At 41.2% G+C, this 71620-nt stretch overlaps 4 protein-coding genes across 8 annotated transcripts in view; all 4 read left to right on the top strand.

The window, feature by feature from the left end:
* The first annotated feature begins 4164 nt into the window (after positions 1-4164).
* si:ch211-195b15.8 (dual specificity protein phosphatase 8) lies at positions 4165-9437 on the top strand. Of its 5 annotated transcripts, XM_040156311.1 has the most exons (6): positions 4165-4426; positions 4604-4752; positions 5309-5468; positions 6247-6370; positions 8238-9086; positions 9199-9437. In XM_040156311.1, the coding sequence occupies exons 2-5, from the start codon at positions 4630-4632 to the stop codon at positions 9073-9075; spliced, it is 1245 nt and encodes a 414-aa protein (XP_040012245.1). In that variant the 5' UTR covers positions 4165-4426; positions 4604-4629; the 3' UTR covers positions 9076-9086; positions 9199-9437. The 5 variants fall into 5 exon arrangements, with proteins under 5 accessions (XP_040012245.1, XP_040012238.1, XP_040012254.1 ...); XM_040156304.1 differs by having other exon boundaries at positions 8238-9437; XM_040156320.1 differs by having other exon boundaries at positions 4658-4752; positions 8238-9437.
* A 5124-nt stretch (positions 9438-14561) lies between these two features.
* Positions 14562-23760, top strand: rras (RAS related). Its single transcript, XM_040116855.1, has 5 exons — positions 14562-15045; positions 17027-17139; positions 19419-19527; positions 20244-20362; positions 21373-23760. The coding sequence occupies exons 1-5, from the start codon at positions 14959-14961 to the stop codon at positions 21458-21460; spliced, it is 516 nt and encodes a 171-aa protein (XP_039972789.1). The 5' UTR covers positions 14562-14958; the 3' UTR covers positions 21461-23760.
* Positions 23761-24855: 1095 nt separating this feature from the next.
* On the top strand, positions 24856-29899 carry prrg2 (proline rich Gla (G-carboxyglutamic acid) 2). Its single transcript, XM_040123945.1, has 6 exons — positions 24856-24940; positions 26351-26523; positions 26982-27015; positions 27260-27392; positions 28618-28761; positions 29798-29899. The coding sequence occupies exons 1-6, from the start codon at positions 24856-24858 to the stop codon at positions 29838-29840; spliced, it is 612 nt and encodes a 203-aa protein (XP_039979879.1). The 3' UTR covers positions 29841-29899.
* A 13108-nt stretch (positions 29900-43007) lies between these two features.
* Positions 43008-71620, top strand: part of prr12b (proline rich 12b) — a 34918-nt gene continuing 6305 nt past the window's right edge. Inside the window, 15 exon segments of the mRNA XM_040123614.1 lie at positions 43008-43119; positions 43388-47973; positions 49919-50131; positions 52040-52114; positions 55536-56352; positions 57235-57481; positions 57483-57849; positions 57944-58060; positions 59592-59725; positions 59976-60503; positions 60687-60991; positions 61174-61293; positions 64363-64460; positions 64708-64839; positions 69877-69972. Coding sequence (XP_039979548.1) covers positions 43023-43119; positions 43388-47973; positions 49919-50131; positions 52040-52114; positions 55536-56352; positions 57235-57481; positions 57483-57849; positions 57944-58060; positions 59592-59725; positions 59976-60503; positions 60687-60991; positions 61174-61293; positions 64363-64460; positions 64708-64839; positions 69877-69972 — 7932 coding nt within the window. The 5' untranslated portion in view covers positions 43008-43022.

Consider the following 71620-nt stretch of genomic DNA (forward strand, 5'->3'; position numbering starts at 1 on the left):
AGGTCTTCATGATTCCTTGTGATTCTGGTGGGACCCACTAGTGAACTGAGACCTGAAGCTCCAGCACTCTGATCTCTGCCCACTCATTTCCATCAAGCATTCCCAGTGAAGATGCACTTAGGTTGTTGGGATCTGCTTCAGCATGACCCCCCTAATGTTTCCTCTCCAGAGGCCCTGTAATGAACAACTCTTAATTTCAATGAACTAGTACCCTCATTTATGTTATTGATATGTATGTAAATATGTGCCAGTGGATTACTTTACCTCTTTGAGACATTCCCACCATGCTTGTTTATAGAAGGCCTGTGGTTATCTAACCCAAGCTGCCCGAGGAGAAGGATTGCACAGAGTGGACACTATGTAGATGACAGGTACAGGGATGAGATCTGCGGTATTAAAATAGACTTCAACCCTGTTTGAATCCATCTCATCTGATGCCTGGAAGATAGCTCCAGGTGCTTGCTATTGAAAAGCTAAGAGAAGCGTCTGTGAACTGCTTTTTATTGGAGGTGAGGTTTATCAGATGTACACTTGACAAGCCAACCATGCAGTCCTCATCACTTACATCTTTTGTCTTGTAAAACTTTTTGAAAATGCTTGGGAGAAAACCTAAATCTCACCTTTGTGTAGCTTATCCAGGAAAGCTTTTCAGCTGCATCATCTTTTCTAGGACAACCTGTGCAAAGGTGAGATTGAGGTTTTACTGTAAGCATTTTCAATCAGCATGCTGTAGTTTTACAAGAGCAAAGACTTGAGAGATGAGGACTAACAGGTTGTTTGGCAAATGTATGTATGTTAAGTTCCCCACCTCCAAATGGGATTGGTGCACAGCTGCTTCCCGAAGCTTCTAAGTAGGAAGCACCTGGGACTGTGGAGGAGACAGACCCAAACAGAAATAACTCCAATTTAGAGCCTTCATGACTCCAGAGGATGCTGCTACTGGCCCAGGTTGCTGCACCAGTGTCTACCTGGAGTCCTGTTGGTTTTCTCTGTGAAGTGCACAGCCTTAGTTATAATTAGAACAGACACACCATATTCTCCTAAAATATATAACAACTTTGTATTCAGACCATGAGCTCTGTACAGATGCTACAGGGGCTGAATCTAGCACCAATGACAGAGATCGTCTGATACACACAGATTCATATTCCTGCTTTTCCAGCCAAGCATTTAGAGAAGAGATCATTGCCAGCCAGTCTGATTTGTACATAACCACTGCAGTAAATGTTTAGACAACACTGAGATGTTCAACAAGCTCAGAATCTTAAGATTGATGCATCCAGCTGTGGAACTCCTCCCGGGCTTCCTGTCATGCACAAGCCCCGATGTTGTTGGAGAGGACAGGATATATGACACCCAAATGTCCATGAAAACTACCAGGACCATGGTAAATGTGTGTGTGAGAATGTGAGTGTGGCTGTCAGCAAGTTTAAAAAAAATAAATAATACATGGTCACATTACATTCTGCGGCTGCACAACGATCACAGGACATTGAACTTTGTAGTGGAAAATGTAGTCATTTTGTTATTGTGTGAGTGTGTGTGAGACTTTGTGTGTGTGTGTGTGTGTGTGTGTGTGTGTGTGTGTGTGTGTGTGTGTGTGTGTCTATCCATTGTCCACTAGCTAATGCAGCCTCATGTATCGGTGTTAATAACCTGTCCAATACCTGTGTTAGAATTAAGGTTTACTCTGTAATGAAGAAATGTGAAAGTAAAACTATGCCATATATCGAAGATGTTGCCTCCTGTCTTTTGTCACACTGATATATGACAGCAGCTTCTTCTGGTACAGCACATGTACAGGAGGTGGCCAACATCACTGGATGAAACATGAAATAGTTGTGTAACTTCTGAGAGTCTTACAGTTTGCCAGGAAAAGTCATACTTGTTCAGTAGTCTTAGGTATGCAAAGTGAGCAGGATCTCATGACTCCTTGATATTAAAGCTTTTTTTAAATATATTTTCTGCTAAATATAATACAGGGGTGTTTTAATCAGTAAAAAAAAAAAAGATGAATAGGGTGGGATCTTATCAGGCCCTTTGTTGATTGTGTTAAATAATGAGTGCAATCCTGTCTGTAAGCTGCAGTGCAACTAATGGCAGATTAGAGTTGATCTGATTTGAAAACTCCTTCTGTAAAACCATTTAATCAAGACTTAAAATACTGGTGTTACTGTCAGCTGTGCTGCTTATGCTGCAGTTCACTGTGGTGAGCTGGAAATGAAGCCTGGACACATGATGTACACTATTGGCCTCTAGCCCATACTACAAAGCAGGACTTGGGGATAGCAAGGTAGCTTCAAGTTTCACCCTGGCATTTCAAGGTTACGACGGTGGTTCACTTCTTACCGGGTTACATCGCCATGGTAACTTATGCTCCGATGCAGGTTATTTTAAGAATATCAGATCAAATCCTGTCAACAGCTCATCTACTGACCAATCACGTCACTGGAAAACCAGAGTTATCACTCCTACAGGATCCCGACACGGACAAAATAGTTCACAATAAAGTGACAAATACTAAAGATCAATAGATATTTGTATAGGTCAGTTGAATCATTGTGTTGTTGGAGACTTTCCCTGTGTCACTCTGGTTTTAAAACAGAGTTTCTAAGAGATAGAGGGAACGTTTACCACAATAAATAAATAAACATGATTAAAGCTTCTTTTTAACTGCACAAAGTTTCTTTGATTCCTGACAGGTTCCCTAACAGTATCGATGATTTTACACTCTTATTCTATCACTGCAGCTCAGGATAACACGAGGAGGCTTTGTAATGATAACTGGAAATATAAAATGAACCCTCTGTTGTCTTTTATTAGGCAAATTATCCACACACTTCTAAATATTTCCCATGGTTATAAATGAACATGCCAGTCATATTGAACTCATCAGTCATATTGAACTCATCAGACATGAACTACTTTTCTTCTCTTCCCTCTTCACGTCTCTGCTTAGGCTGCAGAAAGTCTGATATTATTTAAACTTTTCTTTTAATCTGCATCAAATATTCATAATATTTGGTTCATAATCAGAATTTAGAGCCAAAATACTTAATGTCATATTAAGTACTTTATTCATAGTTCCGAAGTTGTTTCTTGTAATTAACAACTCCACCTCTTTCACATGAACGAGCTCATAGCCGGACAGGAAAAGCTCAGTTAACTGAGCCAGTTGATAACCAGTTTCGTGATACCGGTTATCCAGGACGGCCAATGTAAGGCCAAATGAAACCTGATAATGAATGCTACCCTGGGTATGTTGAACTTGCTTCGTAGTATAGACCCCTGTTGTTCTTTGTCTTGGTTGTGAAGAGGGTGCTGTCCTGAGAGGATATTATGCACACCTTAAATAAAAAGGTGCTTCTTGTTGGTCTCTAGTAATGCCATAAATATATACATGTTGTGACATGCTACACGGTCTTTGCCAGGAGGACCGGGTGCAAAAGGGAGCGCGTTTGAGTAACAGATTCATTTAGGATCATGCACCATGTAAGCATAATATCAGGAGAATTTATGTAAGGATTAAATCTACACAGGACCTCTAGTCAACAGGCAGAACAGGGTCTACGTTAAGGCCCTTCTCGTTTAGTGGACCCTGTACTTCAGTGCTGCATCTTATTCAGACAAAACGTTAGATTTATCACATGACCATAGACCAATCCAAACTGCGAACGTGAGGCTTGCGGAAACCCTGACTCCACTTAATTAATGGTACACATTGACCGTGTCATCCCCAGTTACTTACTGACGGCTCATCCAGTCTCTGTTGTTTTCGAGGTCTGATCTCATGATAAATGTGCCCTTTTTGCCTTTGAGAGGAGGACTGATGAAGGGGTTGGTGCTCGGTAGGGACGAGTTGTGTGTAGCTTTGTATCTTGAGGGAAGGGAACAGAAAACACAACTAAATCTCTCCATGTTACTAACAGCATCGTTGGTTGGCACCGTGTGACGGGCAGTGCAGAGCGCATTGGCGAACTCGCCACAGTAGCTCTCTGCTGGCCCGGTGGAGAAAGTAGCAGAGCAGAGTCTCTTGTCATCCGCACATGAACGCAGACTGTTGATGGTGGTTGAGTTACATGCTGTTGGCTTCACCAGGGGATGGCGGCTCTCTGGCTTTTCTTCTTCAGTCACTACCGCCGAGGACGCGCTCACTCGGCGAAGATGCGACTGGGTGTGTGGACGTCCAGCAAGGTGCTGATTGGCTGAAGATGACATCATCCAGTCAAGCTCTATAGTTGGAAATAGGATGAGCTCATCGTTTCGCAACCAGTGTGAGAGAGCAGAGAGGGGACGGACGAAGCAGTGGTTCCAGTTGAAAGCAGCAGTTGGAAGAGGGAGTCTGCAGACCTGCGACCGACAGGCGCTCTGGGCTCCGGATACACCAAGACGTATTGTCCGGCGATCTTCCACAGGCGCACCTAGAGTGAGTAGTAGCCTACTGAATCAAGCAACTATCAGTAAATATGAAATCAGCACATTTTCACAACTGACTGTTTCCCAGCTGTAGTCTGTGTTGCTCCTGGTCCTACGTTCTGATAGGACAAGTCATAATGCTGGACATTTTGGAGAATAACTTAGTCCTTTGTCATTCTCATTAAAGTTGCGGCAAGAAACCTACCTCCAGGTATGACATGTAGTGCGTTATGTTCAGCAGATATGGTTTGGTCCCGAGAGAGAGAGACGGAGCGGCCCCCGCTTTCCGTCATCTTGCCGCGGCTCTACCTGGGAGCGGAGAGCGACGTGACGCAGGTAGGAGTAGGACCGGTGTTGGTGGAGGAACAAAGTCCATTCTGATGCTTTACACATGTTAAAGTATCCAGTCAATGATAATACGTACTTTAAGTATCAAGAGTAAAGTGCTTACAACGTGGCACAGTGTTAGATTATGATACAGTGTTTGGATTATTGTTACATTTGCATTCATGCCTTAGTAGCATTTTCCTGCTGGGAGCTAAATGTACACTTTACATAAACTGAGACAACTGAGGAATGTAGAGAAGTAACAAGTACAATATCTGTCTCTGAAATGTGGTGGAGCAGAAGCAAAAAGTAGTAGAATATAAACATACACAGGTAAAGTACAAGTATTTAATTATTTTCCACCACTGTGGAATAATGCCAGAGCTACTGAATATGAGGTGGTAGTGTTCTAACCTCACTTTATCAAGAGACTAAAGAAGGTAATTTGGTGAGACACCAACAGTTAAAATCACTCCAAGACAGAAAATATAGGTTAGTTTCCTTTTTTATAAGAACTGCAAATATTTCCATCTGCTGCCCGCCTTGTGTGTGTGTATGTATGTAGGACCGACTGGCCTCTCTGGGTATCTCCTATGTGCTGAGTGTGAGCCGCTGCAGCCCCCAGCCCTCCTTTCTGCCCCGTACGAGATATCTTCGCATCCCCATTGACGACTCCCTGTGGGACGACCTGCTGCCCTGGATCCCACAGGCTCTGCACTTCATCGGTCAGGACGCTCACTCACCACCCCATAGACTCTTTACCATACAACCACCAATTTAACAAGCCATTGTACAAGCTCATTACCTGCAGTGTATAACAGAAAAGGCAGTCCAGTTTCCCCACAGAACTTATTGATCGTATTGATGTAAACAGCTGATAACTGCTGCTTGTCTCTCACTGTGCAGTTTGACCATTACAATGCAGAGCTATGGTTGTGGCTATCCTCCAGGGTGAGAACATGTTAACCCAACCTGATTAGTATGCAAAAGATGTGATTCATTCTACACATGGTAGATACTTATTTCTGTTTTCTCTGGCAATAGCAGGATATTTAAAAATAGTGAAAAACCAGTAACTAGTTAACTACTAAGGATGTTGTGATTCTTTGGTTTTAAAACAAGAGATTGTTCATTCTGATAATGAGTTGTTTGATTTTGACTTTATTCTGCTACGAAAATGATTGTATTGACCGATCGTAATGATTTAATTGAAACAAGCATTGGGTTTCAATCATAGCCCTAACACCCGTAACCCTAACCCCTAATCCTTATCGTAACGCCTAACCTTAATGTCTGATATGCAAAGCTTGGTGTCTAGCTAGTGGTACCTTGTCTATGAGAGGTAGGCTGTCTGCCATCATTATAGATTCCTTGTGAAATAGAAGAAACATAGCAATACGCAGGCGCAAATGGTACACCAATGGACAGTCTCCATTCTTACCATATCAGCTCCATTTTTACCATGTTCTCAGGTAGCATTTTCTCGTGTGTGTGTGTGCTCAGATGCAGCCAGGTCCTCTGGTGCCTCAGTGTTGGTTCACTGTGCAGCAGGAATTTCGCGCTCCCCTGCTCTGGCTGTAGCTTACATCATGTACAGCTTAGGCATGGATCTGGACCACGCCTACAGGTATGGCTGTTGGCATACATTTCTACTTGACAGATCAAATAATAAAGGCAGCTGTTGCCTTTCACAGCCTTCAAATACATTCAAACATGAAATACAAACATGTATGACTGTAGATAATGAATGATGTGAGCCTCAGTGATGTTTGGCACATAAAACATCCAGAGAAAAAGGAATTTACATAGTTTTCACACAGCCAGCCTTATTCGTACCAATGATTCATTTGTACCACAGATTGCAGATACAAAAATCAATCTTATTGTAAATACATTGAAAATACATTTAGAAAGCAAGTGTGGGCATCCTTTATGGAACTAAAAGATTCTCCCGGAACCTTACCTGCAGAGAGTAAGTAATTTCTAAGTCTTCCCACAAGAAATGAAGGATAATGAACCAGAGAACCAACAAATATTGCAACAAATATTCAAAGATCTAGAAAGTAGTCATGCCAGCAGTCCCACACAGGAAACTGAAAGTAACCTGTGAAGATACAGATTCCAGCTCTCATTGATGTTAACACAGCTCGTTGCCTTTGCTTGACCATAGCACTTCTTTTTTAAGTTTTATCCTTCTGACCTTCTTGGCCATCTCTCCTTCTTGACAATGTGATTATGTTATGGAACTCAGCACATTAGCATGCGTCAAATTTACCTTCTCTCACTCCCACTGCCCCCTTTCCCCCATCTCCCCTTTTCTTCTTTCCCTTGTCCTGTGCACGAGCACGAATGCCCCCTGTTGCTTAGCTGGAATAGTATTGTGTGGCTCGGTCTGAGCCAGTTTGTTTGTTTCCCATTACAGAGCCAGGGCTCTGTAGGAACACCAGATTTTTTTTCAGCGCACAAACAGAACAGACAGCTAGCGGACAATGAGAAGATATTTGCTGGATTTAACAAATTTGACAAAGTTTAATGGATTAGAATTGCTGACTATACCTTTAATGACTCTGCAGGGAACACCTTCTACAACCCTAAAGACAAAACTATGTGATCATAAATGAGTTTTACAGCACATTATGCACTTTACCATCCCAGCACAGATGACATAAACTAATTTATAACTAAACTTGTATGCCCAAAGTTATCTAAACAACAAGCAGTTACATAGCAAGACCAGTTTCATCTCCAGAATTTTATAAAGTGCTGAATCAAATCCAAACGACTAAAGCTCCTGGGTCTGATGGAGTTTTGGTCAGTACTCTCCCCATTATTCCTAAGAATAGCTGCAGAAATAAAGGACAGTAGTAAGATACCTGAGAATATAAATGCAGCACACATCTGTTCATCTCAAACCATGCAAAGTCTGCACACTCTCTGAGATACAGCACAGATATTAAAATTGTTATTAAAGCGTTGGTCACAGGAACTGTAATCAATCCAAAGGCAGGCATTCGTCAAATAACTCTTGAAGAGAAAAGTTTTAGAAAAGTTTGCAATATTCATTGAACCATTTGCCCGTGTTATTCACCAAAACTTCAACATTAAAGGAGTTCAACTTGGTAACACACAGTATAAAATCCCCCTATATGCAGATGATGTGCTGCTGTTCCTCCAGAACCCTCACACGTCCGCCTCAAACCTTTAACAATTTATGGCTTCCTTTCAGTACCTCTTGACTTTTTTCATCCTGTTTACCGAAACTGGATAACTAGACACATGCATTCATCTGTTGAATACTAATGCTTGCCAACACCAATAATAATTATTGCTCCTCTTGTGCTGAAAGAAATAAAAAAATAAAAAAAGAGGAGCAGATCACTGTCCTGATGCTGCCTGACTGTGCTATAGATCGGTATAGAATAAAAACCAGAGTCAGAGTGTTAGCTGTGGAACACTAGTGGTCCTAATCCACGTCCTGTTTATCCCCTTATTAGGTTTGTGAAAGAGCGTCGGCCCTCCATTTCCCCAAACTTCAACTTCCTGGGTCAGCTGCAGCACTTCCAGGGCACGCTGAGACAAAGGGCCTCTGGTGGCGACCTCCTCCTCCAGCAGCTGGACAGTTTCCTGCCATCCATCACTGACAGTGTTAGCCATACTCACACCAGTCAGAAGATGAACTATCAGGCTGACAGTGTCCCCAGCGATGCAGCAGAGGTCAAGCAGGAACACAAAAAGACTGCCTACCACACAGAAAGAACACAGCAGAGACACTCACATTTAGATGGAAGTGGAAACCAGCAGCTGTCCCTGTCAGGGACACTTCGGACTCTTCATCTGACTCTCAGTCAAAACCAGCAACAAGTCCATGGGACGCCATGGGAGGTTCAAGTACCAAACCCCCATGAGCCCGTCAAACCAGCAGCAAAGCCCAATCAACTGCAATTCCCATTAGGCTCTACTTCTCTATTAGAGAAACGCAAAAGTCTCACCCTCTCCTTGACCCCTTTGGGAATCAGCCCTCCCTCCCTAGCAAGCAGCAGCCAGCAAGCAAAGGGCACCACCAAAACTGTCCACAATAGGGAGACAAGAGGAAGGCCTGAGGCAAAGACAAGGAGGAGCTCTGGCTCCTACAGGCAGGCAGGGGACACCCACAGAGAGCAGAGTCCCTCCCACAGCAAGCGCAGCAAAACTGCGGTGCAGGAGCAGGGTTTACTGTCACCGTTCAGCTTCACCCTCAACAAGCTGCTGGGCTGGGGGGAGAGGGTGCTGCTGGGAGGGATATTTGTCCACCCTGTAAGGATGGGACAGCCTGCACTGCCATACAGGTGCTGAGGGCGCTGGAGGTAGGGTCATTTGTATCTGTGCATGTTAGTCAAAAGGAATTAAACCACACATGTAATTTACAAAAATTCCGAAGGCCTGAAAGAACTGAACTCTTCTATTTATTTTTTGCAGAGCTGAATATAAGAACTATACCTGACAAAGAACCTCCACACAAATGCATCTTGTTTATTACTGTTGACACTGGTCAGCTAATATTGTCCTTTGTAAGATGCCGTCATTTTAAAAGCCCTGTGGCACAATGGCTTGAAATGTATTTACTGATGATTAAAGATGACATTTTGACTGTGTCTTATTGCCATTTGTCTAAGTCTGAGGCTTCTCGAAATTTGTATCTGGTGCTAGGGTCTCATCATTCGCATAACCCCAGAAAATTAGTAAGTAAAAAAATTAAAATATGATTGCTATCTCTCTTTAATCATAAAAAATATATTACCATTGTAATAAAAACATATGGTGCCTCAGTTTGACTCGGGAATCCCCCCATTAGCCTCGGCCTACAGCAGCATAATTAAGGGATGGTTCAGGGCTATCAAAAAGGAAAGTTTTAAGCCTTATCATAAATTGTAACGAGGGTGTCTGACTCCTGAACCCAAACTGAGAGCTGCTTCCACAGGAGAGGACGCTGATAGCTGAAGGCTCTTCCTCCCATTCTACTCCTGGAAACTCTAGGACCCACCAGTAAGCCTGATTTTCAGAACAAAGGGCTCTATGGGGATAATAACTATGAGCTCTTTAAGATACAATAGAGCTTGGTAATTAGGGGCTTTGTATGTGGAAAGAGAAGGATTTCAAATTCTGTTCTGGATTTTACAGGGAGCCAATGCAGAGAAGCTAAAACCGAAGCAAAATTATCTCTTTTTCTAGTTCCTGTCAGTACTTGTGCTGCAGCATTTTGGAGTTATTGGGACATCTTGATAATAAAGAATTACAGTAGTCCAGTTTAGAGGTAACAAATATATGGCCTAGTTTTTCTGCATCCTTTTGAGACATGATGTTTCTACTTTTCACAATATTGCACAGATGGAGGAAGGCTGTCTAGAGACTTGGCTGGACAGGTGGAACGCACCAGCGCAGTGAGCACTATCAACGCGAATGTCTGTGACTGACTGACTGAGTGTGTGACTGAGTGAGTGATAAAATTACACCATTGGTCAGCTGAATGCTGCGTGACTGAGAGCTGAACTTAAACCATTGGCTGGCCAGCCTAGTGTTGGAGTTTTCCCATTGGCTTTTGCTCTTTCAAAATGAATTGGCGCAAACGGTTTCTATCGCATCATTACGGGGGTGTTTACAGGCAGTGTTGCAGACTTAGCTTCTTTGTCGCTAGATTAACCGACTTTTCACATCCCTTTAGCGACTTTTCTTCACAAAATCACCTTGCAACAAATCTACCGACTTTCTCGACAAACCTCAGCTACTTTCCTTAGAAGAATCGCCAGTCACTGGCTTTCCTTCCACAGGCACACTGCACGGCAGCTGCATTGAGGTGAATGAGCTTCTAACTTTCTCTCTGAGTGACCATTTTACAAGTAAATACATACACATACATATTTAATACTTGTTCTGTTGTCTGACAACAGACACCGGAAAAAACATGTAGTAAATGACAACACCTTTATTGAGAATTCAGTTGTAATAAGTTACTATATATGTGAGCAAAGAGTAAACCCCAAAACATTACAGGTCAACCAGTCCTTTATGTTTGGAAGACATGCCTGAAGTTTGACTGCCTGCTTAGTTTCATCTGGCTTCATAGACTTTCAGCCTGTGGCACTTACTTCTCTGGTTATGAAAAATTTTGAGAAAATTATAAAAGGTGATTTTGGGCGCAACTCAGGCAAACTTTGACCCAAACCAATCACTTACAAGGCAGGTAGGGGTGTTGAGGAGGCCACAGGGACCTTACGTAACATGGTCCTGGGTCATCTGGATGGTACTAAGAATTTTGTACAGCTGCTTTTTATTGACTTCTCCTCAGCCTTTAACTGTATCCTATCTCCCATTTTAGCAGATTATTTTACCAGCAACCACAAAATTGACCCTGGCTTGATATGTTGGCTGGTTGACTTTTTAACTGATAGATCTCAGAAAGTGAGTCAATGGCATCTTATTTAATGTCCTTCTATTAGCTCCCCCCAGGGGTGTGTCCTCTCACCACTTTTATTTGTTTTATACACTAATGACTGTCAGTGTCATTATAAGGGCAGACACATCATTACGTTTGCCGATGACTCTGTCATCTTGTCTCTGCTCAGTAACGATGACATTGACCATGGTCCAGTGATGGATGATTTAAGTAATATTTTTAAGAATGTACAGTAAAATCGCTGGCACTAATCTGGAGGAGGTCTCCCTACTTTACATAGTCAGAGCCACAAAGAAGGCCTAGTCAGTCCTGGCTGACTGTAGTCACCCACTGTTAAATGTGTACACGTTACTGCCATCTGGTCGCAGATATATTCTGTCTAGATTCAGGAAAAATAGATTTAAAAACTCATTAGCCCCTGTTACCATTAACTTTCTAACACTATTATGTAATTCTTTGCCTTTTTTGTGGAATTTGTTTGAGTGTAAGTTGGTGTGTGTTGATAACTGTAATTACTGTATTTATTTACTGTAAGCTGTGCCTCTTCTGGATAATAAGGATTACTTTGACTTTAACCTAGATAAATACAGCTGGGGGTCATCTGCATAGCAATGGAAATGATTGTGGTGCTTCCTAAATATATTGTCTAAAGGCAGCATATATTGGGTGAAAAGTATCGGTACCAGCACAGAACCCTGTGGAACTCCGTGACTAACTTTTGTGTGCAAGGAAGAGTCATTGTTAACATGAACAAACTGGAATCGTTCCGATAAATATGACTTAAACCAGCCTAGTGCAATCCCTTTAATCCCAATGACATGTTCCAGTCTCTGCAATAAAGTCTTGTGATCGATTGTGTCAAATTTAGCACTAAGATCTAGTAGGACTAGTATAGAGACAAGATTTTTGGCTGAGATCATCAGAAGATCATTGGTAACTTTCACCAATGCCGTTTCGATGCTATGATGTGCTCTAAATCCTGATTCAAAATCCTCAAATATACCTTTCCTATGCAAATAATCACACAATTGGTTTGCAACAGCTTTTTCAAGGATTTTAGAAATAAAGGTGAGCTTGCGTATAAGTCTTTGGTAGGCTAAAACATCTGGATCAAGAGTTGGCTTTGTAAGTAGAGGTTTAATTACTGCAACTTTAAAAGCCTGTTCTAAGTAGCCTGTTAGAGATAAATTGATCAAATCTAATATGGAAGTGTAAATTAAAGGGAAAGGATCCTTAAACAGCCTAGTTGGAATGGGTCTAAAAGACAAGTTGATGGTTTAGATGAAGAAAACTTTTGAAGTTAGCTCAGAGTGATCTAGAGGAGAGAAGCAGTCTAAATATATATCAGACATTAAAAGTTGATTCTAAGGTTACTGCACTGGACAATACATCTGTGCCAGTTGTGGAAAGGAGGTTATGAATCATATCTCTGATAGTTACAATTTAATTTGTAAAGAAGTTCATGAAGTTGTTACTACTGAGAGCTATAGGAATACATGGATCAATAGGGCAATGACTCTCAACCTGGCTACAGTGCTGAAAGGAAACCTGAGGTTGTTCTTATTTTCCTCCATTAATATTTGATGAATAATAGGAGGTTCTGGTATTACAGAGGACCTTTCTTTAATGTTACTATACTGTCTTTCCAGGCTAGTTGCAATTCTTCTAGATTGGTGGAACACCACTTCCATTCCAGCTTTCTCTTATCTGCTTTAAAGCACGCCATTTGTGAATTGTACCTGATCTGATTCACTACTTTCTTTTTCAGTGGGGCAACAGTGTCAGGTGTCGTACGCAATGAGGCTGCAGCCCTATTAACAAGATTATCAACTTGAGTATTTCCTTTCTAAATGTGCCAAAGTAATTAAGGGGTTCAAGTGAAGTAATGCAAATATATACACATTTCCTTTTTGTTGCCTTCTGTGACTCTGTAGATGGGTAAGATCTATTGGTAATGAAAACCCTCATGTACAACCCATTGGTCATTAAACCTTCAATAATGTTTATAAGGCTCTACTGTATAATGGGCCTAATGGCAACAGGAAGCAAGATGTTCCATCTCATGAGTAAAAATTGTATAATTTAGAATTTCAGACAATAATCAAGGCCAGATTACCGAGAAGGCTAAGTGAGCAACGACAGAGCCCCAGGGCCCACAACAGCCCCAGACTCACTGTGAGTGTTATTTAGTAATTTCAGAGAAAATGTATTTGTAGGATATAGAGTTCAAATAAAGAACAGTATCACCTGACATGGTAAGGACCTCTTGGTGTAGTACCCCTCATAGCTCATCCTGCGGGGTCCTGAATTATTTTAGCAGATATTGTGCGTACACTGTGCATGTTGCTAAATGTATTTATATTTACTGTAATCAGATGACTAAATAGCAAACCTGGGCCAACACGATATTGCAGCAGATGGATACTGTACACACAGTCCACAGACAGAGGGTGGGGAAAGAAGGTGCTAACAGAGGCCCACCAGCAGGTTAATGTGGTCCCAACATCAATTTGTACTAAACTAATTCCTTGACGAACTGTTGCACTATAAATGAGACAGAAATGTGAAAACTTTGATAGCGCTTTCTATGAGGCCAACAGTGTATTATACTCATGTTCTCATCTTTATTATGAGTCATAAGAAAACATAAGATTAATCACAATATTTAAAAGGTCAAGTATTGGTATTTATTAAAATGGCTCCATTTCACATTAAAACGGTTTTATGACTTCATCAGTCATAAGGTACAAGAGACCTCTGCTGCCTTCGTCAATATCCACTGTGGGCTGCAGATTACCTGCAGGTTACCTGTGACTGGTGGGTACAGGAACTCTGCCTAAACTGAGGTATATGTTGCCTCAGGGTACAGTTTTCCAAAGCACGCTCCTCACCATTTGGGTTCAGATCCACTGGCGTGCTGATGCAGAGGAACTGAGGACCATTTAGATCAAGCTTAGTTTTATGAAGCTGTTTTCTTTTTCAGCCAGTGTTGTTGGTTCCACTTAAGTTCTTGGTCCAGCGAAAACACTGGGGCTAATGAGAGACTTTAAACCATGGAGACAAGAACTGTTTAATAAATGAAGTTATGGATAAAAAAAATATTATTGATGACACTGTAATGGTGCCGACTTCATGCTGCTTTTAGGTCCTGCGCGCGCCAGTAGGTTGACTGACGTCACAGATACTCCGAATGACCAAATAAGGAAAGTGACACATGAACGTGGAGTGAGTTGTGCTCACTTTTTCGTTTTAATGAGAAGACAGCTCAGGTGTGTGCACTACTTGTAACATGATGTATTTTCCAAGTGTTGACCGCTGTGTGTGAGTGATTGTTTGTTTGTGTGTGTGTGTGTGTGTGTGTGTGTGTGTGTGTGTGTGTGTGTGTGTCGGCCAGTCTGTGAGCTGCTGTAGTCTCTTGAGGAAAGAGAAAAGAGGAAGCAGTTCCGCCCTCAGCAGCAGCTTGGAGGCCGAGGAGAAAGGAGAGCAGAGACCGCTTCAGACCCCAAACTTAACCCGAAACACGGTACCTTCGCGCTGGAAGCTGCCTTGGCGGGCGGATGGTACTCTCCGGCGTGACTTTGGTACTCAGGTGTGGCGCTGAATGCAGTGCGTTTGAAAGCTGCTTGTAGATAATGAGCTCCGTGTGAAGAAATTTCGCTTTCCTTGACTACTTTACTGTGGACTTTGTCTTGGTTCGGATTGGCGTTAGCTGCTGGTGAACAGCAGGACTGTGACTCAGGCCCTGGAAGGTTTTTGATCCGGACAAATCCCAGTTCAAAGCCAGTATGAGTGGAGAAGAGGAACGATTCAAACTGGTGGTGGTGGGAGGAGGAGGGGTGGGGAAGAGTGCCCTGACCATTCAGTTCATCCAGGTATGGATCCTACACAACATCTGAACCGACTTTACCACAGACACAGGCTGTAGCGCGTGGCTCTGCGGTGTGTTTGTCACTACATATATACTGGATACTGTTATAAAGGGTTTATAAGTGGTAAGGAATTACTTCTGTATTGGTTAATCACTCACTAATGCTTTATAGATCAGATGTGGGCTATTACCAGGTGACTTGCCAGGTTATAAAAAAATCTCCTGGGCTGTAATACTCAATACAAGAAAGTGACACAGCTCTCTTGTGACTCAAAGTTATTAAGGCTTATTGTAAGTTAAAGCAATAAGGAAGAACAATCAGGTCTTTAATTTTAGATGTCAATGAATTACTAATCTTTTCTCCAGGTTCTCTCTAGCTCTTTTCTAGAAGGTAAGTAGTCAAACAGTCCATTATAGGGTTGCTCTGATGAACTGATGAAAGAGTTGAAAAGAAAAGTGTGGGGAGGATTTTCACAACCTTGGCAACACAGATAGTTGTTCTTATTAATAGCTTATAAGTGATCCATAAAGCATTTCTAAGTGATTTATAAGGCCATTAGTCACAACTTCTGAACCCTTTATATGTGTATAGGCCTAACATAAATCTTTTTTCCAAACTGCACGTTGGTTTGTTAGATGTTTAATTGTCTTTTCCCCACCATGTCCATCCTGTACATGATGAAGATGAACTCTAAACTTGCTTGCAGTGGGTAGTCCATCACAGTGACCTTACTGCCTGCTTTTATAACACTAAGGTTATGTTGCAGGGCTCAGTAAAACTCAGTAACACAGATATATGTATGGTGTAGAAAATGTTAGTATTGTGAAGTACTATTAGTAGTTCATTTATATTTGTATTACCTGTATAAACAGGTAAGACATGCGGAAACACTGGTATGGTCCTTGACTCTAGACATCATTAGTTTGGATGAGGGAGGGGCTCTGTCATTGTATTACTGTGGTGTATGGAGGTTTGACCTGATGACCAAGAGATGTCCTCAATTCTTGGGCAACAAGTAATGGCTGTGCTGCATTTAGTTCTAAATTTGGCCATTTAACAGACATGCTTCCTTTGTGTGTTGTTTTAACAGTGTTGGATCATATCATCAGCAATGCACTTGGTCAGGTTTGCCTACCTAACCACACCTGGTCAGTTAAAGGAACATTTCACTCTTTAACTCATTGATAACAAATCTCATATACTTTATGTTGCTACTGGCCACATTTTTGAATGTGGTTTTTATACCCTCTAGACACTCATTGCTTCAGAAAGCCACTGTTAGTTAATGTTTGCAACAGATGCAAATTAACATAAATCAACATAAGTTAACATTAACATGAATTGCTCAGATAGCGATTTTGCTGACAAAGCCAGAATCCCACTGAGCTGACTCTTGTCAAGCTAGACCTCTGTTGTGGAAACTCAAGTTTAGGCTAAAATCCTGTCACAGGCAGTGATGGTAGAGGTATTCAGATCCATTACCTAAGTAAAAGTAACTGTAGGACGTAGTGTGTAAAATTTTGCAAAGTCACTAGTAACTATAGCTGTCAGATAAAGGTAGTGCAGTAAAAAGTACAGTATTTGGCTGTGAAGTGTAGTGGAGTAGAATTATAAAATGGAAATTCTCAGGAAAAGTACACAGCTCACCTTTGTACTTAAGTCCAGTATGTGAGTAAAAGTACTAATTTATAGTCTACCACTTGTTACAGGAGCTTAATTGGAAACTAATCTATCTTACTGGAGTATTCAAATTTGTAGCACTGCTGAATGGATGCGCAGCATGTTTTTTTTTCTTTGCAAGCATTAGAAACTAATGTCAACTCTACAATAGACTTTGCACATAGAGACAGATATTTGCTGGGAGACCTGTAAGACCAAACACTGTATTTCAGGGACATGGTCTACAGTTGACAGTAGCCAGCAGCTGCAGTACAAACTGTGCCCACGGCAGTAGCTTGTCTTTAATACAGAGTGTGTCCCACAGTCCTACTTTGTGTCCGACTACGACCCCACAATTGAGGACTCCTACACCAAGATCTGTACTGTGGATGGAAAAGAGACCCGGCTTGACAGTAAGGCTCCATCACACTGGACATGAATTCACACTTCATACCGTTTGAGAGAGTGATTACAGGGTGTGTGGAAGGCTTTGTTTGAAAGGAGAGGGTGTGTTGCACTGAGACGTGATATGACACAGGCAGTGTGTTTGCTCTCTGGATGTTTCATTCCCTTGTTAGGACTTGTACTTGGCCAGCCTTGCTGCATTGAGCTAGGCTGTAGTATATTGGGTCACACTGCTGTTTCACCACACAGTAATATGTGAATCATCAGATGTATACAGATTAACTCTGCTTTTTGTACAACTTAGTCTGGCTGCTCTTTATACGTGTCAATGTTTGTTTATAGCACTGTAGGTTTGACTGGGGTTTAGAATCTTGTCTTATCTCATCTTCTCTTTGCTTGCCCTTCACAAACATTACTGCAGACCAATGATATAGTTTGGAGACAGTTATACTTCTTTGGTGAACAGAAAATGTGGGAAGTCACTATTTCTAAAACCACTTAGATTTGATAAGATTGTGATATCAGGAGCGCTTGGTATAAGTTGCACTGTACTTGTTGAGCTACTCGTACACAGATGTTGCAGTGAGTGCTGTGGGTGGTTTAAAGGGTGGGACAATCTTATCATGACGCACAACTGCTTTGTCTAGTCACCGGCTCCGTCAGAGTCCTCAACAGTAACGGTTTGTGCCTCTCATGTAGCTTTACCTTTGAGTCGCACAGCTAAGAATTTCTTCCTCTGAACTTTAAACCCAAGTGGTTAAACAAATCTTACCACTGCTTTAAAGGTATTTCCAAAACCCTCAAAGACTCTTCTAACTATCTACATAAAAAAAGATGTATAATTTGTTTTGAAGCCCAAACGCGGATGGTATCTGGAAATGACATACTGTATCCCATTGAATGATTTGTATTACATGAAGGTTTTATTATCATTATTTTTTGTCTGCTTTGATGTTTCTTCCCATTAATTATTTTCATAATAATTTCACATATAATCACAAATATTTTCATAATTTTAATATTTCACAATTTACGCATTTATATTTTTGTGTTGTACAAATGAGCAAGGATATGTGTCATTTCTGATAATCATCTTCTGTTAGTAAATAGAGTTGCAACTCATAAAGCAGGTCAGAGATGTTTTCATGGTGCAGTGGACAGAATATGTTTTTATCCACGCTGCTAGAAGATTCTCTGACGATTCTTGAAATACCTACAGCACAGCAGGAAGTGTTGTTAAACTACCTTTGGTTTCTTTTCTGGTCCTCAGAGATTTATCTTTCAGAGAAACAGATGCTGAGCTCTGAGACTCCAGTCTATTGATAACACATGGGAGGCACAGACAGGGGCAGCTTACCACACTGTGAAATCACTGGCGTATAGTCAGTTAAAATGTATTCATATTTTTCTTCAGCACCATGGCAGGCTAGCCCAGTTGGGATTGATGTTGTGTTGATTTTTAATCACATCCACTGGGTCGTTGGACCACCTTTTAGAACCTTGTCCACATTTCAGCACAACTTCTACCAACCACCAACTAACACTAAATACAAACTCTAAACACAACTATTCCAAAATATTTTATGTTCTACCTGAAGTCAGTTATCTCTAGCACATACTGTACCTGAACATGACTCTTAATAACCACTTGGTCAGGCAAATGCTTTTTCTGTTGCTTTAGTGCATCATTCCTGCACCTACCGCTTTGTTTGTTAAAGAGGGAACCCATTGACTGAAGTATATTTGTGTGTGTGTGTGTGTGTGTGTGTGTGTGTGTGTGTGTGTGTGTGTGTGTGTGTGTGTGTGTGTGTGTGTGTGTGTGTGTCTGTGTGTGTGTGTGTGTGAGTGTGTGTGTGTGTCAGTACCTCAGTATGCTGAATGGTGAGTCAGTACCTCAGTGTGCTGAATGGTGTGTCAGTACCTCAGTGTGCTCAATGGTGTGTCAGTACCTCAGTGTGCTCAATGGTGTGTCAGTACCTCAGTGTGCTGAGGTAGTGAGTCAGTGTGTCAGTGTAACCATGTGATGCTGTACACACAGCTCACAGTAGCAGCCTGTCTTACTACTAAAGAGGAAGTGCAGTGAGCTGTTGTTGGTGGTGGGACTGACGTGACAACTTACTATCCAGCTCTTATTTAGATAGGTCGAGGAAGTGGACTCAATTGCAATTGATCAATTGCATTCCTTTGCAACATTTGATTTAATTGGTCAATATTGTGCCCCTTTCCTGTACATAGCACATTATTTCCTGTGATTGAGAATCCATATGAATCTTTGCTTGTTGATTGATTCTTACCCTCCGTCCTCCCAACAGCTACCATGAGGTCCAGAAATTCCACACCCAGATCCTGAGAGTCAAGGACCGAGATGACTTCCCCATGGTGCTGGTTGGAAACAAGGCTGACCTGGAACAGCAAAGAGTGGCAAGTGACACACTCATGCATCTATATGGTGTCAGTTAGCTTCCCTGCACTGCCTGGCTCCTGCAATATAGTGGATTGAAGAAAGATACACTCCAGAGGAAAAGTCAGGGAATCTGATCAATTTTCATCCAAGGCTGGGAGATATCAGTGGTTTATTGAAACTGTGGGTTTATGGGTTCAAACTGAATTTACTCAGATTGTTATCACACAGACTAATATGATTAGCTGGATGGGGTTACCTAATGTGACAGAGGTGCAGCAAATCACCGGATGGCAAAGCTGAACCACAGCTGTGACCTGAAAATGCTGGAAAACTGCAGCGTAGCAGCAAATCACATTCAGAGAATCAAAATGTAAATAAATACCAAATAGAGCTTATTGTTTAAATTTATGTCCTACACCAATCCATCTAATTGTAAATGAGAGTGCAAAAAACATGGAAGCAGACAGTAACCTGTTATTTGTGTTTTGTTGAGCTAATTCCCTTTTTTTTTTTTTAGTGGGACGCCAACCCAGTCCCAGACAAATACAGCATCTCCTGCATTTGTAATTAAAGATTAGATCTGTTATCTGGGCTCATCTCCTCACAGCACAGTGATGTACAGGTGGATCACTCATTGTTGAAGTGAACAGAGGGCTGTATAGGTGAAGGTTTGAGTTGATAGTGGATGATCTTACCGGAGGCCAGACCTGGATATTGTTTGCTTTGTGTGCAGATCTCCAGGGAGGATGCTCAGGCGTTCGCCAGAGAGAACAGGATCAACTATATGGAGGCTTCAGCCAAGAATCGCTACAATGTGGATGAAGCCTTCTTGGAGTTGGTGCAAATTATCAGGTATAATCCTTATTTATTTTACTTATCTTAAATTGCCTCTGGGTTTAGCTAAATCCAGGAACAAGCCAAAACAGTGTCTTTATAGTTTTAGTTGGCTCTGCTGCACACATTGACATTCTTTATTCTCCTTTAATCTTGTTTAAAGTTTATTGTAATTTTAAACTGTAATTTTTCCTGCACTGATTTGGCTATGTTTTTTTTCCACACTCTGCAAAATCTTCTGGTCCACCTTTTGGTTTCTAACATATGACTCCAGCTTCCTATAAATAGGGCAAAGGGCTGTATTGATTGGGGTGTGTTGTTTAAGTTGGTGTGAGACATGAAATATGATCCAAGAAGTGTTTAAGGCTTCTTCTACACAAAAACACTCACAACAGTTTTTAATACAGCACAAGTTGAATCTGGTTCAACTTTTTGACCAGACGACCTGGGGCTGTTTTGTCATAGCCCCCTGTGTTGGCCCTCCCACTGCACTGATGTAATGACTCAATTCAAATGAATCAAGAGGATACTAACACTAATTACTAATCACTAATTACAAGTCCTATCCATCGTTTTTCTTTTGTAAAGTACTGCTTGTCCTGTACTGTACTGATGCAGTAGTAAAACGGTGGTTGCTGTTACAGCAGCATTGCTTGCGAGCCCTGAAAGTACCTGGGACTTGGGTTTAGCGTCACCACCTGAATATAGTACCAAGAACTTGTCCCTAAAACCGGGAACAAATCCAAACCAGAACATTCGACAATGGATACACATTTTTTTTCTTATGTCCTTCCTGTGGAAAGTACTCAATGTAGTTTCATGTCAGTACCAAGAATCTTCCTAAACCGTTTTCTCTTCAGGGCTTTCAACTTTTTTAAAAACTGCATGAATCAATATTTGCAATATCAACAGTGAATTAGGTGACATTATGTAATGTGTAAAGGGGACACTGCACCCCCAGCAACCAGAGATAAAACCTGAGAATGATTCATTCCTCTCTTTCTGTTTCTCCTCTTCTTCATCCACAGAAGGTTTCAAGAGATGGAGAGTCCTCCTCCTCCAGCTCATCACACAGGGAAACAGAAGAGTGGTGGCTGTCCCTGTGTCCTCCTCTAAGCACTGTTCCTATGGACACAAAGCCTCCTCCTTCTGCAGCCTGTCCAAAAACAAGTTTGTGTTTCTGTGTGTGTGTGTGTGTGTGTGTGTGTGTGTGTGTGTGTGTGTGTGTGTGTGTGTGTGTCCGGGGGGGGGTACATCATTATCTTTTCAAATGGTTTAATTTGTACTTTTGCCAAAAGAGACTTTTAAATGAGTGTAATCTTTTCTTTTAATGAGAGGATCTAAAGGCTGCTACTGACACCCCTGTGTCAGTAGAAACAGTGAGTTTGGTGGAGACAGTACTGTGACTGGTACTGTACCTGTGACATGGAGTAATAATGATGTTACTGTACATGGTCAGTGCCCACAAACAGAAATATCATTACACCTCACGTGTTGTAGAAATGAACAAACTGCTGTTAGAGAGGATGCTGTGTCCTGCCGGTACAGATGTCAACAGTGACATCATCACACCAAAATCACACCAACAATTTATTTTCAATACTGTGACTTGTGTACAAAAGACCGACAGTGTACAAATATATGTACGTACTTTTCAGCTTGTTAATGAACTGTGGCACGCCCAAAGACCTGGCAGAACATCTGCTTGCTGCAATGTCCCCTGCAATCCTGCAGGGGGCAGTAGAGCCCCACAGCAGAGCAAGGGACAGAAACAGAAGGAACAAAGCTGTAGCGGTGGTTCCTGCTGCTGTGTCTGTCGTTTGTTGCCTCCTCTTCATCTTTCTACATGCGCTGCCTTAATGAGTCGGAATATTGAGAAAATCTATAAATACCAGATTGGCCAATCACTTCAAGGGTCTGATCAGCTTGTACATTATCCAGATGCAGATTGTTCCAGTTTACTAAGGCACAGCCTACACCAGCTGGATGAGGAAGAGTCTAAATATTGAATTAGAAACTGGATTAATGTAAGGACACGTGAGCTTCTGCCCTGCAGTGCAGCAGTCATGATAGCAGTATTTTCTTTTTTTGTGTTTTCACATTTCAATTTCTGAGCAGTGGGCAACATGTTGGATTGACACAAATACTCACTGGGTGTTTGTTGTTTTGGTGATCGGTGGACTGCATTCTGGTACTAATGTCTTTCTTTCCCTGTGCCTTTAGTTTTTATTTCATTACCATATAAAAGTGACATGTGTATAATGATATTTGTTTACAACAGTGACCCCAAAAAAACACTGCTTGTACAATCAGCAGATGAGAGGTAATTCTTGGCCTTGAGTTTAACAAAATAATCCTAACTCAAGGTTCACTTACTAGCTTTCTTTAGAGCTTTTAACTGCATCTCACGGTCTTCGTTCAACAAATGGAACTGGCTAAAAAGTCATCACATGACCTAAGTGTGGAACCTGTCGTCCCATATGGAGAGAGATGACTCAGATCAAAGATGGTCTCTGATGTCAGATGTGAATGTCCTTGAATCCTGCTCCATGACTTTGACCTATTCCAGTGGATGCTGTGAGAGTTTTTGTTCTGCTGTTCACAGAAAGCTTATGTTGTCTGTCTCTCTTGTCATGGGTCCTCGCTGTGTCCACTTATGTAGCGTTCCCCATGGCTGTCACGTTTGATGTCATGATGATGTCATACACCACCTTTGTCTTCCTAATGGGGTGGGGAGAACCAGCAGAGATCTTCAGGTGATGAATGGTGTGTGGTCAGTGTTGAGTCCTGCTGGGAGCCACTCACTAATGAAAACAGTGATGTGAGGTTGAAAGCTCTGATTGTAAGCTTGTGTATTGGAGGGGATCCTTCATAATAACAGGAATAAAGGACGGTTTTTTGTGTTTGGTTGCTATGTTGGACTACTGTATGACTCTACAGATGTGTGCTACCTCTGTGAGATTAACAGAGGCCCCAGCCCCACACTCCACACTCACTGCAGTAGTGACAGGGATAAGAATGGCGCAGCTGACAGACATGGCTAAGTGTTTTTAGTGTTTTGCCATTTGGTGGGTGAGATTTTAGCCTATGCCCCCCCATGCCCTGAAGTGTGTTCTTTTCTTGTCAGTGAGAAAATCAAAAACAATTTACATCTTCAAGCAGCTTCTTCTCTGCTTTTTATTTGCAAGAAAAGATCAACTCAAGATGATGCACACCAAGAAAAAAAAGATTTTATCAAGTTAACTTCAAATCTTTTAGTACTTTCCAATTGGTAATGCTTCAGGCAGTTTGGTTCCACTTCTTTTTCCTTTTAAGAAGAATTCATGTTATATCTACCTTTCAACCTGCAGTTCACATCATCAATTTTATAATGATATAAAAGTCAAATCATGTTTATACATCATTAAAACATTTATCTGAACATTACACTGCTTTGTGTCTTTTATGACTTTTTAAACTTTTGGGGCGCCAGGGGTGATCTTAAATTCTCTTCATGTTGATATTGTTTTGTCAGATATTGATCTATGAACAAGATTACACATTTTATGTCAAGGTCACTAATGCAAAGGAGCTAAGGTTGTTAGTATGGTCAAATGAGCACTGTGTGCCAGTTCAGCCTCTATACACTAACATGTATGTACTGCACTGTTTAGTACTAAAATGCTGTGGGCTAGCAGATATCGTTCGTTGTGGAATGTATGATAACACCTTAGTTGATACTGTGTTTCGGGGATTGAAATTGTACAATAAATTTAATTAATTAGCAATTTATCAAATGACTAAAATCAATTGTGAGACAGCGAGCCTAAGGACTTTGGGGCCCCTGGTTTTTTTTTGGTTTTTATCAAGTTTTTAATCAGCAGTCAAAATTGTTCTTAGCGATGTCATTAGTTCATGTCTTTCAACACACAAGTGACACAGGCAACACAAGGAAGATGGTATGATGTGCACTTTGTCTATTCAGCATATTCATTTTCCAGGTTTTATTACAGGTACATTCAGTTTTCTGTCATCCTCTGAACAGCGTAAAATTCTGCCATTATGCATCACCATAAACTGCAGCCTCCAAAATGAGTCAATAGTTTGAACAAGCACTGTTGTGTTACACTCCTTTTGTTTTAGCAATGTGGAACTAATACAGACACATACTGATGGATAAAACAAGCACATAAGCAAAGCCAGTGTGCAATGAGTAATGACAGGCAGATAGACAGGTTTTGGTCGAGGTTCTGCCCTCCAGCTGGTATGCTGTCCAACAGGTTTGTGATGTGACGTTTCTCCGGGAAAACAGCATAAGACTTTGTTTCCTGACGGTTTCAACAAACCTCAGCATAAAGAAGTGACACAGTGCCTCCATTTTTCTGAAAATCAAGCAGAATTAGAGGCGGAGCAGACTGCAGCTGGGTAGGGAAGCAACGGCGTTGGACAGGTGAATGTCAGAGGCTTAACATTCAGGGCCACAAGTGTAGGGATCACTTCCACAGAGGCTCTTCCTTGTTGTGTTTACTTCAATGGCAACCTTGTCAGTGGTGTGGATCCCCGTGCTGTCCCTGCTGCAGCTAGCCCACTGTGCTGTCACCTTCAGGCACTCTCCAGGTAAACCACACCTCTGCTCTTAGAGCTGGTCAGGTCATACAAAGGCACTCTACACTCTCTGAACAAAACACTGTCTTTATGTTCCATGTGTGCTTCCTAATTAAAACTTGGCACCTCGTGACATCAGTAGCCTGCTGTTTAATTTTGACATCTGATAATGGGACATTAGAATGAAAGGTAACCAGCAGATCCTCTGAAGAACGCAATGCAAGCTGTCTGTGTGACAGACTTATTTATAATGGGACAGACAGACATTGAGTTTCAGCTCATTAGTTCACATCTCAAACATGTAAGTAACATGACACAAAAAGACTTATGCATTACACACGCCTCAAGCTTTCTCATAGTGAAGGTCAAAGGATGTAGTTATAATATGAAGTTTCTCTCTCCTCTGTTTTCAGAAATATAGGTTTCATGTCTGTATATTTATTTATTTATTTTTAGGATGAAAAATATCAAAAAGTAGCTCTCACTATTTCAGTGTTACACTGTAGGTTGAGATTTTTTTAGTTCACCTTTCATAAATTCATTTTAACTCTTAAACTATTTTTGCATTCATTTTATTTCCATTTTAGTCCTTTAAGCCACAGACCATTTTAAAAAGTTTTTCTCTGTCTAATTTGAATTAGTGTGGTAATTTCAGAGAAGAACACCTTTATTTCCCTTCTTCTCTTTTCTTCTGGAAACAACTTGAAACCTTAGTAGTCCCACAAACTTTGAGATGTTCATCCTCTGGAGAGTACATTATCATGCATGTTCATCTCTCAATACTCACAATACCATCTGACTCCACTCTGTAGCACTCAGCTCCAAGTCTATCAGTTCCTACTGCAGATGTAAATTTCTTATGTCAACTATAAAGTTTCAGTTTTAAATAAGGTTCAGTTATTTCCTAAAACAGCTGGACACTGTGGTTTTTATCATACATCACTCTAACACAAGGAAATAGTGCATTTGTTGGGGATTATTTTCAGCAGTGGAGTAATCCACATTTGCTTCTAGTGACTGGGGCAGCAAGATAGAATGTGTGACACTGAATCAAAATAAACTACAGTGTGTGTGTTCATGATAATGAAGGAACATGTCATCCAGTGCAACAGTGTATCTCACTGATGTGTTTGTAATAGTTTTTGGACAATAATAGAGCGCTATGGCACAGAGGAGTAAGATATATCAGGCTGTTTGGCTCTGCATTTGGGATAAGAAAATTAGAGACTTTTGTCAGCTTTATCCTCTAATGATGAAAATAGAAGAACTTTAACCCCAGTCATTGTTTCATCTGAAATCCTTTGATTTTGTTCTCACAAAGAATATTTCTTAATAGCATTTGTTTTTTGATACAGTGTATGGAAATCTTGTTGCTGTCACTCAGTATGTATTCTGTAAGTGTATAAGGCCTGTGTCCTGCAGGAAAGGCAGTGTTGTTGGACGAGCAGTCAGCGACCTCCTTCCTGTCCCGCTCACTGCTATATAACAGCTGGGACTTTGAGCTGTTGATGTCAGACAATCTAGAGAGGGAATGTCAGGAGGAGATGTGCAGCCATGAGGAGGCCAGAGAGGTGTTTGAAGATGACACTCAGACGGTAATGCTGTTTGTAGTGACTGTCTCTCTGTTGTTTATTCATTGGATGTAGAATCCTAGAGATTTGTTCAAAGAGACCTAGAGGTCGAGGAGGTGGACATCACCTGAACATTCTTGTTAAACTTTGTGTGAAAGTTGTGTGAACAGTGACAAGAATATTTTGAAGGGAACCAGAAATCATTGAGAATTAATTAAATGCCGTTTAGTCATCATCACAACATCATTGCATTTGCAGTCAGAGAGTGGAGGAAGACTGTAGTATCCATGAGACTGAACAATAACTCCCACAACTGTCACCTCAACATATTTTAGAAAAAATTTATTTTTAGCACTTGATGAGAAGACTCTTAAGGCATGTCTATATTGGCTTAATTGAAATGTCTTTTGGTGGTTGCTGGATGTCTTTTGTTCTTTTATAATGAAGCTATGGCATAAATTTTCTTTTGCTTACATTTTTAGGAATTATTTTGGACCAACTATGTCAACAGTCAAGGTAATACATTACACGATACATTCCTCACTACGGAAAAACCTGTAATGCTTGTGGACTTACTTATGCTGCAAACTTGAGTTTTAGAACTGGACAGAATTACAGCAGTCGTTCGAAATACAAAGTGCAGCAGATGTCATATTTTTTAGAAAGTCATGACTTAAGTCATAGCTTTAGAGACTGACTGGCTATTATGAAAACTGTTGAAGAAACAATGGTTTGATGTTAATTATGTGTGTCATTGAAGGGTATGCACCCAGAGTGGATGTGTCAGTGCTGGTGGCAGGGATCCTGGCGGTCCTAGCTTCTGCTGTTATTGCCACTGTGCTGGGAATCTACTGCTACAAAGCCAAGAAGAAGGGTGGGCGGAGGTCAGCCCAGTAAGTTCACCCTTTTTTAGAACATTTGCAGAGAAACTATTTTACCTAGCTAAGCGAGGGATAAGGAATAAAATAGTGATCTTGGTTACATCCAACAGTTTACCTCAGATCATAACATTTTAATACTGCTGGCCATGAAATTTGGTATGGATTTTCATGGTCCTCAAATGATGATATCTAACAGCTTCAGAAATGGCCAGATTTCAATGAAATGTGCTGCACAAATTCATAGTCCATAATGATGAATCTTAAGTGTAGGCTCTCAAGGGACTGCTACAATGTGCTAGACAAAGGTCATATTCCTACAGAGGCGACTGATAGATTTGTTAGGTTCATTTTTAGGCTACCTTTACTGTAGAGCTAGTACTGTAAGAGGGTAGTAAGTGGAAAAGAAGACAATGCTACTGTCCTTCAGAGGAAAACTCTATGTTTCACAGCAAAGGGGATGACCTGGTCTTATTCCTTGTGAGGATAATTAATGATGATGAAAGGAAACCCCCAGTTAGTGCCTCTTACTATAGATAATCATTTTTAAATTTTTAGATTTTGTTGATTCTGTTGGAGTCACAGAAATAAGATATGGTCATATCCTCTGTTAAGAATCATGCATCGTTCCGCTATTCTAATGTAATCATCTATGCAACCTATTCAAAATTCTGTATTAATTCATTGAATATTCAATTTTCTTAATGTGCTTGACAAACAAATCCTTTACCTCTGCAGAGAATGCCTGGCTACAAATAAAAAGACAACAAACATCATTATCAGTGATCATTTGATCTTCACAGTATAACCACTTCAAGCATTTTAAAACCAAAACCATGAAAACTCAGAAAGTAACAGTGAGTCAGACTCTCTACCATCAGTGATCTGGATGATAGCATTGTGATAATACTGTAGCTTGCACAGCAAATGCTGTTCTGGTCTGTAACAGTTCCTTCCGATGGTCACATGACCATCATCTTGCATTTCATAGTCCTTTGAGAGTGTCATTAATCCTGATTCCTGACCCTGTGACCTTTTCTCTAGCACCACCATCCGGGGAAAATGTTAACTTGTGTACAACACATTCTATAAAAACAGGAAATCAACATAATCAAACATACAGTATTTGTCATGAAATTTACTGAGAGCATTCATGTTTGCTTGACTTGCTTTACATAAACTGACTTGCTGAATTCTTCTGAGTTGGATGTCTGCATGTTTAACATGTGTGCTGGTCCAGAGCTCCAGTTAGGATGGCAGCAGATGGGCGCCCAGCCCAAGAGACAGTTCCCCTGGGTGGGATCACTGCTCCAGGTCTACCCAGCTACAATGAGGCTCTGAACCACAGTGGGCAGCACGATGCCCCACCACCACCTTATTCAGGGTAAGTGGTAGCGCCAGTATGCACATGCACCTTACCTGGATCCAGGCAAGTGTTTATGGTGGTCCAAGATCCAGGTAAACACCTACAAAAAGAAAGATACAGGTGTGGACCTTAAAAGAAATGGCAGATAACAAATCTGCATTATTTAAAAAGTACTGTGTGTTACAATGTACATTTTATAAACAATTTCTGACAAAGAGACAGAGTTCATGGCAGATTTGTTTCCCCAAGTCACAACAGGTTATTTCAATTAAAAAGAAGCACCTGGATATTCAACACCTTAGAATACATAAATAAACCACATATCACCTACACTTCACCACAAGAACATTGTCTTTACTTTCTCGTTAACACTGAAACCAGTTTGCATTTGATGCTAAGTAACCCTATGGGACAGGGATAGCTGAGCTGGCCAGGCACCTGGATCAGGACGCACCAATATGACCCATAACTCTTGTGGCTTGGTTGAACAAGATGTAATGGAAGGTGTGGAACAGCCCTTCAGAGTGTTGCATAACTGAACTAAAGGTGAGAGGCTGGCTGCCTCTGAGTTTAGGAATAGCAAAGCCATTAAACCAGGGGACCCCCAGGTGGGGCCTAGGTCATTCAGGATACCAAAAAATAATGAGATGTTTTACACCAGTTAAGTAATTGGCAGTTATATGAAACAAAGAATCAGAGAACTTTTCATGACTTCTCTTGTTGATAAATTGTACTTCTTTTGCATTGCTCATCCAGTATTTTCTGTTATCAGGTATCTGTTGTATTCTGTGGTTCTTGAGGTGCACTGCCTGGTTCATTTAAGTGTGTATTGTGTTTGTGATTAGACTCTTTTCATGGCAGTTGCAGCTTGAAGGAGTTCAGTGCCTTCCTTTGCATTCATACAAAACACCCAGCAGCTAATCTCACAGTATGCTGTAGCCCTCTCTTTTTGAAGCCTCTTCCTAGGAATGAAAGCATGGACTGTTGGTCCTTCATGCTCCACACTACTGTGTACAAGAATATTCAGAAAGATTCTTCCTGTCTTTGACCACAGGGGAGCGCCATCTGAGCCCGCTGATCCTGGAGACAATGAATGAGAGGGCTAGCAGAGCCTCTTCAATATGGCTGTTGGGAACTGGTGGTTTGAGTCAACTTTTAAATATTGCATGTTGTTTTTATATATATATAGATATATATCTATATATATCTATATATATATAGATATATATATTGTATTTATGCGTGAAGGTAGGACACAGTTTAAGAATGCATACTACTGACAGTATGATCTGCACATTGGTTGGCCACCAGTCTGTCCAACACAGATGTGAAGGGGGTGGGGTTAATTTTTTGTGGTTACACCACACACCCAACTGTGTAGCGTTTGTAAGGTACTTTTGAGCAGAGCAGAAAAAAAAGCAGTCCTTTCATAGAGAATAATGGTTCTTCAAGTAAAGCCAGACATGTTTTACATAATAAATCACTTAACATTTACAAATGCCTTCATTCATTTTATTCATCTATTGTAACTTATCAGGACAGTAGAGACAACTACGTGTGTGTATACTTGAGGTCAGAAGGATGTCTGCAGACCATTCTTTACATGTTTAAACATGTGTGTTTGTTGTTCATCACAGCAGTTTTTTTTATAGAAATACAGCTGGCTACAGAAGCTGAGCTGCCTGACCAGACGCTGTTTCTACTCTCTTTTACAATGCTACACCATACTGCGCTGCCGTACATGACAAATTGTGTGTGTGTGTGTGTGGGGGGGTGTGTGTGTGTGAGAGAGAGAGAGCTAGGGAGGGAAGGAGAGGATGAACACCAGCCCAGTCATTCCTCTTAAAAATGGCGTCTTGTGAAGCAAATGAGCGAAAAAATAGCTTTACTGTGGAGAAAGTGAGCAGCCGCAGAGCAACTGTCGGCGCTGAATCCGTGTGATTGTGGCCTCGCTCAAGAAAGCTAGTGAAGAACGTGGAGCATCTGTTCTACGGCCTATCATCTTAACACAGGAGACAATAGACAGTGAAATATATGGAGAGGAGGGGAGGGAGGAGGTGCTCCTGGGTGCTGTGACCCCCCCCTCCTCCTCTCGGTCCTTCTCCTCCCTCCATTCCTCTCAGTCTACAGGCTCGTCAAGCGGAGAAATAAACAGAGGCGAGCACAGAGAAGACATTCCTCCCTCCCCTCCCCCTCACAATCTGTCCATCTTCATCCAGCCCTTTCTTTCATGGAGAGGAATTATCCCGCTGCAGGCTTCGGAGATCTAGGGGCTGGGACAGGATGGAGTTACGACAGATCGGCCAAAGCAAGGTAAGCTTCGGCGGCCAAGGCACGGGCACCCATAGGCTCTGTGAGTGCATCAATGTGCTTAAGTGGCCCTTCAACAATGCCATGGCGTAGCGCTGCCTGTGCCTCTGCATTCAGCCAGGTTGCATGGTACTGCTACTTGGCCACCAGTCTCAGGGACAGTCAGCCGTATTGTCATTCGTTGGAGGGGAGGGGAGGGGAGGGGTGTGGGGGCTGTCTTTAAAATGCACGGAATGCGATGGAAGGTTAATAGTAATACTGAGACAGAGGAGAAGGAAGAACCGGAGGGGGATGGGTTACTGGAAGCCGAGTCTGTCATTTAATAAATGAAAGATCACATCTGGGTTCCAGTGTGGCATTGTCCCCGCTGCAGCTTTGTCTTGACTTGGACGGAGCAGATGCATGACAGGGACAGTCGCGGGTCGCTCAGTACGGTACGAATTGACTGTAGCCTACAAATCAAAGCATTACGCTGTACAGAGCTGCTGTCTGGCAAAGGAAAACAAACCCTGCACTCCAGCACCCCGTGAAACAGAAAACAAAAATTCATATCGGAATTAAATAATGTGTCAGATCAGAGGAACCCGGTGTAAGTCTTTATTTACACCAACACACTTGGCTTAAACTCCAAACTCCCGGCCTTTCCTCCGTCCTGTCCTCCGGTGTACCCGGGTTGCCACTCAGGTGAGGGGCTTTTCCTTCAGGTGCGTGGTGTTGTGCGTTGGGATGAAGTGCGGCCTCGAGCTATGCCAATGTTAGCTAGCTCCTGTTAGCTTTGCTCTACGTTAGCGGTCGCCTTGACAACCACATCAGTCTTCCGATAGACTCCGGGGGCTCCGTCTCTGGGAGCTCGGTGTTCCTCCGCCTGTCTGTCCTCGGAATATAGACAGAATATAACGAGTGGATGAATGCTATCTCCATGATGAAGGTAGACGCACAGATGCTAAAAGTAAAGGTAATTGATGGCGTCTGAAGTAGCTGTTAGATCTGCTCCAAATGTTCCAGCTGAATCAACTGCAACACCTTGTTTTCACCAGCAGGTGATCATGTTTTCATTTCAGAAGCAAATAGCGACACTGTATATGACCCAGATTGATGTCATAACAATAATCTTCTTATGTCTGACCAACATCCACCATAATGGATTAAATTACCCACAATAAGAAAAAAAAGGCAGGTTGCTTCTATGGGATGTGTATTTAAACCATGCTCACAACTCTGTCTGGTGTTTTCTGTTGCATGTATCAGTACTAAGTGTTTCAATACGTTCAGCACAGAGGTTCCATTAGCTGAGGGGATGTTTGATTTTTACAATAGGCCTCCCTTATGAACAGCATAAGTTAGACTCACTGTTTAGACTGCTTGTTGCAGTTTATCCATGCAGGTGTGCGTTTAAACCATCAACAGTGTTGTGCACATCAGCAGTGTTTGCTGTGTGAGCAATTTCCTGCTGCCTCTGTGTGGAAAAGAGAATACTGAGTATGGTTTGAGACCTTTAAAGGCGAATGTGTGAACAGAGGAGCCTCGAGCCAACAAAATGATTTTAGATGTAAAAAGCTTTAACTGGTTTAGGAGAGAACAGTGGAAAGCCTTTAGGGACAACTTGAAAATTTATTTATTTATTTATTTTTTAGTTGTAAGAAACAAACTGAAGAAACTGTTTACTTGCTGAGAAATAAACTGAGGAAAGCTAGTACTGGTATATATACATATATATACTGGTAGTCCCATTGTCATTTTTTCCTCTGTGAGGGGTGAAAACAAGAGCAGAAATTGTATTACAGTGAAACTGGGTCATTGAAGCAGCAAGTAAAAACAGGAATACAGAGTGAAGATGAGGATTGTTAAGTATTGTAGCTTTGCTGTTTGTACACTTAAATACTGCTCCATTAGTTTTCTTTGACAGTTGGTTTCATGCATTTCTCTGAGTTCACTTTTTTATATCCTCTTCACCCAGTCAGCACAGAAGCAGTTTGTTTGGACTAAACTGTGGTTGAACTTTCGTTGCTTGCTTGCTCACACAAAATACATTCAGTAACCACATTTTACAAAATTCATGAATTGTGGTCTCACTCATCCACCAGCAAAATTGTACAACTATACACTACTTTAAAAACTTTTCAAATAAAGTTCAGTTCCAAACACAACTCTTATACAGTGGACAACAGACTGCTACATGCACATCGTTTAGAGAGAGAAAATTTTTGATTGAGGCTGGCAGCTATCTTTAAAAAGCGCAGCTCATTTGCCATTTTAGTAAAGGACCTACCAGAGGTGTGGTTCAAGAGAGCATATATGTGTTGTTCATAAATTATTAGTAAAGGATACATGTACTAATGTATGTATAGTGAAAATACAACGTTACTGGAATTTCATATTGTGGATTTTCCAACCTTAGAATCCATTAAGTTCTTCCTGTGGTCCACAGTGAAATGGGTGTGCCTAGCAGTGGCATGTGCACCCATGTACAGTATACCATCCACAGATAGACCCCTAACAAACATGTCCTCTGATGACCGAGAGTGTTTCTTTACAAGTCTACTTTCTACTACTTACTCCACCATTACTTGCTTATACCATCAAGAAAGCCGGGTAAAGGCTCTTCTTCCAGTCCCTTCTGCCTTATATTGCCTGTCAACTTTTCTTAGGTCTTGTAAATGCCCAAAATCATCTTAATATTTTTGTTTTACATAACTTATAAACACATCACTGGTATCTACTATCAGTAGGACAAGATATGGCTTGGACATGTTGCAATATGGCATCTTTACAGGGTTTAGCAAGTGATTTTGAGCACTGAAGGTGCCTTGCTGTAATATTCAACTTACCATTGCAGTAGATTGATCTTGTTTTGCTTTTAGTTTCATTTAGGTTGTGCACTTGGTTTTCTCTTGCAGGAACCTTTTTTCTTCATTAGCCATTTTTGCAATCCTGTGTTTTGTTTTTCTTCCCAAACACAGAGTATTTTTTCCATCATGTCTGTGTCTCATGGCGCAGACAGAAAAAGAAACACTCTGCGAGTCAAGACAACAAAGACGTCCCTCCAGCTCAAATATCTTTAAAGTAAATTGAAGTTCTAAACTGAAAAATTTCTGAGCCAATACCTATTTCTATCCTCATATCAAAATTTTCATTCTAAAATACCACAGTAAAAAACCCTTATTGGAAAATATGGAGAAAGAAGATATATGAAGCGCAAATGACAGATGTGACATAATAAGATTTTTTTTTTTTCTACTGGAAAAGTTAAAGACAGAGGGAAACAACCAAGGATCAATGACATTTCATCTTTCTGGGACAAAACACTGGAGTCAGACCAGCAGTTGAAATTCAGTCATGCTGTCAGTGGGAAATGATACTTCTCCTTAGCTGTCAGTTGGCTTGCCACAATGATTCCCAGCAGGACACGGACTTGCAGCAAGATGGGATGTTAATCCACTTATACTGCATACCATGGGGACACATGGATTCTGAAAAGCAGGAGTTGGCAAACCTATTCCAATACATTGTGATCCATCACAACTTGTCAGATAACACATGGATAGATACAGGGAAAACACTTTGGAAAGAAAAACATTTGCCGATCTACATGTTATATCATTTCAGCTATCCCCCTTCTTCCTCTGTTATCAGAGGTGTATTTCCTCTGCTTATGGAGGAATGAACTTATCCCCAATATCAAAAGGTTTCTTTGCCTTGGCAGTACAATTAGCCACCAGGTATGAGGTGTTCAAGGCACCAACGTTAACTGCGGTTGTTAACTATAGCACTTGGCGTCTGTCTTTTCAATTTCCAATTCTATTTCCATTTACTCATTTGGCAGACCCTTTTATCTGAGTGTGAGAAGTGCTTAGTGCTAGATCTATTCAAAAGACAAAGTGCAAGGAGATCAGGTAAAGATGTGCACCTTAAGTGTGCAGTAAGTGCTAGTTAGACATGTTAGGGTGTTAGAGGTGTTAGGAGAGGGTGTGTCCTTGGAGGAGATGAGTCTTCAAGAGATTCTTGAAGATAGAGAGGGACGCTCCTGCTCTGATAACATTTGGTAGCTTGTTCCACCATAAGGGAACCACAAAAAAGAACAGTCTAGACTGTGATTGCCTTGTGTACAGGGATGGCAATGCCAGATGACTTTACTTCGAGGAACGTAGTGGCCGAGAAGGAGCAGAAGCCTGTACAAATTTGTTCAAGTGCAGAAGTCACTCTAAAATAAGCCACTGGCTTTTCCTTAAGAGCTGAATATTTTGTCTCTCAGCGTCAAAGTAACTTCAGCTGCTTCATAGACTCATTTGGTAGCATCTCTCCACATACTACACGCAGTGGGGTTGGAGCATTAACTTCCCTAGTGGTAATCAATCCATATTTTAGGAAGCTTTCTTATTTTCAGTTGAAAGCTGTTTTTTTCTTTTTGTTGTCTTCATGGTCTTAATCTTCAGTAGGCCTTTTTTCAGAAACCCTGATAATTAGTCAATTTTTAATCATGCTAGATATCATCCAAAAGCAGCTACCCACTTTACTTACAGAGGCTGCATAAACACATGTCAAAGAATGAACCCCTTTGTTTTATGACTGCATATTTATACTTTGAATAAGATCAAATTATTTTATTGAAAACATCTCTCTGTGGTATACAATGGAAAATAAGTAGACGTTTCCAGAAAAAATAAATAACAAAGCATACTGCAGTCAGTTACAATCTCCCCACTGCACCCAGCTGCTCTTCATGGCCCAGTAATACATCACCAGTTTGGAACCTCTGAATTGGAGCCACAGTGTTGGGGTCACTGATACACTTATAGAAGAAGAAACACACTCAAAAGTAGAGGTAGAAGAGAAGAACATGTTTGCACTGAATGTATGTACATTTTTCACAAATTTGTGTAACAAGGGGATAATGGGGACTGCATGCATACACAGTAGTTTCTGGTACTTTAAAGTACACATTTATAAAAATTAAATCTCACCTAAAGGGTACAATCACTAAAGTCTGTTAAGGTAGTACAGTGGCTGGGCCACCACCACAGAGCCACGTTAAATCCTTGGTAGCAGTGCTCCTGTGGTGTCTTTGAACACAACTGGCAATTGTTACAGGAATGAAGCCAGTGAGAGATTATGTCCTTGTTGCAACATTTGTTGGTCTGTCCCCACTTCCTCCATCTGTCTGCAAAGTTTGGACACCCCTTGTCAAAATTTGCTATTACTGTGAATAGTTATGTGATTAAAGGATAAACTGATCTCGAAAAGGCTTAACATTAAATGTGAAACATTCTTTTCAACATTTTAAGGAAGATTAGTGTATTATTTTTGTTTTGTACAAGTATAGAGTGAAAAAAGGAAAGGAGCAGCATACAAAAGTTTGGACCTAAATTAGCTTGTTAGGGATATGGCTTGTTATTGGGAAATGCCAGGTGATGTATATTTAAAAGATTTATAAATACTGTCACTCAAACCTTGTCCCAACAATCAGCAGCCAGGGGCTCCTCTGAACAGCTGCCTAGCACTCTGAAAATTAAAATAATTAATGCCCACAAAGCAGGAGAAGGCTAAAAGAAGTTAGCAAAGAGTTTTCAGTTTGTAATGTAATTAAGAAATGGCAGTTAACAGGAACGATGGAGGTGAAGTTGAGGTCTGGAAGACCAAGAAAACTTTCTAAGAGAAATACTTGTAGGATTGCTAGAAAGGCAAATCAAAACCCCCAATTGACTGCAAAAGACCTCGAGGAAGATTTAACAGACTCTGGGCTGGTGGTGCACTGTTCCACTGTGCACAAATATGACCTTCATGGAAGAGTCATCTGAAGAAGACCTTTCCTGCCTCCTCACCACAAAATTGGGCATCAGAAGTTTGTAAAGGAACATCTAAACAAGCCCAATGCATTTTGGAAACAAGTCCTGTGGACTGATGAAGTTAAAATAGATCTGAAAGTGGAGAAAAAAAGGTGCACAATTTGATGAAAAGAACACCTCTCCAACAGTTAAGCACAAGGGTGGGTCAATCATGCTTTGGGCATATGATGCAGCCAGTGGCATGGGGAACATTTCAGTGGTAGAAGGAAGAATGGATTCAATTTTATGCCATCAAATTCTGGAAGCAAACATCACACCATCTGTAAAAAAGCTGAAGATGAAAAGCAGATGGCTTTTGCAACAGGATAATGATCCTAAACAGGCCTACCTCAAGAGGTACAAGCTGGAGGTTTTGTCATGGCCCTCATAGTCCCCCAACCTAAACATAATTGAAAATCTGTGGATAGAGAATTGCATGTAAGACGGCCCAAGAATCTCACAGAACTAGAAGCCCTTTGCAAGGAGGAACGGGCAAAAATCCCCCAAGCAAGAAATGAAAGACTCTTACTTTTCTACACCAAGCTTGTACAAGCTGTGGCACTTGCCAAAGGGGGTGTTACTAAGTACTGACCATGCAGAGTGCCCAAACTTTTACTTTTTTGTTATTTTTAAACTGTAAAAGATGGAAATAAAATTGTAATCTTGCTTAAAATATTAAAGAAATGTGTCATCTTCAACTTCATACCTTTTGGAAATCAGGTCATCTTTTTGTCGCTTTGCTACTCACAGTAGGAGAAATTTTGACCAGAGGTGCCCAAAGTTTTTCATGCCACTGTGACTGTGAGGTTTGAGCTTCATTGTGTGGAACAATGTACAGTAAGCCACCTCAAATCTGAGTTCAAGATGTGGACATACCTGCAGGATTTTGTGACGTCACAATTAGACACAGTTGTGCTCCAGTAGGCAATTCACACAAGTATGATGTGGAAACCCAAAGCCTCCAGGTCACATACATTGAGAATGAACTTTTCAGTGACGTAGGAGACGTTCTGTGTGCAGTATACATTATACTGTTTAACTGTAGTTAAAATTTTGAAATAAAACATATTTTTTATTCATAGATTCTGAACTTTTCATTGATGCAGAAGGAAAAGATATAAAGTATACAGCAAAACTAAGTACACCCCTGTGCAATATCACTAAAATGTTAAATGATTAAAAAATGTACCATCTTACAATAACATTATTATATACACTGAAAATATAGGACCCAACAAAAGTGATTACACCTGTGATTTCCGATTAAGGCTAATTGCATGAACAAAAGAACCTGTGGACAACACAGCTTCCTCAGTTTTGCCCTGGATTGTGAGAGGGCTCTAAATAATTTACCATCTCTATATTTGAGCCATAACTACTGTGTTCATCCTCGCTGCTACTGGACAGGTTGAAGGATACTGAGCTCGTTCGCTGTTTTTTGCTGTGCAAGGAGCGATGTTGTGTATGAGACCAAGAGTAGACCATGCCCTCCTGATAGTCAGCCAGATCACACTTGAATTTATTCAATTAGCACTTTTTTTTTAGAGCATTAGAAAGCTTCTCAATGTCCTCTGTTAATTTTGGTTCAAGTGGCTTATGCTCCTCATTAGTATTTAATTATTCAGAAAACATCTATTGAAATTTGTTGTTCTATTGCAAGTTTTTTACATATGTATATAACTTTTTTGCTTGTTTTCCTTGTATAGATTTGTTTTTTCATTGAAACTAACAGAATGAATTGACTAAATGTGAGGTTTGTTCCATACATTTCATACATCAGAAAGGATAGGCAAATGCTACAAATGCTTGTGGAAAAGATGTAATATAGTAAGAGAAAGTTTTGTATTGGAAATTGTGGATAGACAGTGAGAGTATCAAACCTAGTCAAACCTAGACAAACCTAATATCCATCTGTTCTCAGCCTCGTGTATGGGAGCTCCAGGTCGTCCCACCCAGACTCAGAGCTGCTCCACCGGCAAGCCTATGGCAGCCCTCACACCCTCCAGGGCTATGCAACAAACCACCACCCAGGAAGCTCCAGACAGGGTGGGGCCTGGGGTGCTGCAGGACGCACACTTGGTAAGGATTCATTGGATGGTACATCTGTAGGCATGTTACTTTCTATGTTTAGTGCAGTCTGTATTTGGGCAGTGATATTTGTGGACTCTCATCTTTAATTTAAGCAGATTTATGTTCACATAGATGTATTTATATCCATGGTCTGGCTGTGATTTTTGTATTTATTATTTATTTTTTATTTTTTTAACTTTTCTGACACACAGCACCGTTGAGACTCTTAATTACCTATAGAGGAGAGTGAAAGATTGCCTGTCATAAGTGTCAGCCCTATGGGGGACTGGTGACCTGTCCAGCGTGTACCTCGCTTCTTGACAAATGTCAGTCTCTATGACACTTCAAAAGGACAAGTGGGTATAGATAATGGATTCAACTTATTATTTCCACAGATATTCAGCTAATAACATTGTTAACACTTTATAATACAGCCTGTGACTTAGTGTAATTTTTATAGTATGAATCAGATATGAATAAAATACTGATTGGTTCTTACTGGTACTTGACTGTAGGTACAGTGAGAGAAAATAAGTTTAATGGGAACAAGAGAGTAACAATTGTACATGTTAGAGGAAAGGAGAAAGAAATCATACTTTAAGTACTTTTGTAAGTACTGCCTACAGGTTGCAGTACTGGGAGCCATAATTGAAAAGTGAAGGGAAAAAAAGAGTAATACCACTGATATTCCATAGAACCTAAAGTAATTATGGTAGTACATATTTCAGTTATGATAAGCTACCAAACCTGTGGGGATACAGTAAAGTAATGAAAGGGGATTTGGGAAAATCTCTCAAAACTCAGATGGAGGGCTCATTGAAGAACATGTAAAATACAGTATATGGGTTATGCTCCTAAAATGCCTACAGGTGTACTCACCAGTGCTGGATACAGAAATGTAGTTCTGGGGTAGTAAGCTTGAGAAAAGGGACAAATCATGGAAAAATTAGGGACTTAATGAGTTAAACTACTGTGTGTATTTTGTGTTCTTTGTTGTTTGCTGTAGCTTCATTGTGACTGAACATAAAAGCTGGTCAGGGTTCTCGTGTGTAAGCAGTGTTGGAAAAGGGACTCGGATTTACTTTTCTACTTAAGTAAAAGTACTAATACAACAATGTAAAGGTACTCTAATACAAATAACTAGGTAACTTGTGACTAATATATTACTATATATGACATTATTAGATTTTTATTACTGATGCAACAATGTGTAACAGTATTCTTATACACATGAAGTGAGGCCTTGGTCACAGGTTGAAACTCATTAACTAAACTTTTAATGCATTCTGGTTCCCTCCACACAGTTCTCTTTACTTCTCCCTACTTCCACATAGAAAACACGGATTGCAGAGCATTTTAAAAAAGAGAAGACACTGAGTGCAAATTTCACTGCACTTCAGCTTTTTCCAAATGAAGAAAAGTATGTTTTTACTTTGTTGGTTCCTTCACTGTGTGATTTAAAAAAAAAAAAAGCAGAGTAAGTATGGAAGATGGGGAAAAAATCTATGGACATTGACAGTGTTAGCTTCCATCAGACTGTAGTGCAGCAGCTTTCCAAACCCAGCAGGTATATCAAAGGTCAATGGCAATAAAAAAAGTTTACAGACTTATGTCCCGGCATATTAACTGGAGGCTTGGTGTCACTGCAGAGGCAGAGGTGGGGTGGTTTTGTTTTTTTACCCAAGGCGAGGTGTCTGGCTAGGGAATATATTATGAAGGTGTTAAACAGATGAAAGTCTATAGCCTGAAGTTAATGACCAGCAGAATACAGTGGCTTTAGAAAGTATTCAGACAAATTCACTTTTTGTGATCTTTATTGTGTTGTAGATTTAATTTTAAATGGATAAGATTGCCATCTTTGCCCATCAATTTACACTCAATAAGCCATAATGACAAAGTGAAAAGATTTTTTCAGAATTTTTTTCAAATTTATTAAAAATCAGTAACTGAAATCTCTGAAATCACAAAAGTATTCAAACCCTTTGCTGTGACACTCAAAACTGTGGTCAGATGCATCTTGTTTACTTTAATTATCCTTTAGATGTGTCTGGAACTTGATTGGAGTCCACCTGCAGCAAACTGAATTGATTGGACATAGTTCAGAAAGGCAAACACCTGTGTATATAAGGTCTCAAAATTTGTTTTGCATGTCAGGACAAAATGCAAGCCATGGAGTTGAAGGAACTCTCATGATAAAACTGTGATGACGCGTTTATCAGAGCAAGGGTATAAAACCTTTTTTAAAGTTGTGAGTGCTCCCAGGAGCTCAGTTTCCTCAATAATTCGTAAATGGAAGAAGTTTGGAACCACCAGGACTAGAGTTGGCCGTCTGGCCAAACTGAGTAACTGGGCAAGAAGGGCTTTGGTCCGGGAGGTGACCCACAACCCAAGTTCCGAAGCCCACTGCAGAGATGGGAGATCCTGCATCTCAGCAGCACATGGTAGAGTGGCCACTTTGAGTAAAAGGCAGTAACTGAGTAACTGGGCAAGAAGGGCTTTGGTCCGGGAGGTGACCCACAACCCAAGTTCCGAAGCCCACTGCAGAGATGGGAGATCCTGCATCTCAGCAGCACATGGTAGAGTGGCCACTTTGAGTAAAAGGCAGGAAATTACACTGTCGAATGACACTAAAAGGACTCTGAGAGCATGAGGAAAAAGTTTAACTGGTCTGATGTGACAAAAATTTAACCCCGTAGGCAAAACTCCAAACTCTGTGTCTGGTGAACACCGTGCAATGATTATCACCTGGTAAATACCATCCCTAAGGTAAAGCATGGTGGTGGTACCATCATGCTATGGGGTGCTTCTCAGAGGCAGTATACAATACAAAAAAGTGTGCAAAAAGTGAAGGGGTCTGAATAGTTTCTGAAGCCATAGTGTGTAGTGGTAAAGAAACTGCCTAAGATGTTGTTAAATTTAACTTTAGCTATTTAATGTTAGTTTCAAAACCTATGCCTGTGTTGTACGACCTGATGTAATGACTTTTTAGCAGTTGAAAGTCAAAAATTTTTAGCACATCAGTATCAGTACATCAGCACTAAACTGTGTTCCAGTTTTAAAAAAGGTTCTAATATTAAACTGTAACAAAGATCTGCAGCTGTTGCACCTGCGTTCACTTTCCCATCTTATTTCCCACTTGATTTTTAGCCTCAAATATTTGAGTAATATGTTAATGTATTGATAAATTTATACAAAAGTAACCTTTAACTCATTTTTAACTTCTTTGCTTTGATCTCTTGCTGCTTTTATCTTACCAAGGCAATCCACATGTCAAACTGAGCAGAATATGTTGTAGATGTCCCATGGCTTTTGTTATTGATAACCATTACATTTATAATTCAATAATGAGTAACATAAAATTTTCATTATTATAATATCGAGAAACAGTATGCAAGATCATAATTATTAAACTGATAAGTAAAGAGAATTAAGGTTTTATTGGTGCAACTGAAGCAACCATGGCACAGTCCTACATCTTGTGCACATGCAGGGTATTCCCAGGTGCACCTCCTGCATTTTTTCATATAAGCCAAACAGTTGGTTTCAGTATAATATAAATGAAGGGTAGGTTGATTAATCACTAATCTCTCAACCACTTAGATTACCTATCTCATATCTTTAAAAAAGCTGTGCTAATCACAGTGTTGCATGATGAAAATGGTTCACCAAATGAGAAGAGAGACTAGCCACCTGTCCAGATAGGAAAATAATTTTATTGTCTGAATGCAGAGAGGCAGGATCTAAAAGCATGGTGCCACAAAGCCATAAGAGGATGGCGGCTTCTCTATGTAATGTTTTTCAGTTTTATTTTGCAGCACAATGATCTAGTATCATAATATAGTAATCACTACTTAGAGTTTCTGACTCTGCTATATTTCACAATAAAAGTACTACAATAAAAACAGAGATAGAAGTTTGAAGGAAAGACATTTATAAAACTGTTTTTTATGATGATGATATGATCTATGATATGATTTGTATGAATTAAGTGACGGTTGTGGTTTGTTGCTAGGCCTGTCGGGGCTGTTTGATGCCAGCCTCCACCATGGCAGCCCCTCGGGTCCTGACTCCTCCGTCATGAATCTGATTTCAGCTCTGGAGTCCCGGGGTCCACAGCCCCCACCCTCTGCTTCCTCCCTCCTCTCCCAGTTTCGCACTCCCTCTTGGCAGACTGGTGAGTTTCAGCCTATTAAGGGAACGCTGCACTTGGAAGAAAAAAGATAGTAATTTTTTTGTTAGTTCTTGTTACTACTGAAATACTATTATTTCTAAATAACATATACAGTACTCATTTTATTTATAAAATGATTTGCATTTATTTCATTTGAAAAAATTCCAAAAGTAAAAGGTTTGTAGTATCATACTGAAAATTTGTTAATTTGTTCAGTTTGAGTAGTGACCTGCATTGACCAACACTGTCCATGTAATTGTGTGTCCTGTAGCAATGCATACACCGGCCCCACCAGAGCTCTTTATTTCAGGGGCACTTCCGGGTTCCAGCTCCTTTGCCTCCACCTCAGCCCTTTCTGCATACCAGCATCCTGGCTCCTTCTCTGGGCGATCTTTCACTCCCTCACTATCCCTGCAGGACACGCCTACATTTAGCCCAACTTCCAATGGTTTGCTATCCCCCCATGATCCCCTGCTGCACATCAAAACACCCCCCCAATCCAGCTTGGGTTTTGATCGCTTACTGTCTTCCCAGAGTGCCACTTACCGGGGCTCCCAGGAGCCCCCGGCCCCCCCTCAGACGCAAGCCCCTTCCACCTCCTCCAGTTGCCACTTGCCCCCTCCCCAGTTCAACCTGTTATCCTCCCAGATCCACAACCAGTCCTCCCAGCTCTATAATGCGTCCATGTTCTCCTCTACACCAACCCTGCCGCCTGCAGCCCCCTCTCAGCCCCCACCTCCTCCGGAGAGGGCAGTTTCCCGGCAGGACAGTGTGATCAAGCATTACCAACGTTCGTCCCCAGCCCAGTCCTCAGCAGTCCCCCTACAGCAATATGTTAGCTGTGGTGGGTCAACGGGGTACCAGCAGATACCCACCCACCAGCAGCATGCTGGAGTGTCATGCAGTCCCCTGGGGGAGCAGAGCCCATCCTCTGACCCCAAGCCCTCACCACGGATGGAATCCCAGACATATCGACCTATCATCCAAACACCTTACACATCCTCGTCCTCAAGCTCCTCAGCCTCCTCCTTATCTGGATCTAAAGGAGCCAAGAGTGCCAGCTCCAGTAGTGGCTACTCCTCTTCGGGTTCAGCATCATCCTCCTCCCGCACCCCACACACTCCACCATCAGCTTCCTCCACTTCCTCTTCATCCTCTTCTAGCTCCAAGACAAGCACTGGCTCCTTGTCTGCTCCCTCTCGCCAGCAGCCCACACCTCAGTCTTTGCCAGCACCACCTCCTCTACCAGTGGTGTCATCCACCCTCATTAAACAATCAGTGCCCAAACAATGCCTCTCCACATATGGCTCTACATCTGTGGCCAACCCTAGCACAGACCTACCAGACCAGACCCCTCCCCAGCAACATGCTCAGTCCTACTCTCCCAACCAGCCTTCTTCTGCACATATGGCCCAGTCTTACGGAAGCTTCAACTCACCTCATGCCAACGACCTGAGCTCTGAAGCAGGGGGCACTGGAGGGAAGGCCTTTACTAGTGTAGGCACAGGAGGACGCTCGTTCTCTGCAGAGATAGTCTTTGGGGACTCGAGCTTTGGCTCAGCTTCTCTCACAAGAGCAGGCAGTCCTTCCTTAGGGTATGGAAGCGCTGGAGGATCAACAGGAAGTGGACCTGTATCAGCAGCTGCTGCACTTGGTGTTGGAGTTGGATCTGCGGGATCAGGGAGTGGGGCTGCTAGTGTTGGTAATGGAGGCAGCAGTTCTTACCATCTGCCTGAGTCTAGTTCCTCACCCTCCATCAGTTCTACTATCAGTCGCCCTGGATTGCACTCTCCTGTTGCTGCTCGCCCTGCACAGTCCCCTGGAGGCTCAGGGGCCTCCAAGTATTTGTCCTCCATTCTCTCTCCTGCTTTTATGTCCTCACCACAAGGTTTCCCTGATACACGGCAAGCGCAGAGCCAGTCCTACCACTCATCACCATCCAAGCCAAAAACTGAGACAAACATACTAGGAGTTGAGCAATCCCAAAATGAGGAAGAGGATGATGATGATTTCCTCATCCATCACTTACTTCATGCCCAGAGCTCAACTCCCCATCCTTCCCAGCATCACCCATCTCCTCAGCAACTACCCCAGCCGCTCACACAGGCTAGGGATGGGGAAAGCAAGGGGGTGGCCTATGGCATGAAAAAGATCTCAGAAGAGCGCTATCACCTGCAGAGTGTCATTCGTACCAGTAACACTGCCAGCAGTTCAGGTCCTGGAATGGCAATTGTTGACACAGCAAGTGGCTTAAACAGTCAGTTGGAAATATCACAAAAGAAACAGCAACAGACAGAGTCAGATTTAACCATATCAAAATCCACTGCTGGAGGGGTAAGAGGGGTCACTGACTCTCTTTCCCACTCTCATTCTACCCACTCCAATCAACAACAGCATGACTCCATGGGCTCTGTGGTCCATTATGGAAGAGGAATCCCCTATGCACAGCACCCACACTCCCAGCATTCCCATCACACTTCACGTGTGTCCACACACTCTCAGCAAGACCCTCAGCACTCCCAAATCCCCCAGCAAACTCATCACACACGGCACAGTTCTCAGCATGGCCATCCTCATTCCCACTCACACCGCCATCCTCACATGGAGCTGAAGAAGACTTCAGATGCAAATGAAAATGCGTACCTGTGTAACACACCAGATGTGCAGCAGACTCGACAAGGCCAGGTCCCACTCTCTCTGTTGGATTCCACGCCAGACCCTCCCCATCAAACTCACATGCTGCAATCTGTCCTTTCCCATACAACCCGCACCAAGATGGACCCCCAGCAAACCCCTCAACAGCAACAGCAACAGCAGCAGCAGCAGCAGCAGCAGCAGCAGCAGCAGCAGCAGCAACAGCAACATCCTTTGAGCCAGCAGGCCATGATGGGGTCAGCCGGAGGAGCAGGGCCTGCTGTGGTGGAATCCCATCCACAGAACCAGTCCTCACAGTTGCAACTCCAGCTCCAGACCCAGGGTATAGACACCCACTACAGCATTGGGGCCCAGCAAAGAGATCAAACCCGAGCCAATCAGAATTCTGTGTCTCCGCTAGACATGCTAGACCAATCTCTTTCCCAGACGAACAGCAGAGACAGCGGAGAGGCTCTGGAAAGAACTGGGGTTGGGGTAACAGTTACAGGGGGGGAGGGAGGTGGTGGGGACAGTCATAGACAGCAGCACAGACATACACCACACCACCTTCCCCAACAAACAGCCTCAGATCTTCATGACTTCCTTTCGGACCCAGATTTGGACTTGTCCACCCCCTCACACCTGCATCACCTCAACCAGCCTGAGGCCCATACCCACCCTCATGGCCACCACCAACAGCAAGCACACACTCACCATCAGCTATCACACTCTCAGTTAGCTCACCCACACTCCCACCGGATAGCAGCAAATATGAGGACTCCGCAACAACAGCAGCAGGCCCAGCCGAGAGAACCTGAGACCCAGCTGTCACACTCCCCGTTAGACCAGGTCAAACAGCACCAGTTTGACACAGTGAGCCCAGCGGGTAAAGTAGGACAGAATCAAACTCAGCAGCAGCGGTTTGCATCTCTGACATCCATCTGCTTTCCAGACTCTCTCTTACACGATGAAGCCCGCTCTTTCTTTCCTGAAATGGAGGACATGTTTTGTTCAGCTGATTACAAGGCAAGCTGTGCTGGGGAATCTGGGGCAGGACAGGCTGCTCAAGAAAGCCTTACCCAGGTACAGGGGCAGGGGCAAGAGGGTATGGAGGCCTTAAAAACAGGAGGTGCTGGAGAGGGCTATGATATGGTTGGTCATCATAGTAATCCAGACTATGGACAGTATTGCCACAATCTTCCAGGAACAGGAAATGGCAATCTGCACCTAGACCTTGACTCTATGAAGACCCATGAACTTCCCTCTACTGTGAATACTGACCAGCTTGGCCTCATCCACTCCCATACTCCCACTATGGGATTGAGTTCAGCAGTTCAAGGGGAAGGCACAGTCAACAAGATGATGGGAGCTGTGAGAGTGGGTGGAAGTTCAAGCACTACTGGTCTGACCTCACCTATCTTCTGTTCCTCTCGACCCAAAAAGCTGCTGAAGACCAGCTCATTTCACTTGCTCAAACAGCGGCGTGAGCCACAACCTCAAACAAAGAAAAACTATGCGCAAGAGTATGAATTTGAAGATGATGAGGATAAAGCTGATGTTCCAGCTGATATTCGCCTTAACAGTCGACGCCTTCCTGACCTGCTCCCTGATTTGGTGTCTAGTTGTAGGAAGGCTGGTTGGGTGTCAGGAGTAAGTGGGCTCAGTCCACTGATGGGTGACATGGACTTCTGCCACCCCACCAGCTATTCTGCCCTTGGACACCATCCACAACTCCTTCCCCATGATGGCCCCAAGAAAAGAGGCCGGAAACCAACTAAACCAAAACGTGAAGGCCCTCCTCGCCCACGAGGTAGACCACGCATACGTCCTCTTCCAGAGCCTCCTTACTGCAGGGGGTTGATGGGATCAGTGGCTGGAGAAAGTAGGAGGGGTCGTGGGCGTGGTCGAGGGCGAGGGAGGAGGGAGGAAGGGCTTGTGGAAATGAATCGAGATATGAACAAAGCACAAAGCCTCCCATATCATCATCAGCAGCAGCATCGACAGCAACAGTTCAGCCAACAGCAGCATCACCAACAGCATCCACACCAACATCACAGACAGCAGGCAGACCACCACCAAGCACCACAACAACAGCATCACCTGCATCATCAGCAGCAGCATGTTTCCTTTCCTCACCACCAACCGCGTCATCAACAGCATCATCATCAACAACAACAGCAACCACCCCAGGAGGCACAGCAAGATCCAATCAGACCTATCAAGGTAATAGGAAAGGAGGTGATAATCTGGTTTATTCTTATCAAGAGTCATAGAGTCACCCCTAAAAAGTTTTGAATTGGGGAAAAAATGTTCCTAGCTTGAATAAGAAATTAATAAAAGTTCCTACCTGTACTTTCTCCAAAGAGTAGAAATTCTCAGATGATGAATTAGCTCTCCTATTGTGACATGCAGAAATGTGAAAAGAAATGATCAAATTAATTATTCTGGTCTATGTAATTTATCTGGTAAACTTCACTTTTAGTTCCTTGAAGGTTACTCTTTAAATTTTAGTTTTTAAATATTAAGTTAAATACATTTTGTTACTTACATTTTTAAAGGTAGGAATTAGGAAAGGTAGGTAGGTATCTATTTGGACAGTGATGCAATTTTCGTAATTTTGCGTCTGTACACCACCACAATGGATTTGAAATGAAGTCATCAAGATGTGATTGAAGTGTAGACTTTCAGATTCAATTCAAGGGGTGTAAAAAAAATATCACATTAACTGTTTGTTATGAATTACAGCCATTTCTATAAATAATCCCTCATTTTAAGAGACTGAAAAGTAATTGGACAAACCAGCATTATTAGAAATATAAGGATTATTTTTAATACTTGGATGAAAATGACTGCCTGAAGGCTTGGACCCATGGACATCACAAAAATGGTGAGTTTCCTCCCTTGAGATGCTTTGCCAGGCCTTTACTGTAGCTGCTTTCAGTTGCTGCTTTTTTGTGGATCTTTCTGCCCTTAGTTTTGTCTTCAATAGGTGAAAAGCATGCTCAGTTGGGTTGAGGCTAGATGACTGACTTGGCCATTGAAGAATATTCCATTTCTTTGCCTTGAGAAGCTCTTGGGCTGCTTTCGCAGTATGTTTTGGGTCATTATCCATCTGCACTGGCAGCCATACATGCCCATGCCATAACTCTGCCTCCACCATATTTGACAGATGCTGCTGTATGCTTCAAATCATGTTCCTGGCATTCCTTTCCTTCTCTATATTCTTCTCTTCCTGTCATTCTGGTACAAGTTAATCTTGGTTTTATCTGTCCAAAGAATGTTGTTCCAGAACTGGGCAGGGTTTTCTAGATGTTTTCTAAAAAAAACAAAGTCTAATCTGGCCTTTTGGTCCTGAGTCTTACCAGCAGTTTGCACCATGTGGAAAACCCTATGTATTTACATACATGAAGGCATCTCGTAATTGTAGATTTGACAATTATACGCTTACCTCCTCGAGATTGTTCTTGACCTGGTTAGATTTTGTGAAAGGGTTTTTTCCATCAAGGAAAGATTTCTGTGATCATCAACTTTAGTTGTCTTCCGTGGTATTCTAGGCCTGTTGATGTTGCTGAGCTTGCCAGTGCATTCCTTCTTTTCAAAAATGTACCAAATTGGTGATTTGGCCACTCCTAAAGTTTCTGCCATCTTTCTCATAGGTTTATATTCTTTTTTCATCTTAATCATAGTCTCCTTCATTTCCATCAACATCTGTTTGGATTTCATATTGAAATTTCCTATGAACAGCTACCAAATACAAATTCAACACTTTGAATCAACTTCAGACCTTTTATCTGCTTAATTTGTCATGAAATAATGAGGGAACAGGTCATACCTGGCCATGAAACTGATTGTCAATTAAGTGTCTAATAACTTTTAGGCTTCTGAAAATGAGAGACTATGTATAAAAACGGCTGTAATTCCGTAACAGTTAATCTGATATTTTTTATATATTTTTATATGATATTTTTAAACCCCTTAAATTAAAGATTAAAATCTACAGTTCAACCACATCTTGATGGCTTTTTTTCAAATCCACCGTGGTGGTGTACAGAGGCAAAATTATGAAAATTCAATAACTCAGTAGTAGTCAAGCTACAGTAATTCCAACAAAACAAATGTTGAATGCTTCATGCTAAAAGTCTCACTAAATTTCCTGTCTGTCTCTCAGATCAACCTGCCCATTCCCACCATGCCTCCATCCGAATCCTTGTTGAGGACAGACTCACTGTCCAGCACTGAGCCAGTTTTGTCTGATGGATCATTGGGGTCAGCACCATCTCTGGGCCTGAGTCCTGGACCCACCACCACCACGGATATCAGCAGAAATGACCTGAACCAGATGCAAGACACAATGATGAAGCATCAGCAGAAAGCTGGAGAGGTAAAGAGCACACTTGAGAAACTTTGCAAAAATCTGCTTCAGTAGAAACACCTGTTCCCTGTATTTTATCCGCGATGATTGCACGTGTAGCTCACTGTGTCAAACTGGTGCTGTTTGAGCTGGTGTAATGGGGAGTGTAAATTTTCTTGGCAATCATTTCATTAACAAAATTTCCAATGGTTTGAAAGGATGAACCTTATAGTACTTTATCTGAATTCAATACAGATTTTACCATGCAATTTTGAATGGACTGGCACTGTGCAACGTGTGACTAAAGCTGAGAGCTTGCTCATCTCCCCTGTCAAATTATACAAAAACGACTGGAGGAGGTGTGGCTTTTTCATAGGGGGAAAGCAAAATGACAAATATCTTGCAAAAAAGAAAAATGAATAATTGTTTGAGCTGGAATCTGGGGCTAAAATGTATGTATTTGAACAGTGGATTTATTTATTCAAAAAGGAGCCTTGGAGGCAAGACTTTTTTGGGAAGGCAGAACCTGCAACCTGATATTAACCTAAAGAAGGCAAAGTTCCTTTTGTGTAAACTAATCCATATTATCAACAAGGAATAGGCCAGTTATTGCTTTGCCAATAATTATCAGCCGAGATTCAGCTTCCTTATTTTTTATTTGTTTTAATTCATGTCCCCCAGAACATAAATCTTAAAGAGGGGACCATTTTGACAGGACATGAAAAGGATTTTATTGTTTTTTCTAACATTTTTAACAGAATTTAACAAATGTACTAATATGTATGAACTTCTGTTCTGTTACAGTTTGTCAGTTTTTCTATCTTAATGAAAATTCTGAAAATGACTGTCTTGTAATCATGCAGTACAATGTAGGCTGCTTACGTCTTTGTTTGTTGAAGTCTGTATCTTGTGTGTTGGAGAAGGAGCTATAGATATGAAGGGCTGCAGAGGCCCTGTGCATGACAGCTTCAACTTTGTATTTTATGTTAAAATAAAAAGAAAGCTAGTTGCGTCAGTAACAATGAGACATACTGTGTCTGCACTCAATATTCTACTGTGAAGGGACATCTTACATTTACAATTGAATCCAAACTGACATACCATTTAGTCAGTAAGTATTTGAACAGATATCCTCTCATTGTGAAGGCCCTGGATTCCAGCACATTGGGTTTGACATTCACAAGGGACTGAGGTTAAAGTGCTGACACAGCTTTAATGATTTTGGATGGTGTTCACATCTGTAGGACCCAGCCTTTACAAAACCTAGTCCTACAATTTTAAAGAAATGCAACTGGGCGACCACTCTTAATATAGTGCAGCTAAAGCAAACAAGGAGTTTTTAAGGGCGAAACACTGAAATGTTTTTTACTGGCCAAGTCAGTCACAAGACCTCATTTTTAGCTGAACATGTGTTTAGAACGAAGCTGAAGGCAAAATGCATCAGTCTTTCCAAGTGTCGGCTGATGTCTGTGGGCTGTGGACTTCAGTCAGTAAACTACATATTGAATGTAATTATTTTATTTTGGTTAATGTTAACTTGTCATTATTTTTTATTAATTAAAATTTCCAAGATGTACAAAAAGAGCTACAGTCTCTACACTGTTCTGTCTGATACATCTAGGTACACACAGTGTATTACATTACATAACATTACCCAATGTAATGTAATGTAAAAGGGGTCACCCCCCTTTTACATTACAATATGAAGGAGGACAATAAAAATTACAAAAACAACAACATACATTAAAAATGGCATTAACATAGAGACAATATTTTCTGCTCCTTGTACATCATTTAGGTGACATACAGTATGCAGTAATACATAACATTATTGTTCATGTAAAGAAAAAGTCAACTTTATACCGAATATTCTCTGTAAAGAGTTTGACCTGACCATTGCTAAATTTTTGAAAGCATCTTTCTTTGATGTTAAAACAGATGATGTGGAAGAAAGACATTGATGATCCACTGAATCCTGAAGCCTGGGCTGCTATTCAGAAACTCTCCAGTTCAGTAAGTTGTTTTACACCCTCTACAAAAATAAGCAAAGCCAGGAGCTTCATATATAATTCATATCTCATCTATTCAAACTTGAACCACTGGTAGAGATAGCAACATATTCTCTACCGTCTTTGCACATCAGGCACTTAAGCCAACATCTGTGTAAAAAGGTAGCAATTTAACCAGATATTTGTTCTAAGTAAATTGAAGAAATGATTTGCTGGTGCAGTCTCCAGTGGAACAAAACACAGTATTTTAATTTTCATCATGTTTTTGTGGTTTGAGGTTTGGAGAGAAGGAGGTTATAGTGGACTGACAGCCAGCTCTTTCTGACTGACAAAAGAGAGAGGAGAGAGATGGCTGTTACCAGGGCAGCTGTTTCCACGGTTACTACATTTTTCAGTCCTGGACCCTGCTGCCACCTGCTGTCTGTTCAGCTTTATTACAGTCCTGGTAAATTATTGGCACCCCTGAATTTTAAGTACAGAATTTAGAATATAGTTAGAAATAAATGCAAATTAAGCAATTTTGTATAATCACAATATTTCCATAAAGTGTCCTGAACAAAAGAAAAAAAAAAAAAAACTTGCATAATAGTGAAGGAATGCAAACACAAAATGTACCCCAAACACAATTATTGGCCCCCTTCACTAATATTTGGTTGCAGAACATTTGGCAACAATGGCAGCCTCTACAGGTTTCTTGTAGCCATCTAGAAGCTTCCTGCACTTGTTTGCTAGTAGTTTCTGCCACTCCTGCCATTGCTGTACGTTCAAGCTCTTTTAAGTTGGCAGGAGTCCTTTCTACATTGGCAGATTTCAGCTCTTTCCAAAGGTTTTCTATGGGATTTAGGTCAGGACTCATTGCTGGCCAGTTTAAAACTGTCCATCTTTTCCTTTTTAACCTTCTTTTTGTACTGCTGGATGTGTGCTTTGAGTTGTTGTGCTGCTGATAGACCCAAGACCTTTGCTTCAAACTTAGTTTTCTGACACTGAGTAACACATTTCTCTCCAAGATGCCTTCTGATTTCATCATTCCTTTGATACATTCAGTGCCTCCATTACCAGAGGCAGCAAAGCAGCTCCACAGCATGATAGAACCTCCGCCATCTTTTACTGTAGGTAGGGTGTTTTTTCCCATTTAAACTTAATTCCATTGGCTTAAAAAAAAACTGAAGCACTGCATTCCCAAAGAACTCTACATTGGTTTAATCTTTCCATAGAACATTATCCAAGGAAGACTGTGTCTTATTTATGAAAGTTTTTGCAAACATTAGTCTTGCCTTTTTGTGCCTTCCTTTCAATAGTGGTGTCCTCCTTGGCCTTTGCTCCGTAGAGCCCTACTTGGTTAAGTGTGTGGTGTATGGTACGGGCTGAACCAACACACCAGACTGCCCCCAGGTCAGCCTGAAGCACTTTAGATGTCTTGTGTGGTGTTTTTTCCACAATCCCCGTCAACCTTCATAGACCTCTCTCATTGAGTTTCGTCTTAGCACCACATCCTGGAAGTGTCTTAACAGTTTTATGACTGTGAAAAACAATGTACTGTTGAAACAGGGATTTCAGTTTCTTTTGCGATTGCCTTGTAGCCATTGGAATTGTTATGTTCTCTGATAATAGCATTTCTGATACTCTCAGCTCTCTTGTCTTAGCCATTGTGAAAAAGAAAATGGAAACAATCAACCTTTTTTTATGCAGTAAAACCATCATGATTAGTTAATTCAGACCATGCAAACACTAAAATTAAGCACAGGTTTTTTTTAATTTTGTTTGAGGAATTAATTTAAATTAATCAAAAGTGTGCCAATAATTGTGGAAAGTGTACATTTTGTCTGTATTTTTTACTCCACTATATTAAAATATTTTGTTGTTGTTGTTCAGTAAGTTTGGACATTTGTTTTATAAAATTCTACCTATACAAAACTGGTTAATTTGCATTTATTTCTTCAGATATTGTAAATTCTGAACTTAAAATTCAGGGGTGCCATTCATTTTAACCAGGACTGTACCTTCAACCTAGTGTCCAGGGCCTGTATTTAACAGTTTAAGGTGAAATTTTAGAGCTGAGCAAAATTAAAAATCATTCACTTTTACTCCTACTCATACATCTAAGATTAAAAATGCTATGAACATTTCAGAATAAAGCTGTCACTGAATTTGTTTTCAATTCAGCGTAGTACTAATACCTCTTTACAATTTATCTGACATACTTCTACCAATAGTGGAATATATTTCTTCTGTTATTTTCATCTTTTTGTTTCCATTCATTTTGATTTCAGAAGATTTTCTTATTACTTCACTCCCAATTCATGTGTCATATTAATCAATCAATCATATCAAAATATATTAGATTGTAACTCATTCCATGAGTTAATTACTACCAGAGATATTTAAGATTTCACAGTAAACTTTACAGCAAAAATGCCTAACATTTCCAAGTCCCAGTTTCTAAACTGAAAGGTCTTGAAAGGACTTTTTTTTCTTGTGTGATAGTAAACTGAATATCTTTAGGTTTTTAATTGAGAAATTATTCAGATTAATTGTTGATCTAAATAATTGTTAGTTGCAGCCCTGAAAATGTCATGTCTGAATATTTTTTTTAATTCTAGTGGAGTAATATATGATTTACATTTTGTCTGTCAAGATACTAGAATTAATTTCTAAAAGATTCAGAAAGAAGGACAACTACACAGGGAACACCTTGAACTGTATCACAGTAGTGGCAAAGCTTCCAGTTTAAAGCTCCAAAAATCAATATTTTTATGTGTATGATGATATTCTTAAATGAGTCTCTCATAGTGATGAAGTGACAGGGAATAAGTTCAGTTCCCCTCAGGTCTATTGAAAATTTCAGCATCTTTGAGCTCATTGTTTTTGGAATTACCATCTGTAACTTAACTGTTTTGGTTAAGTCTCACTGCTATCATGAACCTTGTTTTTCAGCTGCTTGTAGCAATAAAACTTTGGTAAACCCGCTATACACTAGCTGCCCAGCATCAAACAGTAGACAGACACAGATAGAGACTAGAGAAAGAGCCAGATATTTTTCTCAGGAATTGGTGGATAGCAAACCAGAGGTAAAAGAAGAGGAACTATTGGACTTATCCATCATTTATCACTGTCCATTCATTTATCCATTCATGCTTTGTGTCAGCTGAATGCGTAAGGCAACTGTTTGCTATAATGTTCACCATGAGTTTATAAGGTAGGCTATGGTAAAAGCTTGCTCCGTTGTGGTAAAAGAAAAATGAGTTAATGCTACTTTAAAGACAGATTAGTCTTGTCAAGTAAGTATGAAACCAAATTGCTAGTTTAAACTATTATTTGAAGTGTACAAAGGAATACAGCTAACTAAGAAATCATGTCAGTAGAGTGGACAAGGAGTGAGGACATCATGAAGCATTCATCAGTGATGCAATTCTGCTCTTTTGCAGGCTGATGAGAAGGCTTTTGACTTCAAACCTGGTTTCGTGGCCTCTTTTCTGGATTTCCTGAAGACAGGCAAAAAACAATCTGGTCTCGACCCAAGACATGATGGAGGTGAGCAGGAACCCGTTAACCCAGGCTCATCTTCGGAAGGAGGTATCAGGCCCTTATCCCCGCCTCCTCCTGCCCTACCACAGACTCCTCCACAGCAGCCTCCAGGAACATTCAGCGAGGGAGGGCAGGGCGAGGGGGAAGACCTGGCTCTCAGCAGCTGCCCAAGTCCCTGCAAGCCTCTGGATGAGGAGCTGAAAAGGAACTTGGAGACACTGCCCTCCTTCTCCTCTGATGAGGAGGACTCGGTGAGTAAGAACCAGGACCTGCAGAAGAGCATATCATCTGCCATCTCTGCCCTTTATGACACCCCACACACTCTGGCTGCTGCAATGGCTTCTGCCATGGTCAAGGCCCCACCCACTCTGTCCCCCCCTACCCCACAGGAGCTGCCCCCTCTCCCTGCCATGCCTCCCCTCATTCCCAGTATAGAGAAAGGAAAAGAGGAGGCACTCACTTACACTCAGCATTGCATACAGGATGAGGAAGAGCAAAACCTGGACTCCCCACATTCAAATAGAGGAAAAGCAGAGGAGAGGGAGCCTGAGCAAGGAAGAGAGGAGGAAGGGGAGGAGGAGGGAGGAGAGGAGACTGAGAACAATGAAGGAATAATGAGAGATCCACAGAATCTACAGCCGGGAGCCCTGGAAGAGCATGAGGAGAAAGATGAGAGTATGTCTGAAATGCAGATTTTGGAGGTTCCTAAGATTGAAGGTAATGTATGTGTTTTGTCATCTGTCTATTTTTACTGTCTGGCTGCCAGTTATCTTTCTTTAAATATCTCTCTAACAAGGACTCCTAACTGAAAGTCATCTTCTCTCCTACTTAAAAAATTGGTATCATGTCTTGAAAGTTCATTCTTGACTTCGGAAATAGTAGTTTGACAAAATACAGTAATCTTCACTCAAGGTCCATTCACTTGCTTTTTTCATCTCATGGCCTTCCTAAGCAAATTAAGTCACTCAGTTGCCCTGGAATTGGTTCGTCTGTCATAATCACCCAACTATGGAACATCAGGCATGTGATAACAGGTGGTTGTATATGGGGGGAGATGGTTACCTCTATCTCTGTTCAAAGCCGGTCTCTGGTATCAGTTATGAATGTCCTCACTGGTTTCTGCTGATTCATGCTTGATGATTTTAACCTCTCATCCATCACTGCTGACATGGTGCTTTACATCCGGCACATTTCTCACTCATCTATACGCTTCTTAGTCACACTGAGAAGACCAGCTGAACACAAGTGGATCTCTTCTCAGGGCAATGTGGGATAGCAGGCAGCTCAAATTTATGAAGTTGAAAGCTACTTTTTTTTTTCAATCTTAGGTCACACTATGACATCACAAACAACTACTGTATTCGATGATGAGAACCATGAGAAAGCTCTGGAAAAAGCTCCCTTCAGGAGAAAAGGGTTAAATAAAATCATGTTTCACAAATATCAGACTGTTCTTTTGGGTCTCGACATCCTGTGTCTTGCAGAAAGACATCAAACCAGGGAATAAAATTTGAGCTGAGAGGCTTTCCATGCGATTTCAAAAACCTTCAGCAGTTAGAAAGTAGCTTTCTCATTTCCTCTCCCCACCCTGTTTTTCAGATTCTGCATCAGGACCTGTGCTTGCTCCTGCACTTCCATCTCCATCACCATCCATCTCCCTCTCACCGCCCACCTACTCTTCACCCTCGCCCCTCCCTCCCCTGTGTCTGTTTGTACCCTCGACTCTGCAGATCCAGCAGGATGAGAGGGAGGCGAGTCCAACTTATCCTCCCTCTGAGCAGCAGCAGCAACAGCAGCAGCCCTCCCACCAATCAGCTCCAACTGCAGGGACTTCCCCACCCCCCTCCATCCCCTCCGGCCATCCCGTCCTCACCCCTCTCCAACATTCCCCCAGGTCAGTCAATCCCCCCTCCGTCAACCACTCCTCCCCCATCATCCTCTGATCAGGACCAGGAACCTGAAGCTGGGCAGCCTTCCCCCTCTTCACTGTCCTCTTCCTCACCCTCTTCATCGTCTTCTCCACCACCATCACCTCCAACCCCGGAAGAGGCCCAACCATCCCAGCGTCTTACCTCCCTCCACCTGGCAAAGAAGCAGGCTGATGCTGCCATTGCTGGGGAGAGTGAAGAGGAGGGCAGTGAAAGTGGAGGTGAGGGAATCTTCCGTGAACGGGACGAGTTTGTGGTTCGAACTGAGGACATTGGGACTCTTAAGGTGAGACCCTCCAAAGCACCCAGGAAGTATGTTTTGTGAATAAATAACATGGCATTAATGATATACTGTACATTGTGTTTGTTTGCGTCACCAGATGGCCTTGCAGACAGGGCGGGAGCCCCCACCCATCTGGAGGGTGCAGAAAGCCTTGCTCCAGAAATTCAGCCCAGAAATCAAAGATGGTCAAAGGCAATTCTGTGCCACCAGTAATGTGAGTTTTCCAAGTGACATAAAGTAGGTTTAACTCAGGACTCCCACAGGTTCACTGCTAAATTGTACTGGGCAGAAGCCTGCTGGTGTATAGCTCTCTTTGTGTTCAAAGCCTAAACTAAACAACAAAATAGATATTAAGGCAAAACACTACAGGCAAAAACATACTATTTCATGCACTAAATTGTCTCCAAAACATGTCTTTTTTCAGACTAGTGGAAAGAAAACATCCAAAATACACATTTAGGTGTGTTTTTTACCACACTTTGTCTATTTTCATCTGTAGGTTTCAATTACAATACATATCTTTAATGGCTCAAAATTAGTTTTTTTGTCATACTCTGACCCAGAAATCTCCACTCCAGTAGCACTTATATACACCAAACCTTCCATTTTTATCTATATTCTGAATGTTTTTTGAGAGGGGTTTGTTCATATATCATTCACAGCCCGATTTATATGACATTTTATTGCTAAAAAAAATTTCACAAATTGATTTTTTTAATGGATGTTGATAGTGTTTTCTGATTTATGGAGTGATAAAAAGAGATATCCAAAATCCCCTCTGTAAAACACTTTGGCTCTAATATTTAAACAAAGCGAATGATGAATGATTTTGAACCGGGTTTTTTTTCCAACATTCAGATTTCTGTTCAGTAAATGTATGCAACTTAGTGCATATTTAATTAGATAATTTCAGAAAACTTGTAATACAAAAAATAATTGTCTTAATGTAAGTAATTAGCTGGGAAAGTTTCATGGTGGTATCTATTATTTAAATTTTTTTACTCTATTCACCTGTAGTGTCTTGCCTAATATTACTGTATCTCTAGTATACAGTATACTGTCGCATGGTGCACAGACAGTTAAATAACCCATGCTACTTTAACAGCATCTATTTCACCACCACAATCTAGTTCATTGCAGTTTTGTCCAGCATTCCTATCAGCGAGAGATATCGCAGGACAAATAAATACCAATACAACAATGCTTCCATCAGAGATCTTTGTTATGTCCTAGGGCAGACACTGGAGAATCTGAAATGAGAGCAGTGACAATAGAAAGCAGGAGTGACCACTGCTGTAGTCTTTTTATAGAAAGCTCAGAAGAAGGACCAGGACTGACTGATGACACAGTTACTTGTTGTTCAGCTTGAAACAAACCACATTGATCATTTTTAATCAGTTAATGGATTTAATAATTTAATTTATCACTTGTCTGATTGTTGGTCAGTACAGTCAGAGAACAGCTATTTAAGTCGAGAGGAAAAATCTTTATGGGAAAATGGTTGGGTGAAATCTAAATCACAGTGAGTGCTCGGTATAATGTTTGATTTTTTCCCCCTCTATAGGCCATTTAAAACATCATAGTATAGTATTTAAATTCACAGAATTCAAGACATGAACAATAGTCCAGTTTGACTGATCCTCACTTTTATCCTGTTTAACGTAAATATGATTACAGTTTTTTTTCATTTAGAACAATACTGTTTACAACATTCTAATTCTTATTCTTAATGTCTCTTCCCTCAGTATCTTGGCTATTTTGGTGATGCCAAAATGCGCTACCAGCGTTTGTATGTGAAGTTTTTGGAGAATGTCAACAAAAAAGATTATGTCAGAGTATGTTCCCGAAAGCCGTGGCATAGAGCCGGTTTGACTCTGAGGTAAGGCTAGGAGCTTGATTTTCTTGGCAAATGTTTGTCATTGTCATGCAGAAGCGGGGGCTAAAAGATGAACTGATATGAATTGGAAAGTGATACAAGACCAGATCTGAAGTGATAAGTCTGTTAAACATTATATGGCTGTCAATAATTGACTTTGGATTGATTTCAAATAAGTAACCAGCTTGCTAGGCCTTAAGACCTAGAGCTTTTTTCACAATGTGTCTTTCTTATTTAACTTACTGACTGACAGGCGGCAGTCACTACCTAAACAACTGCCCACCATTCACAATCAAACCCCTCCTCGAGTGGAGAGAGATGACAGAGACAAGGAGAGACAGAAAGAGAGAGAGCTGAAGGAGCAGAGAGGAAGAGAAAAAGAACAAAGAGAGAGGGAGCACAGGGAAAAAGTAGAAAAAGAGCATAAGGAGAGAGAAAGGAGAGAGAGAGAGGACAGAGAGCAAAAGGAGAAGGAGAAACACGAGAGGGAGCAGAGAGAGGGGGACAGGAAAGAAAAAGAGAAAGTGGAGAGGGAAAGAGAGGACAGAGAGCAAAAGGAGTGTCAGCGTAGAGAAAAGGAGAAAGAAATGGAATGGGAGAAGGAGAGTGAAAGTGAAAGAGGGGAGAGGGAGCAGAAAGAGAGGGAGAAAATAAAGAAAGAGCAAAAAGAGAGGGATAGAAAAAACAGAGAGCAAAAAGAGAAGGAGAAACAGGATAGGGAGTGGAAAGACAGGGAGAGACAGGAAAGAGAACGAAAAGAAAGGGAGAGACATGAGAGGGAGTGGAAAGAAAGGGAAAGACAGGAGAGAGAACGAAAAGAGACAGAGAGACAGGAGAGGGAACAGAAAGACAAAGAAAAAATAGAGAGGGAGCAGAGTGAGAGGGAGAGGCAAGAGAGAGAGCAAAAAGAGAGGGAGATACTAGAAAGGGAGAGAACAGATAATGAGAGAGAAAAAAGAGAGAGTGAGCAGAGAGAGAAGCAGCAAAAACAGAAAGACAGAGAACAGAAGGTGAGTGAAAAGGACAGAAAGCAGAAAGAAAAGGAGGGAAGAGGGAGGGAGAAAGAGAAAAGAGAGAGAGAGGAGCAAGTGGAGTTTGCAAGATTGAAGGAGGAGAAGAGAGCAGGAGAGAAGAAGATAGAGCACCAGTCCAGAGCCAAGACTTCAAAGGTCAAGGCAGAGCCTCCTCCCAAGAAAAGGAAGAAATGGCAGAGGGAGGTGCCATCCTCCTCCTCCTCCTCTGAGTCCTCTCCACCCAGTGATGAAGAAGGTCAGCGTTTTTTTTGTTTGTGTGTGTGTGTGTGTGTGTGTGTGTGTGTGTGTGTGTGTGTGTGTGTGTGTGTGTGTGTGTGTGTGTGGAACACACATATTTTATTAATAAGATATGATTAAATCTCCAACAGCCAGTGTCTGCTTAGTCCAGGCCCTCAGTGCGGCATCTTTGTGTTTCAGGGCCTGTGCGAGGTGGAATTAACAACCGAGCCATGAGGGAGATGTTCAGGAGCTATGTGGAAATGCTGGTCAGCACAGCACTTGACCCCGACATGATCCAAGCACTGGAGGACACTGATGGTGAGCAATCAGATGGAGGAACACAATGAAAGGCTCCAGTGAAAGTGTAAACATGTTGAGAATTGAACCGACTTGTCCAGTGATAGAATGGCCTATTCACTGAAGTACCATTGTTTTTGCAAATATAACACTTTTCAAAGGCATGCTTAAGAGATTCAGATTGTTGACCCTTACAGTCATTTCTATAGTCTGTTTGATGCACAAAAACCATGCAATGACATGCCATGGCATGACCATAAACATTTCCACTGGGCCTTCACAGCAAAGGGTAACCATGCCGTCCTGGAATATTATGGTCCTGCTTGGAAGCCTAGCCAATCCATCTCCTCTCAACCAAGCTGTGTCATTACCGTAAACTGTAGCTGTGGCTAAACATGATGTTACGTTGTGGACTAGACATGAAAACAACATTCTTGAAAGTATTTCACCTTCACCATTAACATGCACACATGAGAAATGTCAAAACATTCCACTGGGCCTGTAGGCCTACATAAGAGGCTGCAAGATGCTTGGATTTAAATTGTCACGTTAGCTTTGAAATGTGGATGAGTAAGGAGTCTCAGACAGAGATCAGTTCAAACGTTGTGTGTGCATTTAGTAAAACATCTAGACCAAACACCCCTTATACAATGTCCCTCTGACTAACTAGGGTGGACTAAACTATCAGTGGGACTAATACATTACACGATTTTCTTCATAAATCAATAAGCAATAACAATATCCAGTATCTGTAAAATAGGCTGTTTCTAGAAAACTTGTATTACAAAAAAAGACACAGTGCCCCTTGGTCCTCAAACAAGGTACAATCAGGAACTCTACAATGCCTTGAATTTCACAGCAGACTCTTTAGCAGTAGTTGGAATCGGAATGAGAGCTCTTCCTTGTCAGGCCATAGCAGTGTCAAAACAAATCCTCAGTTGTTCAATTAATCCTTTACTTGAGTGTTGTTAGAATACTATTAGTCCACTTTGTCATGAAAATCTTATCTGTTGTATGGGAATGGGGGTTTGAAAAAGGTGGAAGGTCAGGGTGGATCAGTTGGTCAGTTGGTTTGGGAAGAATGTCTATGGATGGGTCTTTGGTGTCTCATCTGCTTTCATCTTCCATAGCTAATCAGGAGGTTGTAGTAATTGACAAGGAATCCCCTCTAGTATTTATAGCTGATGTGTTACGGTATATGGTCCCTGTGAAAAGAGGTTGTGATCTGATATAATGAAGTTCGGCTCTTGAGCTGAAGGGACTATGCTCCACAGGCACTGCATGAGTTAAAAAGAACAAGTCCAGCAACATCAAGCCACACTGAGAGGGATGATCAGGTGGAAGAGGGTGAAGATATAGATGAGGGTGGCTTCTTTGAAGACTTTAATGATAAATATTTTAAGAATTTTTATCCTACAATGGAATCCAAGGGGTCTTAATTGCAAGTGGATTAGAATTTAAGAAAATTATTAGTGATTCTCAGAATAAAGCTGACTTTATATGTGGTCAGGAAGCATTGTTAAAGCCTTGCGCTGATTTTGTCATCCCAGTATGTGTGTGTCTGCATAAAGACAGACCAGACAGGCCAGTGATGGAAGTGCTACATTTGTCAAAACAGGAAAACAACATTAAAATATGTGACTGATTCGTCTTTTGGAAATAAATTCTCCTTATTATCTGATTTCACTGACGTACCTCGTCTACCAACATCAGAACGCCTCTCAGAGGAATTTTGTTTCCCTTTCAGACAATTACCTATTATTTCATCCCAATTCAAATATTTATACATTATACATATATCAGATGTTCTTAATTCCCCATGTTAATTGAGACATTTAAAGATTTCACACAAATAAAATGAACTTTGGATAAAAAAATGATAATTCTGTATGTTCTTGCAGATAATTGAAGTGTGGAAATCTCAGGGGAAGATTATAATAATTGATTTATACAATCCATGCAAGCCTATTCTATCAGTATAGGCTAGGCGGAATTGCTAGATACTTGCAGTGGTTTGTTATCATAAATGACTGTAGACCAGCTAGATTTGAAATCGGCAAAATTAAAATGTCCTGTATAGATTTAACTCTTGCCTCTGCTACCTTGGCAAGATTTGGGGAGTTAAAAGAGTTTAAAAGATTTGTCAGCGGGACAATTTGAGGAAGACATAGCAGCTCTAGGGAAGGTCAATAGCACTGGATCCATCGATGAGTATGAGGATTCTTGCAGCCTCAATGACAGTCCGTAATTGGGTACCCCCGAAAGTGCATTAATGTTCCATGGTGGAACAAGGATTTTGATAAGGTAGCGAGGGAAGAGAAAACAGGTAATATGAAACTTGCACATTTACCCTACTTGCATGAGCTTGGGCATGCAGGAGCGTTACACACAGCTGAGATGAGAGTCAGTGCCTCCTCTGAGGCCTTGGTACCCCAATGGAAAATAACGGATTCCCTATTTCTGAAGGGAGTGTGTTGCTGTCCAATGTGAGGGAGCTCAGCTATCTTGATGATGAGGTATAGACGACATGCATTTATTGCAGTGTAGGCATTATTAATGTGTGGAACACCTTTTACCACGGGCGGCATAGTAGTGCATTGGTTAGCACTGTCGACTCACAGCAAAAAGGTTCTGGATTTGAACCCTGGTTCGGCCGGGGCCTTTCTGTGTGGAGTTTGCATGTTCTCCCCTTGCCTGCGTGGGTTTCCTCTGGCTACTCCAGCTTTCCCACAGTCCAAAGACATGCAGGTTAGGTTAACTGGCAACTCTAAATTGCTGGTAGGTGTGAATGTGAGCGTGACTTGTTGTTTGTCTCTGTCAGTCCTTTGATAGACTGGTGACCTTTCCAGGGTGTATCCTGCCTCCCTCCCAAACTGGGATTGGCTCCAGTCCCCCCTCCCCCCGACCCTCAAAGGATGGATGGCCCTTTTATCATGCCAGTACTGCCGTATCGAAAACCACCACTGAAACCCTTCGACCTACTTACACTGTTAATGTTATTTGTAGGTCTCTCACAATAACAGTCAGTGACAGTAATTATAATGTAAGCTTTAAATGTAAAGGGGTGCTCTACCACTTTTAACTCCTCAGATGAGTTATACCTCCCACCCATGAGGAAAATTGATAGCCTGCTCAGTGAACAGAAGAAGAGTTTGTTGAGGAGAGTCAACATGAGTGCTCAGCACCAGGTAAACCTGCTCTTTCTTGTACTTTGTCTTATAGCCACACTCTCAAATCAGTCTTTTAGACCTGATCGTCTGTTGATGATGATTTACAAGAAACACCTTGATGTAGGAGTTTAAAACAAATAGAGACTGAAGTTAAATTAAAAAAAGGGAGTTCATTTGCACCAATCCTTTTCCAATATCTTTGATTTTAAACTAAACCTTAGCTGTATCTCATGTCTTTGACTTCATTCTGCTTTCCTCTCTCCAGGAGGCTTTACATATATTCCCCAGAATGACGGCAGACCCGCTGGAATCTGGAACTGTCAAAGTTCATCTTGGTGGGGAGGGCTACAACCGCAAAACTCTCAACCGGATCAAGAGGAGTATTCCTAAGCAACAGGTCAGAAATAGCATAGCTATAACATCACTCGTTGTACTTGATTTGAAAAAGAGTAACTGACATACAAAATATGACTTAGTGTGTATATGGATAAAAAAGACATGCAAGACAAAAACAAACAAAAACAAAAATGGAATCAATCAAGACCATATTGTACAAACTAAGACTCAAATACATTTGGTCCATCTCCAACATTCAGATCTCAACACTCTGTGCCTGTTAGTCAAATCACAAGTTGTGGGAGTCCTGCAGAAATGTAATGGGGGGAAGAGTTATTTTTTCACTAGCTCAACATAACTCCCACCTCAGATGTCAATGTAGTGTGTCTGAATGGATGGCTGCAGGCACTTTAGTGAAATCCTCATGGTCAGAAAGAAATGTAAAATGTACATTTATGATTTCTGCTCAGAGGGTCCAGAGTAGTCCTTCCAACTGTGATGCACAATGCTGTCTTCAAGGTATTACATGTGGTAAACTAGTGGTTGATGAGGTCCATGAAGTTGGGGGGGGGGGCAGCATGACCTGACCAGAGTATTCAGTTTAAAGTTGTATATCAAAGAATGCTGAGCCATTAATGTTGAGTGAGCTTCCAGAGAGAACAATTTTGGTCCAGTTTGTTCATCATTATTAACAACAATGACTTATGTTTTCTGAGTGTGTAAGTTCATTACTAACTTGTGTAAACAGAATAGAATGTATGATATGTAACAAAATGGTCAAAACTCAAATGTCCTCTTACGAGCTTTCTGAGCTTTCACTCACATGTCATTGTCCTCATTAACACATACATATATAAAGGGGAAGGGGTGATGGGTGTTAACTAGTGGGTAAGAATAGGATCATAATTTACTGTTTTACCAGACACCTGTGTTCATATGAAGGTTGGGGCATACAGACCACAGGAAAACCAAGAAAACCTACTCACACAGGCCAATATCTCAATCTGAAATCTTACCACCACATACAACGTCAACGATCAGTCTTGATGGCACAGCATCTCAGCAGTGAGGATAAGGATAGAGATGTGGAGGTGCAGCAGGTCCGAGAGGTACTGCAGGTCAACAGCTGCAAGGAGTGGATGATGAGGATCCTACCATGACTTAAAGGTGCCTTGCTAAATCAATGAGCAACCCTGTATGTATAACAGTGAGACTCTCTTACATGGCTGCACTGTCAGAACATCTAAAACAGGACATGTATCATATGATGTGAAGTATGACGTCACCATGACATCACATGTGACAGCCGTGGGAAACACTACATCAGTGAAACACTGAGGACCCAGGACAAGAGGAACAGACATCAGCTGTTTGTGAACATCAGACCAAAATCTCTCACAATATCCACTCTAAGAGGTCAAAGGTCATAGAGCAGGAATCAAGGAGGACATTCACAGAGACTTTCTTTGATCAGAATCAGGGGCTACCATCTCTCCCCATATATGATGACAGGTTCCACACTTAGTGCATGTGATGACATTTTAGCCAGCTCCATTTGCTGAATGAAAACTGTGAGATGTGGTTGAAAGCTCTGAAGGCTAATAATTGGACATTGTTGCTTAGCACAGTTAGATGATACTAAAAGTGCATCTTTTTCACACAGACTGTCATACATCCCAGAATTTCTCTACAGTGATAACTGACCAGTTTGAAAGTCAAAAATTTGTGGACTTTGCAGCGGTAGATGGATTCAGATACTCTTGCAGTAGCCAACAATTCATCCAGAGTAATGAAGAGGCAAAATGCCATGGTGAGACTGTGAAACACATGCTCATTTTAGCTGGCCCTGCTGGTCTTTAGAGGTACACTGTTCCAAAATGGCTGCAGCAGAGGCCAACTTTTTCTGAGACAGTGGCTTTAAACTTAAAACACTTTCAACAGTTTTCATAGGGACCATCTTTTCCAGTAGAAAATACTACCAGTGAGTAATTCCCAACTGTCAGGTCTGGGGATTATCCAGAGTAACAGCAACACTGACTCTGTCAGTTGTGTAAATGTATTTTTTTTAATGCTCTTGTAGTGAACACAGTATTCACAACATGGGTCAGACATATAGGAAATATATTCGTAGCTCTTGTAGTTCTTGGGAACATCAGGGACTGATATTAAAAGATTTACACACAAAGAAAGTCATGACAACTTCTCTCAGATATATGGTCATTTATTTATAATATTTACATATATGATCGTTGATGGCAGGACAACTGTGTGGTAGGCGGTCTCCTGCAGCGAAAGCAAGAGTCCATCATGTGGTCAGCTGGCGGCATGGAGCTCAGCAGTCCTCAGCGGTCCACAGGACACCGACAGCGGATTGTTCAGTACTGAGGCAGGCAGTGTCTTGTAGTAACATCTGGCCTGATGTTACTGGTGGATGACATTTGCTCCGCGTGAAAAACCACAGCTCTTCTCATTCATTTGAATGGCATGCATTTTTACGTTGCTAGGGATGGCACCTCGGGCGCTCCTCAAAAACGATGCTACATCATTTGGAAAAAAAGTTGAATCTCTCTAACTTTTTCTGCAACGCAGTGTAATGTCATTGGGCAAGGCCCTGCATTGGCCAATCAAGTAAGCAGATGATCAGACCGAAGATGCAAACGGGCATAAGAATATTGTTTACCATGAAGCATTGTTGCATTCTGCTGTTTACCTAGAAACTGTGAACATGGAGGACAGACTCATCACCATCGTGATGACCGTTCCAGAGTTCTACAGCCCTGCCATGAAGAAGCACATCGCCGTGCAGTCTCATGGATCTTTATCTGTCTTCAAGTGTTAATGTCAAGCACAGTGGAAAGACAAATTACACTGACATTAATTATTATCTATATTTAATGTATTACTGTATGTCAGAGATATAATTTAAACACCAAACCATAGTAAAATTAACATGCAAAAAATACTACATTAAGTTATAACATTAATATCAGAAATAGGTTTTCTGAGGCTTCAGATTTTGGAGAAAAACAGTCTTGGAGTCTTTGTTATTTGGTTTTATGGTAGAGGCCTGAAACCATGGAATGCTTTTGAAGCCAGAATATTTCACACGTGCCAACATCCTGTGTGTTACTCTCAGTGTATAAGGAGAGGGGCAGAGGTGAAGAAGTTGGAGATCTAGGTCTGTATTTATCAAATGTAAGACTGTCATTACAGATTACTCCAAAGTACCCTCACTGAACACTTAATTAGAAACACCTGCACACATGCTTATTCATGCAATTATCCAATCAGCCAATCAAATGGCGGCAGTGCAGTGCATAAAATCCTGCAGATTCAGGTCAGTAGCTTCAGTTAATGATCACATCAAACGTCAGAATGGGGAAAAAATGTATCTCAGTGACTTTGACTGTGGCATGATTGTTGGTGCCAGACAGACTGGTTTGAGTATTTCTGAAATTGCTGATCTCCTGGGATTTTCAAAACTAACAGTCTCTAGAGTATACTCAGAATGGTGCCAAAAACAAGAAACACCCAGTGAGCAGCAGTTCCGGGGGCTGGAAAGCCTTGCTGATGAGAGGTCAGAGGAGAATGGCTACCGTCTCAATATCTGCTGATGCATGCAAATGGCAGGGTCTGAATTTGGTGTCAATGGCATGAATGCTGTTGGATCCAACCTGCCTTGAGTCAACATTCCAGGATGGAGGTGGTGGAGAAATGGTGTGGGAAATGTTTTCTTAGCACACTTTGGGCCCCTTAATACCAACAACCCAGTATTAGTATGGAGTTCCTAATAAAGTGCTCGGTGAGTGTATGTAGTAAGTATAAGCGCGAGTATGTAGTAAGTTTGTATTAAGCATGTCTGATCAGAGAAGGAGCTGACCCTATGTCTACCATATGTGGTCTTTTATTCTGCAAGAACATACAGAATTATCATTTTTTTATCCAAAGTTCATTTTATTTGTGTGAAATCTTTAAATGTCTCAATTAACATGGGGAATTAAGAACATCTGATATATGTATAATGTATAAATATTTGAATTGGGATGAAATAATAGGTAATTGTCTGAAAGGGAAACAAAATTCCTCTGAGAGGCGTTCTGATGTTGGTAGACGAGGTACGTCAGTGAAATCAGATAATAAGGAGAATTTAGTTCCAAACTGATAAGTGCAGACAATGAAGATGTTTAGACTGTGTCTGTAAATCAAATCAGTGTCAGAGTTATTCTTGTTGTTTGTTTGAAGCCTGATAAATGACCAGAAAAGCGAAAAAAGAGAAACAAAAAAAGTGGTTTAATGTCCTGTCAAAAGTTGGAATGCAAATAATAGTCTAAAACTGCTCTTTTCTGATTTTACTGATTATACTGCTTCATGTCTTCTTTTTCTACTTGTTCTTCTTCTCTCCTTGTTCTTCTTCTCTTCCTCTTTTTCTTCTTAGTATTATTATTATTACTATCAGACAGAAAACCTGGGTGGCTCGGCTCTGTCTCTGTGCTGCAGTCATGGAGGATCTGAAACAATTTAAGAGACCTCTGGAGCTCTATCACATTTAAGAGAATTTTTAAATAAAGTTTGATAAATGGGTTTTATTCTCAGGTTTGTGGGTATGGGTAAAAGTGGAGGATTTTTATCTTTCACTTCAGCCCAAAACTTGACTGTCAGCAGTTTGATAAATATGGGCCCTGTGTTTGGGGGAACAGGGAGAAACAGGCTTTATGCATTACACTTTGAGCACCACAAATTAAATTCCATTCACCTCCATTGTATTGGGACAGAGGCAGAAATATCAGACACTAGAAGAAAGTGAGAAAAATTTGTTGTTTTGTAATTTAACTGAACAAATTATTTAAAACCACTTTTTAATTGCTTGAAGAGCAGTAAAATGTATCTAAGACACATTCCCTTTTATAACTTCAGCTGATATTCATTGTTAAGTTAAAAAAACATTACAAAGTTTTTTTAGTTGTCATTTTTTTTTATTTAGGTAACCCACTATCCCTCAGAATTTACTATTAATTTTCTTTAGTGTTGCTTTGAAAAAAACCCCTGTCACAAAATGTCGGATTAAATTCCTCAATCTTTTTTCTTTCACCCTTCTCAGGATCTGAGGCTTTCAATTGAAACTTGCCAGATCTACAGTCTGTATCATTCCCTTCACCACTACAAGTATCACACCTTCTTGCATTGTAAGAAGGAGGTAAGGATGGCTTCATTAACACTAGAATGTTTTGTTGTTTTTAGTTAATGTTTTGCTTTGAAATGCCATCTCTATATTGTTGAGTACTATAAAATGCTAAACCATGATTGTATTCTCAATACTCCTCTGTTGAAAAGTGTTGATCAGGTTGTTTGGTCACACCTACCTTGTTGCCACTGAAGTTAATAATTGTGTTGATGTTACTTGGTCGGATGACGACATTTTACTCTGAGATGATAGATTACTGGATACCCACAATGACAAGGGCAGGCATCCAGTAGATGACATGTCACATCACCTAACCCATTCAAGTAGCCTTTCCTGACATCTAGTGATTGTCTTGCCTAACAAGCATGACTCCACAATCTCTGTTTTAGTTGGAGGGTAAAAACATATGGAAAGCTTCAAATCTCAGCTTTCCCACTTGCCTTTTAAAAGTCATGTGATGACTTAAGTGCTGCCATTCTGGGAAACTGAATAGAGCGCGGTATGGTATTAGCAATAAGCATTCCGGTCTTCACTGGTCTTGTTTTAATTCAGTTGTGGGGTAATTACTGTTATTTCTCTTTATTTGACGGTGGAGTAGGCATTTTCCACAGACTGTTATGCTGTTCGATAGCTTGTTTTCATAAGTTTTCGGTTCACCGCGGTTCACTGTAATTATGGCGTGTTCTTCGGTTAGTTGTACTATCAGACCCTCCAAGGATTGTGGTATCCAGTATTTTGGGTAAGTAATTGTTTATTTTCCTAATGGTTTCCAATTTTAATTCACTTTATACGCAATTTATTAAGTATAATGTATACAAATGCAAAGTTGGTGTATTTTTTCCTAGGTGTTTTGACCGGAGATGGAGAGACAATTAGAATACCAATGAATAACACAGTTAATGTGAATTACAGATTCACCTTCCCAACCAAGCTAGCTAGCTAGCGCTAGCATTAGCTGATGACTTAGTGTTGGCTATGCTCATTGTACCTGGTCCTGCCGGGCTGGTAACCTGTTAATAAAACAGTAGCTGTTCAAAGACCGATAAAAATGTAAATCTAACAACGCTTGTGTTGTGTTTCTGGCCCATGCGACCAAGTTTTAGTATATTGTGTTTGTGTAAGGCTGCATTAATGTAAGTTAATTAAATTGTCCATCAGGACATCGTGATAGTTCAGGTTAACATAACGTTAACTTAAATGTGGTTAAAACAGTAACATTAACTTTCTACGTTGTCATTAGTTAGTTATGAATATCTCTTAAATTAAACAGGTGAAAAAAATTGTGTGTAAACTCACACTCAAATTGTTAAGCCGTGTACAGCCCGTTCATGTAGCTATGTAGTGTAGACATCAAATTATGCTGGTGGGGCAGGAATAGCATAAGGAAATAAGTTTACTAAATTTCGTGAGGAGATCCCGAGTTCACAAGCTGCACTGGCAGACAGATAGTAGGCTACTTTTTTTTTGACGGTCCAAGAACTCACAGAACTCAAAGCCTTTTGCAAGGAAGAATGGGCAAAAATCCCCCCAAAAAGAATTGAAAGACTCTTAGCTGGCTACAAAAAGCGTTAATAAGCTGTGATACTTGCCAAAGGGGGTGTTATTAATTACTGACTATGTAGGGTCCCAAAAATTTGGTTTTGGGCCCTTTTCCTTTTTT

This window comes from Xiphias gladius, chromosome 3 (assembly GCF_016859285.1).
Source record: "Xiphias gladius isolate SHS-SW01 ecotype Sanya breed wild chromosome 3, ASM1685928v1, whole genome shotgun sequence".
In the NCBI taxonomy this organism is placed as follows: Eukaryota; Metazoa; Chordata; class Actinopteri; order Istiophoriformes; family Xiphiidae; genus Xiphias; species Xiphias gladius.

Excerpts from the sequence above, each read along its gene's own strand:
- si:ch211-195b15.8 (XM_040156304.1), top strand. The coding sequence starts at position 4,630 with ATGACATGTAGTGCGTTATGTTCAGCAGATATGGTTTGGTCCCGAGAG. Across the intron at positions 4,753-5,308 it reads CGGAGAGCGACGTGACGCAG|GACCGACTGGCCTCTCTGGG; the intron begins GTAGGAGTAGGA and ends GTATGTATGTAG. Across the intron at positions 6,371-8,237 it reads GATCTGGACCACGCCTACAG|GTTTGTGAAAGAGCGTCGGC; the intron begins GTATGGCTGTTG and ends TCCCCTTATTAG.
- rras (XM_040116855.1), top strand. The coding sequence starts at position 14,959 with ATGAGTGGAGAAGAGGAACGATTCAAACTGGTGGTGGTGGGAGGAGGA. Across the intron at positions 19,528-20,243 it reads ACCTGGAACAGCAAAGAGTG|ATCTCCAGGGAGGATGCTCA; the intron begins GCAAGTGACACA and ends CTTTGTGTGCAG. Across the intron at positions 20,363-21,372 it reads GAGTTGGTGCAAATTATCAG|AAGGTTTCAAGAGATGGAGA; the intron begins GTATAATCCTTA and ends CTTCATCCACAG.
- prrg2 (XM_040123945.1), top strand. The coding sequence starts at position 24,856 with ATGGCAACCTTGTCAGTGGTGTGGATCCCCGTGCTGTCCCTGCTGCAG. Across the intron at positions 26,524-26,981 it reads TTGAAGATGACACTCAGACG|GAATTATTTTGGACCAACTA; the intron begins GTAATGCTGTTT and ends TTACATTTTTAG. Across the intron at positions 28,762-29,797 it reads CCACCACCACCTTATTCAGG|GGGAGCGCCATCTGAGCCCG; the intron begins GTAAGTGGTAGC and ends CTTTGACCACAG.